This window comes from Arachis duranensis, chromosome 5 (genome assembly GCF_000817695.3).
Source record: "Arachis duranensis cultivar V14167 chromosome 5, aradu.V14167.gnm2.J7QH, whole genome shotgun sequence".
Lineage (NCBI taxonomy): Eukaryota > Viridiplantae > Streptophyta > Magnoliopsida > Fabales > Fabaceae > Arachis > Arachis duranensis.
The window spans coordinates 5,417,995-5,470,110 of record NC_029776.3 but is presented as its reverse complement, the minus strand read 5'-3'; the positions used below and the strand labels follow the sequence as shown (position 1 = coordinate 5,470,110).

At 35.2% G+C, this 52,116-nt stretch overlaps 4 protein-coding genes, 1 non-coding gene and 1 pseudogene across 5 annotated transcripts; 4 read left to right on the top strand and 2 right to left on the bottom strand.

Annotated features, from left to right (window-relative positions):
* Positions 1 to 23,258: 23,258 nt before the first annotated feature.
* On the top strand, positions 23,259 to 26,301 carry LOC107487583 (MND1-interacting protein 1). The gene is made up of 2 exons (XM_016108247.3): positions 23,259 to 24,968; positions 25,729 to 26,301. Exons 1-2 carry the CDS (start codon positions 23,472 to 23,474, stop codon positions 26,242 to 26,244), a joined length of 2,013 nt encoding a protein of 670 aa, XP_015963733.1. The 5' UTR covers positions 23,259 to 23,471; the 3' UTR covers positions 26,245 to 26,301.
* A 1,993-nt stretch (positions 26,302 to 28,294) lies between these two features.
* LOC107487584 (aluminum-activated malate transporter 12-like) lies at positions 28,295 to 30,605 on the top strand (annotated as a pseudogene).
* A 1,752-nt stretch (positions 30,606 to 32,357) lies between these two features.
* Positions 32,358 to 34,953, bottom strand: LOC107487585 (NAC domain-containing protein 71). The gene is made up of 4 exons (XM_016108248.3): positions 34,020 to 34,953; positions 33,469 to 33,767; positions 33,060 to 33,386; positions 32,358 to 32,970 (listed from the first exon to the last, which is right to left on the bottom strand). Exons 1-4 carry the CDS (start codon positions 34,174 to 34,176, stop codon positions 32,683 to 32,685), a joined length of 1,071 nt encoding a protein of 356 aa, XP_015963734.1. The 5' UTR covers positions 34,177 to 34,953; the 3' UTR covers positions 32,358 to 32,682.
* Positions 34,954 to 39,038: 4,085 nt separating this feature from the next.
* Positions 39,039 to 41,745, top strand: LOC107487582 (protein ABCI7, chloroplastic). Its single transcript, XM_016108246.3, has 3 exons — positions 39,039 to 39,953; positions 40,725 to 40,984; positions 41,220 to 41,745. The coding sequence occupies exons 1-3, from the start codon at positions 39,099 to 39,101 to the stop codon at positions 41,527 to 41,529; spliced, it is 1,425 nt and encodes a 474-aa protein (XP_015963732.1). The 5' UTR covers positions 39,039 to 39,098; the 3' UTR covers positions 41,530 to 41,745.
* A 404-nt stretch (positions 41,746 to 42,149) lies between these two features.
* LOC127748283 (U6atac minor spliceosomal RNA) lies at positions 42,150 to 42,277 on the top strand. The gene has a single exon (XR_008010225.1). It is a non-coding gene; the product is annotated as a U6atac minor spliceosomal RNA (small nuclear RNA).
* An 875-nt stretch (positions 42,278 to 43,152) lies between these two features.
* On the bottom strand, positions 43,153 to 48,400 carry LOC107487581 (protein phosphatase 2C 29). The gene is made up of 4 exons (XM_016108245.3): positions 46,406 to 48,400; positions 45,631 to 45,744; positions 44,883 to 45,147; positions 43,153 to 43,950 (listed from the first exon to the last, which is right to left on the bottom strand). Exons 1-4 carry the CDS (start codon positions 48,230 to 48,232, stop codon positions 43,826 to 43,828), a joined length of 2,331 nt encoding a protein of 776 aa, XP_015963731.1. The 5' UTR covers positions 48,233 to 48,400; the 3' UTR covers positions 43,153 to 43,825.
* Between the last annotated feature and the right edge of the window lie 3,716 nt (positions 48,401 to 52,116).

Sequence of the window (52,116 nt, the reverse complement as noted above, 5' to 3'; positions counted from 1 at the left end):
AATAAAACATAAATTATTTTCTTAAGTTTATGTTAAGAAAGTTATTTTATTAAATTTGATATAATAATAGTAATAATAATTACCATACTAAAAATTTGATTTTATATTAAAAATAAATAAATAAATAATCCAATTCAATTAAAAAATCAATAAACAAGGGTAGTGAACTTTATGACCGTAATAAAAGAAAATTAGTTTTTTAAACATAAAAGAAATTAATAGTTTTTTTTCTTATTTTCAATAGTTAGTTGAGATAATAAATTATATTATCTATTTTTTAAAAAATTATGCCATCATATTATAAAACTAGCTTTTGTAATTGAATAGTCGATAATGAATAGTTGAATACTTGTTTTAGAACATATATTAAACAGTGATATTTAATTATGTTGGAAATAAAAAGAGATGAATAATTGTAAATTATTTTTTAGTTTGATTATTTTGTTAGTTCACATAGTTTAACTAATTATTTAATCAAGTTCTTGTAATATAAAAGTTTATAATTAGATAGATGTACTAGATAAAAAGAGATATACTACACGTGTAAGATTTTTTGTGAACTAAGTTTAATTAAATTGAACAATAAAATTTGAGTGAGTCGGTGAGTGAGAGTGACAATTTTTTTTTATTGATATTAGACTAATTTAGTTCAACTTAACTAATAAAAAAATTTATACGTATATTAGTTAGATAAAATTTTTAGTTAAATTCTTACTAGTAGTTATTTAAAAGAATAATAATTATAAAATATTCGTAATTCACCTTACATCAAATATAAAAAATAAATACTCCAAGAATATTTCATATTTTTCAAAAAAAAAATTAACAAGGACTAATTGAATTTTTTTTAAGTTTTATCTAACGTATAGATTTAATTATAAACTTTTAAATAATAAGGATGACCAAACTAAAAATTTCTTAAAATGATAAGAAATTAAATGATAGAATAATTAAAATTTTTTAATTATTTTAGATTAATATACTTTTTATATATAGTTTGATTAAATTCTCTAATATTTGTATGTAGTTCCAGTTTCAATTGATAAACATATTCATGCCAAAAGAAAAAAATTATCCTTATATATTTTTGCTTTTATAGAAGAAAAGATTTTAGTCCTTCATTCAATGTATATACTCTCATCACATCAGCATATATATTTATATTTAATTAATGTCTGATGTATGTTTATAGAATATATATGTCCTGCTATCAAAATGAACACTATAATCAGAGTTGAGAGAGACTTGGAATATAATGTTTGGTTATTTTTACTCCATTTTATCTTAATGTGGTTGATATCCTCCAAGATTCTTCTTTCTAATTTAGATGAATAATTGAGATATAAACAGAGGTGGAGCTAGATAAAATATTAGAGGAGTTAAAAATATTTATACAATAAATTAAGACTAAAATAAAATTTTAAAAAAGAACTAAACTGAAATTTATATATAATTTATATGTAAAAAATTAAAATTAGAGGAGGTCATCGCTCCCCTTTCCTACCACCTAGCTCCGCCCCTGGATATAAAGCACAGCAGCAAGATTCTACTGCTGCTTCCCTTTCTTAAAGAGATTACTAATGTGTACATATTTAAAAAATACTACTCATTCCTAACTCCTAAGTAGAAGTAATAAGATAAGAATCTCTTTAATAAAATAGAGGAGGTAGCATCAAAGTGGTCCTTGAAATTGTTCTCGAGAATCAAAGTAATCCCTGAAGTTAAAAATTTGTCTAGATCGTCCCTGAAATTGATCTCTGGTACTCATAGTGGTCCTTCTGGTGAATTTCGTCCACCTGGCGCAACCGGAAAGCTAAGTTGGCATCGTTGGTGATACGTTAGCAGGCCAAAACGACGTCGTTTGTTGGGTGGCGCCAAAAAGGCATAAAACGTCGTCGTTTTATGCGAAAAAAAAACCCCACCCTCAACGTTTCACTAACGTCTCGTCTCCCACACTCAAACACACAAACATAACACAAAGCAGAGTTATCTTCTTCTCCGTTACCTTCTTCAGTGGCGCCAATGCTGTTGCCTTCACCAGAGCGTATTTGGGTGGAGAACGTAAACTCCAGAGGATCGCCTTCATCATCTGCATCAGGCAGAGAGTTGTGAAGACGGGTTTCTCTGATAAAGGTACGCAAAAAAATTTAAATGTGTGGTGAAGCTCTGTTTTTTGAATTTTGTTGTTAATCTATTCTTCAGAAGGGGAAAAAACGTTTTCTTGGAGTGTTTTGTGTTGGAATGCATGCTTGTGTTTTGAGGTATTGGCTAGGGTTTGATCGGGAGGAGGTTTCTTAATGGCTAGGCTAAGTAAGGGGGTTTTTGTTAAGACGGAAACTTGTTTTTTTGTCCAAGGGTTTACTGCTGTTGTAGTTTTAGTTATGGAGGTAGTAAGTTGGTAATGTGCTTGAAGTTTAGGGAGGCTGATATAAGATAAAAAAAATTAAATTGCAGATGGGTGATGATTTGCTTACCATCCTATTTCACCATGGAGGATCATTCATCACTGATGATTGAGGTGTGACTTACAATGGTGGAGATGTCTCTGAGTTTCCAGGAGTTGATACAGACAAACTGGACGTCTTCTTTGTCCGAGACTACCACAAGGATCTTGGATATGACAAGGTCACTCAAACATGGTGGCTGGTTCCTAATAGGCCGTTGCAAAATGGTCTAAGGGTTCTAACAAATGACAAGGAGCTAATGGAGATGTGCTACCTTGGTCAGCAGAACAAGGGGGTTGTTCATGTTTACTATGAACATGGAGTCTCAGAACCTCTTTACATTGAGGAAGAAGAGGCAGTTTCATCTAAAGGGAAGGAGGTTTGGTGATACAGGATTTGAATCCCACCCCAAATCCCACCACCAATGATAATGCAGAGCCAATTCCCACCACAGCAGCATCTACTACAACCTCTGTACCAATTCACAGCACTATTCCCACCGAAAAACCAAACTCAACTACAAAGCTTCCACCTATTTCAATTACTGTTAGTAAACCAGCCAAAAAAATACACCACCACCCCACTGCAACTCCTATGCCAAACCCCAATCCACCCCCAAAAACAGTGACTCAGCCCAGTAAAACCAAGCCGAAAAATCCACCCAAAAAAATGTCGCTACCAACTGAAATGCCTAAACCATGGTCGAAATCAAAAGAGTCCAAGAAGTCTGCTGTACCAAGAAGAGGGACTAGGAATGTAAAATCTGCAACACCAAAACCATGTGGAAGGAGGCCATTAACAAGAGCAGCTGCTAGTGGAGCTAGTGTAAGAGGTAATGATAAAGGAAAACAGCCCAAACAGAACATGTTGCATTGTCTAGTTCAGAGGATTCCTCAGATAGTGAAGCGAGTGATGGTTGTGAGGAGGATGAACCATATCGGCCTGATGGTGATTTAGTGTCTAGTGAGGAAGATGTGGGTGTGGAGAGATTAGCAGGAAAGAAAAAGATAAATGTGAAGGAGAGAACCAGGAAAGCTAAGAAAACTTCTAAACAAAAGAGGGATGTAATGGTTGAGGATGATGGTCCTGTGTGTGCTGACTCAGGCTCTGAGGATAATGCACATTTTTTTGGACCAATTCCTAGGTTCGGGTCCATGGGAACATATGATGATGCCCAAGATGAAAGTTATGAGGAATCTGATGGTGGAGACTCATGGCACTCAGAAGAACTGAAGACTCCTCCAAATTCTGAGGATGAATTGGAGGAGGTTGATTCGGATGAGGTTTTCCCTGTGTTTAGAGATGTAGGTAGGTTTGGGAAGCTTAGGCTTGCTGTTGGAATGACATTTACTACAAAGATGGAGTTCAAAGAGGCTGTGCGTGAATATTGTATACAGGAGGGTCGGAGGATTTGGTTTAAAAAGAATGATAATGTAAGGATGAGAGCAGTGTGTAAGGATGAGAACTGTGGATGGCTTGTCTATGCTGCTAACAACACTGAGAACAATTACTGGCAGATCAAGACGTTCAAAGATGATCACACTTGTGCAAGGGAAACCAAAAATAGATTGGCTACTAGAAAGTGGCTGGCAGGAAAATTGGTAAAGAAGCTACAAAAATATCCTAACTTAAGACACTGTAAGGCTGCTCAGTATTTTAAGACAAAATGTGACTTGGAACTTAGCAAGTGTTCACTGACTAGGGCCTTAGGAGATGCTAGGGCTGTTGTGTATGGTGATGCTGCTGCCCAGTATAGGATGGTAAGGGATTATGGGCTTACACTGCTTAGGAGTAACCCAGGCTCTACTGTCACAGTTGGAGTTATCCCTCAGCCCAACCCTGATGATGAACCAATATTTGAAAAGATGTACATCTGCTTGGATGCCTGTAAGAAGGGATTTTTGGCTGGCTGCAGACCCCTCATAGGCTTGGATGGAGCTTTTCTGAAGACCCAGCATGGTGGCCAGATCTTGTCTGCAATTGGACAAGATGCAAACAATCACATATATGTGATTGCATATGCAATTGTCCCTATTGAAAATACTAAAAATTGGAGGTGGTTCTTGGAATTACTTCACCAAGACTTGAGAGATTATAAGCAAAACAAGCTCTGTTTCATTTCAGATATGCAGAAGGTACGTTTTATCCATTTTTTATTTAAATTTTGTTGTTGTATAATTTGTATAGGCTGCTCTAATTTTAACATGAGTAATTGCATAGAGTACATAATTTGTATAGGCTGCTCTGATATTATTTGTATAGGCTGGTCCATGTTTTTGTTGTTTTGTTGTTGTATAATTTTGTTTTACATATGCTGAACTGCTGTGTTGTAATGAACTGTTGTGTTGTTGTATAATTTTGCTGTAATGTACAAATGCTTTGCCTAAATAGATGGACTACTGCTGGATGAACTGGTATATATATATTGAACTGATATGTACTGCAACGAACAGGGACTAAATTGATGTCACTTATAAAACTTAAGGGACCAAGTTGATGTCACTCATAAAACTTAGGGGACCAAATAGATGTCACTTATAAAACTAAAGGGATCAGTTTGATGCTCGATAACTTGTATGTCACTATTTTCTTTTTTGAAATCAGGACCTAATCCATGCTGTTAAGGAAGTTTTTCCTGGTGTCCATCACAGATTCTGTGTGTGGCACTTATGGAAGAACTTCAATAAGCAGTGGAAAGATCTCTAGTTGAGAGGGTTGCTATGGGAGTGTGCAAGGTGCACCAGCCAAGATGGGTTCCTAGAAAGTATAAAAAAGATTGAGAGAGTTAACAAGAAAGCTTGGGAGTATTTGAACAAGTGACCTAGAGACTCTTGGAGCCGGACTTTCTTCAGCAACGCACCTAAAATAGACAATATTGCAACAATGCTTGTGAAGTCTTCAACTCAAGGATCAAAGAAGCTAGAACCAAACCTATCATTACACTGTTAGAGGAAGTCAGACTGTATGCAATGAGGTCAATCGCTAGGAACAAAGTGAAGCTTAATTCCAACAATGGTATTCTACCACCTATACAGCGCAGCAGATTGGAAAAAATAAGGAAGGAGTAAAAGAGTTGGGTCCCGATGTGGTCTGGTGACTCTGAGTACGAGAAATTCGAGGTTCACGGGTGGCCGACTATCATGGTTGTTGATCTGGAAAAGAGGCTTTGCACATGTGATTTTTGGCAATTGAGTGGTGAGATACTTTTACCAGTTTCTTCCATTGTTATTTTTTTTCTTGACTGTTGGCTTAATATTGGTAATATTTGGACTTATGATAATGTTATTTAGGGATGCCGTGTGTGCATGCTTGTGCTGCATTGGCAAGGGTTGGTAGAAGACCAGATGAGTTTTGTCACCAATGGCTGACAATGGAGGCATATAATAACACATATGCCTTCCATATCAACCCAATTTCAGGTCAAGCCCTATGGGAAAAGTCACCACATAACAGACCACAAGCACCTAAATTAAAAAAGAAACCAGGTCCACTTACGAAAAAAAGAAGAAAGAATGCATATGAGGAGCCAAGTGGGGGTAAAAAGTAGAGGAAGAAGATGAAAAGAATCTATCAAAAAGGTCACTGTCGTTATTGTGGTGAATCAGGACACACCAAGAGAAACTGCGGAAAGAGAGCTGCTGATGAGGTGGCTGCTACTGCTGCTAAGGCTGTTGCTGTCCAACCTCCAGCTGCTAATGGTGGTGAAGCCAGCGTTGTCCCAGAACCCCCCACCGAAATTCAACTTGAAGCCAGTCAACCACCATTGTCACAAACCGATGACTCTCAAGAGGTTACAAAATTATATCACATTCAATCTTATTATGTGCATGTTCTTCTCCACTTTTAGTAACTATTATACATGTCTTCACTAATAGGTCTTGCCTCCTCCTGTGAGGCCACCAAAACTGCCTCCCCAAAAGGAAGTCATCCAAACAAGAAAAGGCAACTCCAGGAAGCAGCTTTCAAGCAGCAACCACTCCACCTGCTGCCACCCCACCAGCAACCACTCAACCCATAACTCTTCCTCCGGCTCATCCTATGCAAGGTGCATCACAAGGGACCGTAACAAGACTTTTTAACTTCATGAAGTTTGTTCCGAATCCTGGATTCAGACCACCAAGAAACAAAAAATGAAGACTAGGTTTATTATGTTTAGCAGAACATTATTTTGTTTAACTTTTTTGATGAAGCAGTGTACTTTTTGCATTTAGAACCCAAGTGTTGGGAATTTTTTTTGTTCAAAACTTGTGTTCTCAATATGTTGAGAACTGCTGACAGACTTGCACAATATTGCCCTGGCTCTTCCTTGCCTATTTTGTATATGTTTACTGCATTAATATATGATTATGGATTATTATGGCCTCATTGAACTTGAGCTGTACCATATTTTCTTTTTGTTGTTCTCTAATATGCCATTACGATTAAAAAAATTAGAGGATTCCATTAGTCCTGCAGGAACAGTTATGTATACATATAACCTCTACTTTATTCAGATTCCAAATTACTCTTGGACAGTCATGTAAAACAGTTTAATCTGCATTCCTTTCAACCAAAATGACAAGTGAATTACATGAACAGAACAACATATGCATATCACATTTCACTTAGTTTTTGGCTAAATACAATTGACTATGCTGCCTATCCAATCTTAAGACAAACACAACAACTGTAACCAGCAGCATCAGCATACATGTAAACAAGAAAATCCCCCCCATTTTCAGAACTCTAACTTCAGACTCTAGTCTTCCAAGTTTCCAAGCAATCTTCATCTTTCATTCTTCGTTGTCGTTTGAGGAGCTTGTTCTACCATCACATGTCACCGTATCTTCTTCCAGAATTTTGTCCACCCAAAGAAACAACCCACACCACCTCTTACCTGCAGTCTAAACCCAGGAAAGTGAATCAACCAACCTCTAGATTTACCACAAGGAACAGCATCAAGCACTTACATTGTAGTTTGGGAAACCCACGAACGGTCTCCGTGGATTAGAATCCGTCGCTGACCATCGCAGCACTGGTCTCGCCCCGCATGCACACCATTCTGGCAGACGTACATCTCTGTTTGTATTCATCCTCCTCATGATGCTTTCAAATGATCTTGGGTTGTTGGAGCTCCCAGCTGCGTTGCTCGCGCTAGCCATCAACACTGGTGTTCGATGATGAAGACAACACCGAAGACTCACCTCTGGTGCGATGGAGAGGAACGGAGAGAAGATGAGAAAAGCGTGTGCGATGGAGAAGAAAGGAGAACAGACTCAATTTGGGGGTTAGGGTTTTTAAACTTAAATTAAGGACCAAATTGACTCCAAAACGTTTACTAGGCCACGTCAACTAGCCGTTGGGCTGCTAACGTGTCACCAACAATGCCAGCTCAGCTTTCTGGTTGCGCCAGGTTGATGAAATTCACCGGAAGGACCACTATGAGTACCGGAGATCAACTTCAGGGACGATTCAGACAAATTTTTAATTTTAGGGATTACTTTGATCCTCGAGGACAACTTCAAAGACCACTTTGATGCCTACCTCTAAAATAGAGTGAATTTTTATTCAAATTACTTAGAATCTCTTTAATAATCGTTTGTTAACAAATGTAACGTTTATTTGGAGCGAGTGAGTTGGGAGCTTGTTTGTGATCATGTTGATACTACAAATTAAAGTGGTCCATAAATAAGCATGGAAGACAGCAAGAAGGATGGGGACCACAAAGTTTTTATGCTGTTTGTGTTGGATCCATCCATTGTAATAAGCATGATTCCAAGTGCATATTCCTTCCCTTCAATATATTGTTCTAGATAGAAATATCAATCAATAATTCAGCTTTCAATTTGGAGAAGGAGCAACTTCCACACCCTCGTTAATGGACTAATGCTACCTCCTCAGAAGAAGCTGAAAACCATGTATTTTGTTCTTTTGCTCCCAAACAAAACCAAGATTGCTAGTATCTTAGAGAAAATTTAGTTGGATTCTAGCATGTACCAAATGGTTTAGGGCCTAATAGTATGTTTTTTCTGTTTACTTTTCATAATTGAAATATTAAATAAGTTAATGAGTTAATAATCAATTAGTCTCTAAAAAATAAAATATTTTTTAAATTTATTTTTGAAAAATTTTATTAATCAAATCGGTTTCTTAAAATTATAAATTAAATTAATCATATTCGTCCTCTAGTTATTGTATTAATAATTTTCGTCAACGATGAATGATGTAGAATGTTAATTGACAACTTACATAACATCTAATATGTCTAGGGTTTATGTTTGAGGAAAGATACTAAATTAATAGATTTTAATACATATATTTGGTCAATATCTATTGGACATATTAGGTGTCATATATGTTATCAAATTAACATTTTACATCATTAATTGTTGATGAAAATTGTTAATATAACAACTGGAGAATAAATATGATTAATTTTAATCTTTAAAAAACTAATTTAATTGATAAGATTTTTCAAGATCGAATTTAGAGAACGCTCCATCTTTTAGGGACTAATTTTACTATTATCTTCGTAAGGTAAATAAATTAATTATAATAAATTTTATTTATTTATTTTAATTAAATCAAATAATTGATATAATTAATTAATTATAGTAAATATGGTTAAACTAAATATTAAATAATTTAATATTTATCTCAATCAAATTAAATAAATAATGAATTATAACACATTTAATTAAAATCATTAGTCAAAATACTTAAGACAAAAAAATTAAAATAAATTAAAATAAAATTAATTTATTTATTCCAGTCAAATAAATAACTAATATAATTAAATAAATAGTCAATTAATTAACGCATTTAATGAATCAAATAAAATAATAATAAAAACCTTCAACGTCGTCATGTTAGGTGAACTATACTATTAATTGAAAATATTTGATTTTAATAATATATAATAGAAAATAGATAATAAATAAGTTATGAAATATAAAAATAGATAAAATAAAAAAGAATAAATAAAATTACATTTTTTAATTTACAATCATATAATTGATAATAGATAAATAGCTATTAGACAATAAATTACAAAAAATATTAAATTTGATATTAAAATAAATATGAACAATGAATAAAATTTTAAAATTTAGAATCAAATTATTCAAGATAAAGAAAAGAAGAGAAAGTTTTGGTAAACAACGACTCAAACATTAACATAATAATAAATTGAATTATTAACATATATTTGAATTAAATTAAATTAAATAAATAAAAATATCTTATAAATATGTCACGTAAAAATTATAACATTTTTAAAAATTATTAATCAAAATATATAAAGCAAAAAAATTAATACAAATTAAAATAAATTTATTTATTTATTCTAGCTAAAACAAAATATATGGTCAAATAAAATATTAAATAATTTAATATTTATCTCAATCAAATCAAATAAATAAATAATTATAATACTTTTTAAAATTAGTAATCAAAATATATATAATAAAAAATTAATACAAATTAAAATAAAATTATTTCATTTATTCTAATCAAATAAAAGAATTATTATAATTGATTAATTATAATTAATGTTATAAAAAATAAATAATTTGATTTTAATATTAATTAAATTAAATAAATAATCAATTAATTAATGCGTTTAAATGAATTAAATAACATAAACAAAAAACACCTTCAAAAATATATCAAAAACATATCACGTCAGTTATGCTGTTAATTGAAGAAATTTAATTTTAGTAATATATAATAGATATAATAGATAATACATAAATAATAATTTTATCTTTTTAATTTAAATATAAATGTTTAATTTTTAAAACAACCAAACAACTTTAATCTCTCAAAAAGATATTTTTATCTTTTTAAAATTAATTACAAGCTTATTTTACTTCTTTTAAAATTAAATTAAATTTTTAATTCAAATTAAAATAATCTTAATTTTAAAGGATATTTTAGTTTTTTTTAAATTAATTCTAAAATAATATTATTTATCTTTCATTTCTTTTAACTTGTTTTTGTTTATAATTTTATAATAATCTAGTATCAATCCCAAAAAATTAAAGACTCTAAGTTCAATATCACAATAAATTTTAGAATATTGTATTTAATGGTATTTGTACGGTATTTTAGAATTTTAAAAATATTTTAAATGGTTCTAAAATATTTTTAAAATATTTTAGAAGATTCTAAAAATCCTACAAAATTCTATGAGATTTTGAAATGTCATATAGCATTTTAGAAAAGTGTAAATATATATAAAAGTATAAAGAGTGGTTTAGAATAATTTAAAAGTATTTAGATAAATGTAGTCAGTAAAATATTTGTAATAAAAATTTTAAATATTTAATCTAGACTATTAATTAGATTTAATCCTAACTGTTTATCAAGAAAGTAAATGACTATAAATAAAGAATAAAAGTTTTAAATTAATGTATGTAAATTATTTATAATAAACACTTTAGTAATAAAATATTTTTTATCAATTTTTTTTATATTTTTAATTTTTTTGCTAAATATTGATTAAGTTAATTTAGTTTTAATTTAAGAGAGTAAGTAAATTCAAGTACTAACATTATAGCATTAGAATATGTTCAAAATTACAACACCAAACTTAATTTAAATGCAAATATACAAATTTAAAAAATAAAAACAATTACTTTCGCACAATTTTATAAGTGCAGCTTTGATGCAAAATGTCACGGTAAATTTCTAGAAGGTTAGATTTAACAGTGTTTGTATAGTTTTATGGAGTATTTGAGAATACTCTAGATGGTTCCGAAACATTCTAGAATGTTCTAGAAGGTCCCGGAATACCCTAGAAGGTTCTAGAAGACTTTAGAAGATCATGGAATATTCTAGAAGAGTGTGGATTGATATAAAAGTATGAAGAGTTGTATGGAACAATCTAGAAGTATTTAGAAAGTAGTAGTAGGATAGATATTTATAAAGAAGGTTCTAGATGATTAATCTAGACCATTGATTAGATTTAATCATAACCATCCATTGAGGAGGTGGATGGCTATAAATAGGAGGTAAGAGTTAGTGTGGGTGTGTGTGAATCATTTGTAACAAACACTTGAGCAATAAAGTGTTCTTTCCACCAAGCTTCCTTTCTCTTGTGTTCTTAGCTTTCTTGCTAAGTATTGAGGGTTAGGCTGACTTGGTCTTAGCTCAAGAGGTTGAGTAAGTTCAAGTGCCGGCACGGTAGCGTTGGAGTGTGTCCAAGGCCGTGACAACTTGGTATCCGAGCAAGGTTCGAGAGGGAGCACAAGTGGTTTGTGGGTATGGCTTCAAATATCACCATGGAGCATGTTGAGTCACAAAGGGGAAGGGATACTATTCCTTCTCAATGGGGAGGCAAGAAGGTACGTTCTTCAAGTGAGCCTAGAGGTAAGGACCCTAACTTCTTAGAAGAAAGAGTTTCTATGTTGGAAAATATTCTATCCTCTATGGATGAGCGGTTCCAAAGGATAGAACATGACAAGGAGACCCTCGAGGCTCACGTGTTAGGAGAACTAGATGCTTTCAAAGAAAACATGCTCCAAATCGAAGAGAAGCTTGAGAATTCCTTGAAGCTATTTGAGGAAGTTCAAGTTTGGTTCGAGGAGGCAAAATCTCGACCAACCATTATAAGGGAGATGACAAAGATTGATCTCCCAAAGCCAAAGGAGTTCAAGGGCGTGAGGGACGCTCGAGAGGTGGAGAACTTCCTATGGCAAATGGAGAGGTACTTTGAAGGCCAAGGGGTGGTCGAAGAAGCAATAAAGGTACGCACTGCAGCTCTCTACCTTTCTGATAATGCTACTTTGTGGTGGAGGAGAAAGTGCGTAGATATGGAAAAGGGTACTTGCAACATAGCCACATGGGAAGATTTCAAAAGGGAATTGAAAAGACAATTCTTCCCTAAGAATGTGGTTTATGAAGCAAGGAAGAAGTTGAGGGAGTTGAAGCACAAGAGTACGATTAGCGACTACGTAAAGGAGTTTACTACTCTCACGCTTCAAATCCCCAACTTAGCATCAGAGGATGCATTGTTCTTCTTAATTGATGGACTCCAACCTTGGGCAAAGCAAGAACTACAAAGAAGGAATGTTAAGGATGTCGATGAGGCCATCGTGGTGGCCGAATCACTCACTGAGTATCATAGGGGAGACTCTAAACCCAAGTCTTCCTCCAAGCCTAGTTTTGCTAAAGGTGGGGGAGACAAGGGGAAGAGTTTCTCAATCAAGAAGGAAGGAACATACTCTTCAAAAAAAGAGTACGAAGAAAAGAAGAAGGCTTTCGTGCCCAAAGGAGGATGCTTCGTGTGCAAGGGACCACACCAAATGAAGGATTGTCCCAAGCTAGGGACTTTGGCATCTATCGCTGAAGAACGAGAAGCTCAAACTCAAGTAACTGAGTGTGTTGGATCTATCCAACACATAAATGCTGTGAAGGCCGAAGAGGCAAGCATTGCAGAAAAGAAAGGCTTGATGTATGTCAAAGCCTTTATCAATGAAAAACCCGTCATGGCTATGATCGACACTGGTGCTACACACAACTTCATCACACCTGATGAAGCAAAGAGGCTTGGGTTGAAGATCACCGAAAAGAATGGCTGGTTCAAACCCGTGAATACCAAGGGTAAACCCCTTAAGGGAGTAGCAAAAGGGGTTGAGATGACTCTTGGTTCTTGGAAGGGCCTTGTGGATTTCTCAGTAGCACCCATGGACGATTTTAAAATAGTCATCGGACTCGATTTGCAAAGGAAAGCAAATATAATACCTATGCCATACTACGACGTAGTATGCGTCATGGAGAAAGGGTCTTCATGCATGGTCCCTACAGTATCTAAAGTTGGCGGACCACCGATACTATCTGCCATGCAACTCAAGAAAGGGTTCAAGAAGGGAGAGACTACATATTTGGCTCTATTACAAGAGGAGTCAACATCCGAAAGAGAAGACGTTCCTCCCAAAATCAAGGAAGTCCTTGAAGAAAATAAGGATGTGATACCTCTCGAGTTGCCAAAGCAGTTACCACCAAGAAGAAAGATGGATGACAACATTGAATTGGAGTTAGGAGCAAAACCGCCTATCTCAAAACCATACAGGATGGCGGCCATTTCTACGGTTGAAGGTGATATTGTGCATACCATCAAGGAAGGGTTACATCACGATCCATTAGCCAAGAAGTTGGTGGAGTTGGCTAGAGAAGGCCTAAGACCACGTGTGTCACGAGGTATGGATCGTATGAGTGGTTGGTGATGCCTTTTGGCTTGACCAACACTCCTGCGACCTTCTGTACCTTGATGAATGAGATCTTTCGACCTTACCTTGATCGGTTTGTAGTGGTCTACTTGGATGACATTGTTGTCTATAGCAATACTTTGGAGGAACATGTAGAACACTTACGAACCGTGTTCAAGATCTTGCGAGAGAATAACCTATATGTGAAGAAGGAAAAGTGTTCCTTTGCAAGGGACGAAGTCCACTTCTTGGGACACATCATTAAAGATAGAACTCTCTGCATGGATCAAGGAAAAGTGAAGGCTATCAAAGAGTGGGAACCTCCAAACAAAGTATCCGAATTGAGGTCATTCCTTGGGTTGGCTAATTACTATCGGAGGTTTATCAATGGATACTCCGCCAAGGCTGCACCATTAACTGATCTTCTCAAGAAGAACCACTCTTGGGAATGGTCAAAGGAGTGTCAAAAGACTTTTGATGAGTTGAAGGCTGCTATCACAGAAGGACCAGTACTAGCACTACCCGACTACTCAAAGGTGTTTGAAGTCCACACTGATGCTTCTGACTACGCTATTGGAGGAGTTCTGATGCAAGAAGGTCATCCTATTGCCTTTGAGAGTCGCAAGTTGAATGATACAGAGAGGCGATACACTGTCCAAGAGAAGGAGATGACCGCGGTGGTGCATTGTCTGAGAACTTGGCGTCACTATTTGCTTGGTTCACACTTCATCGTCAAGACAGACAATGTGGCTACAAGCTACTTCCAAACTCAAAAGAAGTTAAGCCCCAAACAAGCTAGGTGGCAAGACTTCTTGGCTGAGTTTGATTTCGAATTCGAATACAAGTCAGGCAAGACTAATGTGGTAGCAGATGCGCTGAGTCGCAAGGCTGAGTTGGCGGCCATTTCTATGGTTGAAGGAGTTATTGTGCATACCATCAAGGAAGGGTTGCATCACGATCCATTAGCCAAGAAGTTGGTGGAGTTGGCTAGAGAAGGTAAGACCAAAAGATTTTGGTTAGAAAACGACCTTCTCTACACAAAAGGGAGAAGATTATACGTTCCTAAGTGGGAAAATCTGAGAAGGAAGTTGGTAAGAGAATGCCACGACACCAAGTGAGCTGGTCACCAAGGTCAGCGAAGGACCTTAGCACTCATTGAATCTTCTTATTATTGGCCTCAAATGAGAGATGAAGTGGAGAGTTATGTGAAGACTTGTCTTGTGTGCCAACAAGATAAGATTGAAAACAAGACACCAAGTGGGTTGTTGGAACCTCTGCCTCTATCAGAGCGACCGTGGGAAAGTGTCTCTCTAGATTTCATTTCTGCTTTACCGAAGTCTGAGGGGTTTGGATCTATTCTCGTGGTAGTGGATCGATTTTCGAAGTATGCTACCTTTATACCCGCCCCTACTGACTGCACTGCAGAGGAAGCAGCACGACTATTCTTCAAGAATGTGGTGAAGTACTGGGGATTGCCTAAGAGCATCATTAGTAATCGAGATCCACGCTTTACAGGACGACTATGGACAGAGTTGTTCAAACTCCTTGGGTCGGAGCTTCATTTCTCAACAAGCTTCCATCCTCAAACCGATGGGCAGACTGAGAGAGTGAATGCCTTACTTGAGTGTTACTTGAGGCATTTTGTAAGCGCTAATCAGAAGGATTGGACAAAACTCCTAGACATTTCCCAATTCTCATACAATCTGCAAAGGAGTGAGTCTACAGGGAAGAGCCCACTCGAGATTGTGACTGGACAACAGCCGCTTACACCTCACTCTCTTTCTTCCTCTTACTCAGGGAAGAGCCCTGGAGCTTATCATATGATTAAGTCTTGGGAAGAACAAGCAGATGTCACTCGTTCTTATCTCGACAAAGCTGCAAAGAGGATGAAGAAATGGGCAGATAAGAAGAGGAGGCATGCAAGCTATCAAGTGGGAGACAAGGTAATGATCAAACTTCTTCCACAACAATTCAAAGCCTTTCGCAAGGTTCATGAAGGCTTAATCCGTAAATACGAAGGGCCATTTGAGATCATTGGACGTGTTGGGGAGGTTGCTTACAAAGTACAACTTCCTCCCTCTATGAAGATTCACCCGGTCTTCCATGTGAGTATGCTTAAACCATATCATGAAGATCAAGACGAACCGAGTAGAGGTGACTCAAGTCGTGCTCCGCCTGTGGTAATTAGATCATTTGATAAAGAAATCGAAGAGATCTTAGCTAATCGCATCGTGCGACGAAGATGGGTACCACCAAGTATTCAATATTTGATCAAGTGGAAAGGGCTCCCGATAACTGAAGCTAGTTGGGAAGCTCGTGAAGATCTGTGGAAATTCCAAGAACACCTAGAGCGCTATCATGAACAGAACGCGACGAGGACGTCTGCGCATTAGGTGGGGGAGAATGTCACGGTAAATTTCTAGAAGGTTAGATTTAACAGTGTTTGTATAGTTTTCTGGAGTATTTGAGAATACTCTAGATGGTTCCGAAACATTCTAGAATGTTCTAGAAGGTCCCGGAATACCCTAGAAGGTTCTAGAAGACTTTAGAAGATCATGGAATATTCTAGAAGAGTGTGGATTGATATAAAAGTATGAAGAGTTGTATGGAACAATCTAGAAGTATTTAGAAAGTAGTAGTAGGATAGATATTTATAAAGAAGGTTCTAGATGATTAATCTAGACCATTGATTAGATTTAATCCTAACCATCCATTGAGGAGGTGGATGGCTATAAATAGGAGGTAAGAGTTAGTGTGGGTGTGTGTGAATCATTTGTAACAAACACTTGAGCAATAAAGTGTTCTTTCCACCAAGCTTCCTTTCTCTTGTGTTCTCTTGTGTTCTTAGCTTTCTTGCTAAGTATTGAGGGTTAGGCTGACTTGGTCTTAGCTCAAGAGGTTGAGTAAGTTCGAGTGCCGGCACGGTAGCGTTGGAGTGTGTCCAAGGCCGTGACAAAAAGCTAAAAACAATTAAAAGGGTATCCACACCACTTGTCCCTTGCCACGTTTATTAAACATATATCCATCCCCCGCGAGAGCGGGGAGAAAATAGCTCTCAAATTTGTTCTTCGACGAATAAATTTTTGTGGATATCTGTGTCATCTAGGAGCGAAAATAGGTTAAGTTAGGCTAGATTTTATTTTTAACAGGCCTAATTTATTATGTAGTTAATTGTCCTGATTTTAATTTATAGTTTGTTATAAGTTATTTATAAAGTATTAGATTTAATAGGAGTATTTAAATTTAAACTGATCTAAATTAAACCGTTTATTTAATCTAATTCAAATTGAAAATCGATTAAAACCGCACTAATTTGGATTTGATTGGATTCTATTTTTTGCAAACCGTTGGATTGGATCGGATTTCGAATCTATTTTTCATAACCGATTCAATCCAATCCAAACCGCACAATATGCTATAATGTTATTATTTTATTATTATATTTACAATTATACTTATAACATGTTCAATTTGTTATACTTTTTTATTATTCATGTATTATTATTATTTAATAAATATTTTATGTTCAAAATATTATTTATTTATTTATTTTAACTAACCTATAATTTTATTTCTATTGTTATGTTATTGTTGGCTTTTTAAGATATTGTTAAGACTTGTTATATCATTGTTAGTTATTTAAAATTTGATGTTAAGACTTGTTATATATATTTAATTTTTTTATTTAAAAACCGCAAATCCAAACCAATCCAAACCGCTTGTAATTAGATCGGATCGGATCGGATTTTCAAAAAAAGTTCATTCAATCCAAACCGCACCGCACATAAATTAAGCGTTCGGATCGGATGACTTTTTTCCTTAAAATCAAACCAAATCACACCGTGAACACCCCTAAGATCTGACCTGTTATTTAATCTAGTCTAACTTAAAGTCTATTAAAAAATCTGATAATTTATTTTACAAGAATAAAAATATTATTTAAAAAATTATTTTTTAATAAAAAAATATTTTTATGTAATATGTCATATTTAATATTTATAAAATATTTTAATTTTTTAAAGTATTTAAAACATACAAAAATATTTATAATAAAATATAATAAATTTAAAATATTTCATAATTAATTAATAATAAAAAATTATTTATATATTTAATTATGTTTTAACAGATTTAAACAAGTTTGACAGGCCAATAAAATTAATTAATAACTTTAGATCTGATCTACTAACATATTAAAACTTTTAAAAAAAATTTAAATATGTACTTATTTTATAGCAAGTCAAATCAGACTAAACTAAGTCAAACTGCAGGCTGCTAGCTTTTTTCCATCCCTAGTTTCATAAAAAAAATTGCCATTCCTAATCCATCAGCCTGAATCTTTCAGTTTATATTTGTTATAAAATGATTATTATCATGCATCATATTATAGAGTATAGAGTGTTATTATATATAATGGATTATGGAATATTATCAACTAATAGGATATAGATTTTCATAATGTATTTTAACTAATTAGTAAATGAGTTATGTAAATAATATCTTACTATTATTTATTTTAAAACCTTCCTCTACAAATAAATCTTAAAGAAAAAATTTCAAGACACACAAATTTTACAAAGTTTACATTATCTTAGTTCTTGTATTGAATTTTTGTATATTATTTTTATGTAATAAAAAATCTATCTTCATAATTACTAAGTGTTTTATTGAAAAAAATAGTCATTTTCTTACCATGAATGATTTAGGAGCTGATAAAACTAACCTTAAAAAATTAAAATTAAAATTATATCCATAAAAAAATGAATTATGTTTGACAAAAATATCCAATCGTTAATTTTTTATTAATTTCGTTAAAGAATGAATTAAAATACCTAAAGTATTCCTATCTTATTATCTTTAATCTTTCTTTTTTATCTCTAACACTACCATTATTATAAGAGTGACAACATATATCTTATCCGTGAGTATCTAATTCCAAGAGTATACAAGACTCGATCCGACCCAAAGATCCATCACAGACCCAAAGATTTTTGGGACATGTTGGCACGGACTCGAAGTGGCCCGAAAATGACCCAAGAAAAAAAATAAAACCAAAATGGGAGACGAAACTGGGACTGGACCATAGCTCATGTCACCTGGGCCGGCCCGGTGGGGGATCATAGTTTCTAATTTTCGCTACTTGAGTTAGGGGGCACGCATTCATTTCACAAGCTTCACTCAGTTTACTGCTTCTATGCCTCACAAGCCCTCTTCTACGCACTCTAAGCCTGCCACAGTGCCACCTTCAGATCTCAGTCCCCTCTCAGTCCTTCTCTTCAAGCCTTGACAGCGTCGCCGCCAACTTTTCCATCGTAACCATCTTCCTGTTAGTATTTTGATTAAGTCTTTATTATTCTTTCTGTTATTGAAATTTCTTATTAGAAATTTTGATTATTAAAATTTATGATTTTGATAGAATAGAAAACATAGGAACATTATGATGGTGTTGAATGAAAAATTATGTGTTTATTGTGTGTATTTGTCTTGTTTTTAAAATAGATTTGTGTTTTGTAATGTGTATAAAAGTGTTGGGATTTTGGAGTGGACGAACATTAGAACTTATGGACAGTGGATATAGATAGTTTAGACATTAGAGGTTTAAAATTTGGTGGAGAATTCATAAGATGATATTTGATAGTAAAAATTTTTATATATCAATTTAATCGAATATGCCAAATTACTTATAAATTTTTAACTATTAACTTCTAATGAAGATGTATATGATTTTTTACCTTAAAATTAAGAGAAATTTCTAATTAACTCTTGATTTTATTTGTTTAGGATACGAACAATGGGAGAAGGAGATCCTTCACCAATCAATGAAGAGAACAAAACAGTAGAAATTGAAAATTTGAAGTTTTTTCTTTTTATAATTTTTTAAATGAATTTTATTACGTTAATTGTGAAATAATGGTTAGAAATTTGAAGATTTTTACATGCTAAAGACTCGATCTTCACCCAGTTCGAAGGTGTGTAAGTTTCATCGGATTTAGGGTTGGGTTTGGGTCTAAAATTTAGGTCCGGTATATATTTCGAGTCGGGTCTTTGTTAGGCCAAACCCGGTGTGGCCTGACCCATGTATACCTATCCAATCTGGTCAGATAGGATTGCCAATCTCATTCTGCAAGTAGTGACGTAGTGTTAAGTGCGGAGTAGATTTTATTAATGCAAAAGACGTCTCACTTAATGTAAAAAGTCTTTACCATTGAGTTAAGATCGTCAATTATTAATTTAACAATTTTGTTTATATAAAAACTAATTTTATTTTAGTGATATATAAATATAACATTATATCACAATATTTTATTTGTGTTTGTGTTATTTAAGTAAAAACTTTTATATAGAATTAAACATTTGATGATTATATTGTTTAAGAGTAATTGAATTGTCCTGTGGAATAATTGTATTGTGTATATTAATTTTTTAAATTGGATGCTCGTTAGGTTATATAATAACTGCCGCCACCCTTACATTGTTAATCATTCTCAAAAAACAAGTTTACATACAGACAAACCACCACCACTACTACTGGTATTGAACTACAGTAGCGGTAGCCGAAACCACAGCTGCACACATACACACACCACACTGCTATACACACACCGTCGCTGACGACATTGAAAAGGCCAAAAACGTGACTCAAACTACTACCACTGCCGCCAACATTAAATTACAACAGTGACTTCATATAGGCTGTATTTGTTTACAGAAATAGTACACTGAGACAGGAACACAAAGACACAAAATTGTGTTTGACAGATGAGACATAGACAGAGACAATGTATTCAGAAACACTGAATTAGTGTATTTTGTGTCCATCCTGATAGGAAAGACACAGAAACACTAACAAGAGATACAACTTACTTTTTATTTTTTTCATTATTTTTGTTAATTTTTTATAATTATATTTTTTATTATTATATTTTTCATCTCAAATTTTTTGAATGAAAAAAAAAGAATAAATTGAATTTTTATAATTTATTTTAATTTATTGCCAAACATAATACAACAACACAAAATTTTGTATCTTTGCCTATCAGTATCTTGTCTGTTCCGTTCTTAAAAACAAACCAGCCATACAGACACACGAACGGCTACTACCACCACCAACATTGAACCACATCAGCGGTGACTTGAACCACCACCGCGCACATACACACAAGAACCATCGCCGCCGACATTGAACCAATTTGGCTCATATGCAAGGGAAACGCCATCAAACCAATTTAGCGAAGCATGCTGCTCCTGAAGCTAAAGATGCTCCAACTCAACCTTAACCTCACAAGCGCAAAGTTTTCATTCGCAAAACAGTCAGGATTGGTCGGTTTGGATATCGAGTGATAAAGCAATATGATCAGAGACAAAGCAAAATATCTAATTTTTCAGATTGAATATCCTGAGATTGAAGACCTAACAAAACCAAGTTACCGATTTATATCTTCTTATGAGCAGAAGGTGCAACCATTTGATAAAATATATCAATATCTTTTGTTTGCGGTTGAACCTTATGAAATCATTGCTTTCAAGGCCCCTAGAATGAAGTTTGATAAGTTTACACTAAATTTTTTCTTACACTATGACCCAAATTTAAAGATGTTCACGCTACAATTATATTTTAAATCCAAGTTATCACGGGCAAACAAACCACATCCCTCATCTATAGCGAATGGTGCAGCAGCACTCGGTGTTCCACCAAAGTCCATGCCTTTGCCACCTCAAGCTCCACACACGAAAGAGAGGAAAGATTTGAAAAAGAAAACCGTTAAAGTAGGAAAGGAGGAAAGGAGGAAAGGAGGAAGAATGCGTTGTCAGAGAAGATTGTCGTCAGCTCCGTCTTGCCTTTTTTCTGATCTGAGTTTTACTTTCCTTTTTTTTTTCTTTTGAGAATAAAAAATGAAAAGAAGATGCAGGAGATAATAGTGGTGAGGGAGAAGACGTAAACAATAATGAAATTAGAATGATGTAATTTTTTTTTTCAGATGGCTAACAATGGTGGTGTCAAAAAAAAATAAAGATAGAGTTGAAACGAGGAAGATAATAAGACAGAGGTAGTTTGAGTATTTTAATTCATTTTTTAACGATATTAATAAAAAAATTAGGTATGATTGAATAATTTTGTCAAATATAATTTATTTTTCATAAATGTAATTTTAATTTTTTTTGTATGATCAATTTTATCAGCGTCTAAATTATTAATAACCAGAAATGACTATTTATTTCGTTACATTGTGAGAATATGATCAAGATACAACTTTTTTATATTCTCATATTTAAATGTTTGCTCCTATTTATCTCATAGTTGTAAAAACTGGATCGGACCAGCCGGTTCGACCAAAAAATCGGTGAACCGAATCTTGTATCGGTCCAATTTGGTATATTTTCCGCTTAAGAAAATGGAACGGTCAAAATCGGTACGAACCGATCAAACCGATTTAAACCGGTCAAAACCCACACGGATCAGAACCGAACCGATGCCGTCAACGGTCAATCTGCGTGCCGATGACGTCATGCTGACGTCAGCATGCGGGTTGAGAAATTTGGAAAAATGGATTGCAGCGAGTAGGAGTCAAACTTCGGTCTTCTAAATTGAAGACCAAGTTGACAACCACTGCATTAAACCGTTTCTTTAGTATTGTTAATGCTTTTATAATATATATTTTCATTTTTTATAACTAATATAAAAATATTTAGATCTTAAAATTATTCTTTGGATATAATTCATAGATTATTATTCTTATTGTGTCTAATTAAGATACTATATAATAGTATAAACTAATTATATGTCTATTTTTGTATTAGTTATTTATAGAATTCAACTTAATTATTCTTAAAATGTTACTAAAAATATGTATTTTTTAAAATTTAATTTTAGGTTTTTGACTATTTTTATTTTTTATTTGTATAGTACCGAGTCAATTGGTTCAACCAGTGATCCACCAGTTAAACCAATGACTCAGTGATCCAATGACTTGATCGGTTCGATTACCAGTTCGATTCTGATAACTATGATTTATCTACTTTTATCATATTTTCATAATAACATTAATTATATTAGAGAAATCAGAATGTAATAGCCAAGCAGCTTGGAAATGGAACGGACTTCTACCTTTATTAAGCTGGGATTCATTGCACACATTCAATGTGACATCGCAGCTGTAGCTTAGGTTAAGTGGCAATATATGATGCCTCTTAATATGTTATATCCAGTTTCAAACTTTGGCAAGGGCCAAATAGTGGTAGAACTCTTAAATATGTGGATGAGTGTATAGTGTGTGTGAGTTTGTGATGTTTAGAATTGAGGTTGTCTAATTTATTTAAACAAATAAAAATAAATAAATAAACAAGTATTGCAGGTTAAAATTCTGCCTTGTGTATATAGCAATTTATTGATCAGTGACAAATTTTTAAATGAAATTCAAATCTACAATAGATTGGTGTAGAGATGCGGTGGAAAAAAAACTACAAAAACATAAGAAAAATTGTTGGGCATGAGAAGAAGGGCTGGAAATTGACAAAGAGTATAGATGGGGGCCCATGTAATTCAAAACCCCAGGTCCAAACTCCCTATAAAAAAAAAATAAAACCCAAACCCTAAAACCTCACCATTACAATTTGGATTGGTCTACTTTTTATTCTTGAGGAGGGAAAAGCGAAGCGAAGCACGAACACAACGCACAAAAATCCCCCTTCATTTCTCTCACTCACTCACTCACCGACTGATCACTGCAACTTCTTCTACTGCTCCTCTTCTTCTTCTTGATCATCATCTTCTTCTTCTCCTTGCTATCTTCAAGAGTCTCCTCTTCCAAAAATTGCACGAATAATCGGATATAAAGGGATGAGGGCCAAAGACAAGCACACCCGAACCAATCGCAAACCTCGATCCTCGCCCAATCCTAATTCCAATTCGGATTCCTGCCATAATAAAACGGTGGCCACGCCCAATTCCAACCGAAACCCTAACATTCCTCCCTACAGCTGGGGTTTCTGCACCGAAGACGAGCTCCAAGAGCTTCTCTTGAGGAACATGGAGATCGTCTACGCTGACGTAGTTTCCAAGATCGTGTCCATGGGCTACAGCGAGGACCAAGCTCTCAAGGCGGTCCTCAACAATGGCCATTGTTTCGGCGGCGTCGATGCGCTGGAGAACATACTCAACAATTCCTTGGCTTATCTCAAAAGCAACGGCAATTTGGAGGGTAGCGATGACACTATGCCTGTTTTCACCGATTTGATGCAATTGGAGGCGTATTCTCTTGCTGCTATGGTGTGTCTCTTGCAGCAGTTGAGGCCCAATTTGACTAAGGGTGATGCATTGTGGTGTTTGCTAGTCACTGATTTTCATGTCGGAAAGGCTAGCACAATTCAGGTTCCGGTTGCAAACAATGAATGTACTTGTTGTTCTTCGCGTACTGCTACTACTACTGCTACTACTACTACCACCAACACTGGTGACAATGCAGTTGGTGTTGTGTCTCCATCTCCACATTTTTGTGAGTCTCGAGGGGGACCTCCGGATTTTAATTTGGTCTTCGCTTGCGGCCATGAGATGAGTTTGCGGTTGCAGAGAGATATTGAATTCCCAAAAAGGTTTAATCTTTCTCCTTCGATGAAGTCCTTGTTGAAAAGAAATGTTGCACTGTGCGCTGCTGGTTTTAAGGCTCACTCAAAACAGTTGCCGCAGCCACAAGCCGTAGCCATTCCCGCTGGTAGCACTGGGCCGGCAGAGGATGCTGTTACCTCCATGATGAATAAATTTCGCGAGCTAAATCTCGATGATTGTATGAAGCTTCTTGCAGAGGATCAGAAGGATGAGGTGTTACTTGCTCTGTTTAATCAGGTTAAGGATCTCGAGAAAGAGCTCAAGGTCCGAAAGGATTGGGCTCATGAGAGGGCAGTGCAAGCAGCTACAAAGCTGAGCAATGATATGGCTGAGTTGAAAATGTTGAGGATGGAAAGCCAAAGAGAGGAGGCTCAGAAGTTAAAGAAAGGCAAGCAAGCGCTCGACGACGCGACAATGAAGAAACTATTAGAGATGGAGGAGGCATTGAGGAAGACTAGTGGTGAAGTTGATCAGGCGAATTCAACTGTCAAAAAGTTAGAGACGGAGAATGCAGAAATTAGAGCAGAGTTGGAGGCTTCTAAATTGAGTGCATCAGAGTCTGTCAAAAACTGTACACAGGTTGAGAAAAGGGAGAAAAAGTGTTTAAAGAGGCTTCTTGCTTGGGAAAAACAGATAGCAAAGCTACAACAGGAGATTTCAGATGAAAAACAGAAGATAGTGGAGATTGAAAAAGAATTGGCTCGGATTAGACAGTGTCAGAAAGAAGCTGAGGTTGCTCTTTTCCCACCTCTAATCTATTTATTTATAGACAATGCTCACACTCAGGCCCCATTAAAAGGAATTTTGTTTACCTGTGGTGTGGTGTTTGTTTTTTGCTATTGTGATACTGAAATCTATATTTTCTGCATGAAGGACTTTGGACTTTAACCTGAACAAATGAATGTGGATCTAACTTGAATTTGTTGTCTACAACTACATTGTGATTTTGAAACCTTATTGTTTATGATGTCTTTCATTTGTAGGATCGTATTTGTATATTACAGGTTTATGCAGTAGAATCCATTTGAATTCACTAATTGTACTAGTGTTCTTGAATTGATCACTTTTGTGGAGAATTGCTCCTACAAGGTATAGCATCTTACGTATTTGTACAGATATTGTTGGAGGGTACATGATTTTATATCGGTTCTTAGCTTTCTTAATTATATTTATTTGCAACACAGGTATTCTCTGATTCGTAATTCTGGAAGTAGATTATTTGGTTATTCCTCATTGCTATTTGCTAATTAGCTATACCTGAGTTTTCTGTCTGTTGATTATATTCAAGTCCTTTCTATGACTAAGCTATGAATTTGCAGCGTTCTGCTAAGTCTGATGCTGATGCTATGAATTGAGAACTTCATTTTTTGGGCTGAACTTTTTGAAATTTTCTGTTTATGCATGCTTTTTACTGAAATTATTTAATACAAATGTTCATTGCCAAGCACATGCTTCTTCTGAATAGTTGAATCTGAATAATAACTTATGACAGGTCAAGGTCAGGGAAGAGTTGAAGGCTAAAGAGGAAGCCCTGGTACTAATTGAGGAGGAACGCCATAGCAAGGAAGCAGCTGAGGTTGACAGTAAGAGAAATCTTAAGGCTTTACGCCTGAAGATAGAGATAGATTTCCAACGTCGCAAGGATGATCTCCTGAGGCTTGAGCAGGAGCTTTCATGCCTTAAAGTATCTTCTCGATCTGCTGATAAGCATCGGAAATCAAAAGCTTCACGGACAGGTAATTCTGATGTTGCAAAGCCCCAAAGGGAGACAATCACAAAGCTTCTTAAAGAATTAGACAATCTTGAGGATTTTGAAGAAGAAGTCAACGGTGCTAGAGAATGTATCATATGCAAGGGAGACGAAGTTTCAATTGTTTTCTTGCCGTGTGCACACCAAATTATGTGTGGTAGCTGCAGCCAGGAGTATGGGAGGAAGGGCAAAGCTACCTGTCCCTGCTGCCGGGTTCCAATTGAACAGAGAATCCGTGTGTTCGGTGCAGGTTCTTAAGCTTGCATTGGTTTATGCAGTGAACTTCTCATTTCTTTGCAGTCATTTCTTGCCCTTTTATCTAATAGCTGCAGTTTTGGTGGTTGCTGCCATTTGCTTGTAAATAACAAACATGCAAATGGCAGTTCAATGGCAGTTATGTTATGTTGGGATATGTTACTTGTGTTATAATTGAAAATATTAAGTATCAATGGCAGTTCATGCTGATACTGAAATCCATTTCTTATCCTACTTAAATAGGGAATCGAATAGTGAAATATATAAATCTTTTATTTTAGTAGGTGATATTAGTTAATATTTAAGGTATAATCCAATAATATGTTCTATTTTAGTCAGATGTCATAGACAGAGAGACCTTGAGGGGTACCAACATCCCTTTGCATATTCATGTAGACATGTAGTCACCCTTGCCCTAACGTTAGTTCCACGAATTCCTGATTAACCAATATAATTACCACTTACCAGTGTGTCATTACCGTAATTTGTGATTAATGTTAGCATAGCTAGATACATTGATTAGACTTATGTGTGTGAGTTGAACATTTTCGGTTAAAAATGATTTGAATTATATGACGAATCAAATTGAGAAAAATAAGAGGTAGTTGAAAACAATGGTCAACTTGAGACATAAAGGAATGAAAAAGGTAAATTAAAAAATCAAGAAGTGAGAGGCCAAAAATGCATGTATACCTGTTTTCAGTCTAGAATGGTGCAGCATCTATTTATATAGATTGTAGTATCTAAGAAAGATACGAATAGAAGAGAACAACACAAATGGCAAGTTGTGTGTGGAACCAGATGGTGAAATACGAGCTTCAAATGGTTTGAAGTCATGGAGGGACAAGTTAGAAGTGCACGAGAGAACCGCTCACAAAACATCAACACCAGCTGGTTGTTGAGGACAGTTACGTTTTTGATTTAGAAATAGAGTTACGTTCACATCAAACAAAACAGTTCACACGCACGGCTCGCCTCTTTCCTTTTTATATATTCATTCGCATTATTATGTTATGTTATGGCTATTATCATATCAAACATTTTTCCCGTGAAATGTTCGTGGCTGGCAGCTGGACCCTTTAATAATCCCAACTAGCTAGACTCTCACTCAGTCACACCAAGAATATAATAATATTTTGATTTTTTGAGTTACTGAAAACTGGAATTAATATACACAAAATAAAATAATGCACCCTTAGTTGAACGTCTGCTGCCGCATAATTGTACCTTCATGGACGGACGTACTTCGTAGCCTTAGCTTGGTCGGTGCAACTTTATTTATTTTGTGGCCCTAATTTATTTAATATTCAACATATTTAACCAACTTTTCTTTTCTGCCTAAACCCTATTTATTTAAGCATTTTTCTACCTAGGATGGATAAAATATGTTCAAATTTCAATAACTGGTGGATGTTTTTAAGTTTACACTTTACATAACACAAATCTTTTATATATTCATAGACAATAGTTTGCAACTTTGCATGTTCTCTATTATTTTGGTTTAAAGGTATCTCTCACTCCCATATACTAAGAACTAATATGTAAATCCAAACTTCATTTAAAGATTTATTATTGGTTAATAAATTACTGTATATATAAGATGTAATTCGAACTCTCGATTTATATTTAAGCTAATGAATGAACTGATCAAATGATGAACCTAAATTGATTTCATGTTAACTGTTATTAGCAGCTGTGAAGAATAAGTTTTGATCTTTTATAAGCTTTAGCTTTTTATAAAAATAGTATAATAATATAGTGTCGTAAAAAGATTATTGTTAATATCAATAGATTAACATTTTCTTTGATTAATATATTGGTCAATTTTGAATGGTTTACATACACATGTGTCCTTCCTAACAATTGACCACAAAAATAGTTATCGTATAAATGTGGTTCCACGCTTTGCTGACTTCTAAATAACACTAGAGAGAAATTAAAGCTACTCACTTTAATGGAATGCATGTGATGAAGGGTAGAAAATGGCATCACCAGTAGCTTCTCCCTATAAATTTGAAGCTGCTCCGTGTCACAAAGTTGGGGTTCACATGTCATACATTTACAATCCCCACTTCGATTTTATTATTTTCTTGCATGCTCAAACATGCATGATCATCGAACTAATTGATAACACTAATCATATATTACAACTTAGTTAAAAAGAAAATGGTTCCTAAAGTTCATGCAGGGTTGGAAATGGCAGTTGGGGAGAATAATAACAATGAGAACAATGGAAGAAGCAGAAGCATTATTGATGGGAAGTGGATGAAGCGTGCAAATGTGTTTGGTGAGAGGATGAGAAAGTTTCCTAGTGTTGCATGGAAGACTACGTGGAGTGTGGGGCGTGAAGACCCTAGAAGGTTGATCCATGCATTCAAAGTTGGTCTCTCTCTCACTCTTGTTTCTTTGATGTATCTCTTGGAGCCCATGTACCATTGGATTGGCCAGAGTGCCATCTGGGCTGTCATGACTGTTGTCGTCGTCCTCGAGTTCACTGCAGGTACAATGACTGATTTAGTAGCTGATTTTTTATGCGCACGTAACATTTTTGTATATATTAATATCTTGGTTGTGTTGTGATGGGTGCAGGAGCAACTTTATGCAAAGGGCTGAATAGAGGATTAGGGACACTGTTAGCAGGGTCTTTGGCATTTATTGTTGGATATATTGCAAATGCATGTAGTAGGGTTGTTCAAGCTATTTTCATTGGGGCTGCAGTTTTTGTTATAGGTATATACTTTAATAATGGTTGTGACAATTGAGTAGCAACAAGGTTGTGATGACTAATAATTTTGAGGTTTATTTTGTTATTCTTGAGCCAGGAGCTGTAGCTAAGATTGCACATGACAGAATCTACACCATTGCTATTGGCTGTGGCATTTGCCTCCTCATGAGTTTGCTCATATTCCCAAATTGGTCAGGGGAAGATCTCCATAATTCAACAGTTTACAAGCTTGAAGGCCTAGCAAAATCAATAGAAGGTGATATAAATATATATATACAATCAATTGATAATTTGCCATAGTTAGCACTTAACCATGCTGAGATATGTTGCAGCTTGTGTGAATGAATACTTTTATGGAGAAATTGAAGCCTCTGGAGAGGACAAATCATCTGAGGATCCAATATACAAAGGCTATAAAGCTGTTTTGGATTCAAAATCCTCTGATGAAATGTTGGTAAGTCCATTTAATCATTCCTTGGTTCATTATTCCAATGAAGTATTGATGATAGAAGATCTTCTAGTAATGCAATTATTCTATTTTAATTTGGATAGGCATTACATGCAAGTTGGGAGCCAAGGCATTCATGTCACAGATTTCCATGGCAGCAGTATGTTAAAGTTGGAGCTGTTCTTCGCCAATTCGGATACACTGTGGTTGCTTTACATGGCTGTTTGAGAACAGAAATTCAGGTAATGCATCAGTAATTTCATAAGTTTGAGCTTTAAATCTCACTGATAGAGTGATATTGATAGTTTAAGTTTGATTTTTTATTTGTTCTAGACTCCAAGATCTGTTAGAGCCATGTTCAAGGACCCCTGCATAAGGCTTTCAGCAGAGGTATCAAAAGCACTGATAGAACTTGCTAACAGCATAAGGCACCGGCGCCATATCTCTCCGGAAATACTCTCTGATCATCTCCATGAAGCCCTGCAGGATCTTAACACTGCCATAAAATCCCAGCCACGCCTTTTCTTGGGCTCCAAGAACAAGCACAACCATGGTAACAGCATGTTCAAGATAGCTGCAGCACAAGTTGGCCAAGAAAGACAGGGAAAGACATCTGGATTCTCCTTATCGAGCGTTAAGACGGACTCTTCTGCATTGTTGGAATGGAAAACAAAGAGGGGTTGCAATGAACATTCAAAGGAAACAGAAGGAAAGTCCTTGAGACCACAGTTGAGTAAGATTGCTATCACTAGCCTTGAGTTCTCTGAGGCTCTCCCTTTTGCTGCTTTTGCATCTTTGCTTGTGGAAATGGTGGCCAAGCTAGACCTTGTCATTGAGGAAATTGAGGAACTGGGCAGGTTAGCATGCTTCAAAGACTTCAGGCCTGATGATAACATTGTTGTGACTTGTGAGGAACCCCGAGTCGATGTGATGCAGAACCATTTGCCTTCACATGGTGATGCATGATCTTAATTCTTATATATTATGTTTGAGTATGTTTTCAATTTTTAATGTACTCTTAGTAGAAGCTTATTAATATAAACATTCTCTTAATCATAATATAGTTCAGGTTATAAGATGCATGATGTCAAAAGGGTAGTAGACTAGTATTTGTGTTCTGTCTAAGCTTTTGACTTCCATTGTAACCTGGATTGCTCACCAAAATGAGAATCTTACCTGTTATTATTATAAGACATTCCCAATCTAAGGATTTAATTGCAAATAGTCACCAAATTGTGCTGCAAGCATATCAAAATCAGAGAACAAGCTAACAAGGGAAGAATTTTTCTGATTTTTTATATATATCAAAGGGCCACTTTCTCTCATGGTTGAAAGTTTTGGCAGTATCTATAATCTTTTCTTCATTTTTCATTAGCAACCAATACAAATAAAGTCCCTCCCACATTCAACAAGAAATTGATCAACATATCAAATAGCAGTGTCAATAAAATAACTTCCATTGAGATTGCTTTTCACTCATTTCGTTTTCAACTCTACAAGTGGAGCATAGTGGTTAGACAAGTTTTTCTATCAAAGATGTCTGCTTAGTGAGGAACATGTCACATATATAATACACTTTTTGGTTGGGAATCCCAGGGTGGTAGATGCCAAAGATTGTAACATGAGATTGTTTTCAATTTGTTACAGTTTATAGTTTGACAGTTGTTACTGCTTTAGGAAAGCAATCCAAAAGGTCATGCATTATTAGTCCATGATTCAATCTTCTTTGTCTTGTTTGGCCAAAACTCTTCCAACAGAATCAGAAGAATACATACCCTAAAATCTTGGTTAGTGTTTGGAAATTGCTAACCAAAAGAATGGATTAATCCATTTCGACATGAGTTAATACTCAATTTAGTCCGATATTGGTAGTGAACAGAAACCAGAATGATCATGAAAATTCAACCTGTCTTTCATCTCTTATCATGCTAGGTTTAGATTCTTGTTCTCCATGCTCTATCTGGCTTCAGATTTTAGATCTATCTGTAATGTTAAACTAGTCAAGTGTTGTAAGAAAATGTGTAGCTAAGAATGTATGATTCACATTTGACTATTTCTAATTAGCTTATTTGGTGTAGGCTTAACCTCTTTTCCTTTTTGCTTTCCATGTGACACCCAATATTTATAGATTTGCATTTTCTCTGCTTGGTGAGGATGCAGTGAATTCAATGGGGGGATTGAACAGGAAGTTCAAGAGGGTCAAAGCGTAAAAGCATAAGGTTTATATCAAATTTCAAACTAAGATAGCACCCAAAGTGAAAACAATGATAGCACCACAGGAGACTGCACTGATCTAAAGATAAAGTAATATCACAGAATTTCTCATCTTAAACTGATTTGTCAAATCTTAGTAATGATATTCAATCTTTTGTTTTTTGTTTGCTTGCACTATAGCACTGCCTTTTCTCTTCATAAATGATAAGGTGAAACTTTTTATGGATGAATTTGATTTTTAAATTTGTTGGAAAACTCATCAAGATTTTAATGATCATTTCCCACTAAGAGTTAAAAGAGTTGGCCCCTAGAAAGCTTGTTGGATGCTTCTCAAAGCAACTAAAGATTGGAATGTCTTGTCAACTCTAAAAGTAAAACTCATCCCCAAGCTTTATTTTCAAATAAAAACTATGCAGTGATAAGCATACATGACGGCTCTTGTGACATAAAGGAGAAACAGGAGTTTGATTTTGTTCATATGCTCATTCTACCTATTTTAGTTTGTCTGCATATAATTTGGAACTTTTCAAAGCCAAACATTTTGATTTCTTTGCTTTTGGAGTAGGGTGGAGAATACAATTCAACTCTAACTTACCTTAATGAAGATTTAATATAAAAAGAATGATTCATGCCTCATATCCCATAGTTATTTGCTGTGTTAACAAATTAGGCAAGCATTGGAGGAAAAGCAAAAATGCATAAGCATGCATTTCAATTCATGTAAGTTACTAAGTTAGTATGTAAAGAAAGGTGAATAAATATAAGAAACATAAGAAATTCTCCTTCATTACATAAGGTGAATGAATTTAAGACCAAACACCAGGTGCAATTTAAAAAATGTGATGTCACCCGAGCATCTTACACAACTGCATGAAATGATAAACATAGCTAGGAGCATTTGTGCAGAAGAAGCAGCTTGTACTCATTATTTTTCACTCCAAGACACACATTAAAAGGCGTTGCCTCAGAGATCCCTCCATCATCAAGATCTCCCTTACTTCCATTCCCATATATGCTTAGCATTACAAGAAAAGGAGAAATTTTCCTTTTCACTTCAGAATTGTCTTGGATCTCTGATTGAATTGATCTGGTCATATCCTTCATATTCATACAGCACTTCCTCATTTCCATAGAAGTCTAACATGTCTACTTGTCCTGAGTAACGCGACATTCGGCCAATTAGGCCGAGTTCATCAGAGAATTCTATCTCCCCATTGAAATTTGAGTAGGATGAACTGGATGAAATCTCTGTATGTTCCAATGATTGCCATGGTGTCATTGTACTTGGCAATTCATGATGCGGAAAGAATCCTGAAATAACATCTTGTGTTTGAGCAAAGTCCTGCAATTTGAGCAAAAATGTCATAAACTTATCCCCTAATACATAGCTATTCAATCAAGTGTTCCTTCTTTTGCTACAAAACACACTACCTTTGAAGAATCAAGAATCATATCAGGGGAGACCAAGAAGGTTGAAGGATTAGTGTCCACAGAAGGTGGCTCAAACCCGGCCGTTGCAGCCACATTGTATGCACAAGGAGAAGCTATAGGGCTCGAATAACGACTCTCGCTGCATAGCTGACTTGCTTGAGAAGAAACATCAGCAGAGATGCTCAAGTGCTCCTTAGAGGATGACAATCTCATTGAGCTCTCATTCTCATTCTCATTCTCATTCTTGGAACTGCTGACACCTCTTTTACCCTTGTAATCACTGGCCTTGTCATTCTTCTTAATAACCCGGCACAAAGCATAAGCACCCTACAAAAGGAACTAAATCTTTAAGGCCAATCCAATCCAAAGCAAAGCATTAACATATGAAAGACTAGAACCAAATATTTACCTGAAAACTTGGTGAGTCTTGGCCAAGATCATCACAGAGGCGATACTCGTGCATAACCCAATCCGTTCGGTCGCCTAAAGGGGCTCTTCCGCGATAGAAAACAAGGGTCTTGCGATATCCGGTGGCTTTCATGATTGATGTTGATGGACTAGATTGGCACACAACCTTTTTGTCTTTTCCAGTGGCTTTCCAGTATCCTGCTTTGGTAGCTCTGTTTGTTCTTGATCCATTCGGATACTTTCGATCCCTTGGACAAAAGAAGAACCATTCCAAGTCTCTTTTTGGTAAGAATGACTTCTCTGCAATTCAAATTAGGCCTCTTAGAAACGAAATCATTGTTTTTTCTTTTGATTCCATTGATATTTAACACTAAAGTAAAGCTGAAAAGTTAGTGCTTCAGCAATAATTATTAACCACTGAAGTAAAGTAAACATACAAAACACTGCTTTCTAGTATTTTTATAGCATCCATAAAGTGTATGTTCACACTAGCATAGATGAAAATCTTTCTTGTGTTTAAGTAAATGATTAAGATGTGAAATTTAAGATTACCCGGCAACTCCCAAGGATCAAACTTGTACAAATCAATCACAGGGATAACTTCAAGTTCAATTTCAAGCTCCTCAACTTTTCTTTTCAGGTAGTATCCTATCAGTTCTTCATCAGTAGGGTGGAAACGAAAACCCGGAGGCAGTGATGCCCCTCCCATTCTCACTTACAGAATGGAAAGTGTATAATTGAGAAACAAGGAACCAAAGGTATATGCAGTTTTCTAGTCTCTTCCGGTCTCAATTTAACACAACAAAAAAGATAGTATTTTCAAGAATGTTGGTGAAGGATATAGAATTTTCCTGTTAGGTACCAAGACTATAGCTATTAAAAATCTGAAAGATCCAAAAGTAGAAACTTTTGTCTATGATATATTCTTTGTGAAGAATAAGGCGAGAATTCAACAGAAGGCACCCGTTGTGTGCCAGAATCATGGTCTTAAAAAGAAATTTGAGGTCTCTTATGAAGCTATCACACCCTTCCCCCACCAACACCCCTTTGATATTAATCCCCGTTAAGAAAAAATGAACCAAACTGAGGAGTAAGTAACCAGATGTTCAAATCAGTGTAACCCAAATACCAACTTTCACAAAAGAAAAATGGGCACTAGTCCAAAATTTGAGTAGGAAAGATTTCCAAAAAAGTTGGAAGCTTTTGAAAGCCCCAGAAGTTAAGATGAACCAAATTAAATAGTAATGTAGTTACTTTGTATGGAGAATGTGAAATTGAGTTGGAAACAGAAAAAAATTGATAGAAATAAGGAAGAGAGTGGAGAGTAGAAGGTAGAGTAGAGTAGAGTAAAAGAAGCCAGAGATGGTGTGCTATATATAACAGTTGGGAGAAGGAATTAACAGTTAAAGATTATTGCACACAACACACCGAAAGTTTGAGAATTGAGATTGCTTGTCTCAAGTGCACCCAAAATTCCAAAGCAAATGGCCCCACCAACCACTTCATCAGCCCCGTTCACACCTATAAAGTTTTAGTTTTCTAGTTCTGTTCATATATATATATAAGTCCATATATTCATATAGTTTCTCACATTTGATATAGACTCATAACATGTTTTCTTAGTTTATTTTTGGCGGTTCAAATTATTGGTGACTGTTGACTACATTTCAATTCCCAAATCTCAGCACAAACTTTGCAGGACAATTTTGGTTGAACACATATGACATATCATATCACTTAATTTTGCTGAGAAAGCAAAGAATTTTCAATTTTGTGTGAACATGTAAAAAAACAGGAATAGGGGTACCTAAATGGATGGATGATGCGACCAAGACCCTGAACATCAAGTTAAATCCACATCATATTGTGTCGGATTGAACACTTTAATTCATGTGATTGTGTCATCAAAGAGGGTGAGGGTCCAAGTCTCCTAAAAAACTTTCAGAGAGTCTCTTTTATATTCTCACTTCAAAATTCACATGTAGATTGTTAAAAGCAATCTGGCTCCATTTTTTAAACTGCCATTGCTGGGACCAACTTGTAGGGACTATGGAGTGGATGCTGAAGCAAAATACGCGGTAATTAGTGGAATTGTCTTGCGTAGATATGAGTGTATGACCAAGAAAGCACAAAGAAAAGTTAAAAATTAAAGCTTGCTTTGACGTCAGTTTTATTATGCTTTCAACTTTGTCCTTTCTGCCATATTCTTACCACTCCACAATCAACTTTTTTTTTTTTAATTTTAAAAAAATACTAAAATAAATTAAATAAATAAATAAAATCTGACCCTACTCCTTGTGAATTTTTTGTAAAAGGTATCATACTATCATGGGTATTTGCATTGGATTTTATAACATTTGAGGTTGAATGGAGGAAAAATGCAGAGTTACAAGTTTGGGATTGAGAATGAGAATATTTGTGACATTTTTTCTTTCTTAAATATGCAAGACCTTTTAGTTTTCTTTTGGGCTCTTTCTATATTAATCTTGCATGAATAATGGTCCATGGTTAATATTTGTAATATCTACTTTCTTTCTAAAAACAAAGAAAAGAAGAGAAAAGAAAAGAAAAAACTAAACTATATACAATCACATTACAAAATTATAGGTTAAGCATTTTGTTCTTTACATTTATTAGTGAAGAAATCAAAGACACATGAACAAAAGCTTTTGCTTTTTCAACATTGTGACATGGAAAAAAAAAAACAAAGAAAAGCAGAGCGACCCATCCATCCAGGGGCAGAATAAAAGTTAATTTTCTCATTATTGGACCATTTAAAAACTTCTTGGTTTCATTTATATTTTATACATTGGTCTATTTTCTATGCTGATGTGGCTAACAAGTTATATTAGACAAAGCAGCAATCAAGTGGGACTATTCCTTTTTAAGATGTGAAAAAAAGGCAAAAGGAGTAAAATAATTGTGTTCCTCTTGCCAATGCTGTGAGCCTTTGTTTTTCTATTTTGAGTTTTGATGTGATTCTCATTCTCCCTTTCTTTCTTTTTACATTTTAATTAATCCAACGGAATTTTGGGTTCACATTGTGCATAGGAAACGGTATTGCTAGTTTGGTCTATTTAAACACAAGTGGCTTATATATATACAGTTATACACACATCTACAACTTTATCAGCAATTTTTTTCTGCCTTGTGTCACACTCCATTTATTTTCCAACCTTAATCCTCTCTTATATTCTTATCCTTATCTTTTTACTTTTATATAGATGATATCATATATTAATAAATCTGCAAAGATAATGTGGGTAGAATATTATCAAACCAATAAATTAAGAGTAGTTTAAGAACATTTAGAGGGAATGAAAAGATATAGATATCTATAGTGTCAAATAGATGGCTAAAGAAATAAAGAACTTAGCAGTAGTTGAGATGATCTGTTTTTGTGTTTATTACAGAAATTTAAACTTTTGATTGATTACGTATGAACATTGTAGAGATTTCATTGACTTCATTTTTCGGATTCATAGTCACTAGGTGGGAATGGAAATTCTCCTTTACAATAAAGGAACACGTAAACTAATTTGGGTTGGTCTGGTATTAATTCACTAATTCGTTTAAATAAGTGTTAGAGTTTGAATTTCACCACATATAATAACTCATTGGTCAACGATAAACTTTTAAATAGAGCTCTAATTCGCGACGGATTCATCTTTGGCCGGTTAGATTGGGATGTCCGTGAAAAACCAAAAAATAAAGGGATAGCATTTTATGTACATATTTTCTTTATTTCTTATTTGGTATGCACATGACAAGGGTGAATTTGGGTTGTTGGGTTGTGAGGTGGAAAATGAAGAAAATAAAAGATTTCCATGTGTACAGTTCCATTGGGGAATGAAGTGGACAAAAACATGAAGACAATGAACCTCATTAGCTTATCCGATGTTGTTGCTTGTCTGCTCCTTTCGGTTTCTTTGTCTCTTGACTCTCGGTGCAAGTTCACAGCAATGCACAACCATTCTTCAACATTCTCATACTACACTCAAGTGCATTATACAGTAGTACCATTCAGAGGTTATTAAAATAATTGATGTTAGTGATAACCAAGTACAGTTATATATACTCTATATCACTAAGATGGAAAGCTAGCTAAAATTGTAATGCTTCAAAATTAAGTTCATATATTTATAATAAAATGGCTCAACTAGTAAAGTAACAAGTATGCGGCGGAGAATACGCATAGATTGAAGTCCTCTCTTTAATCATGTTGACACCATACCTTAGGGGAGAATGATCAACCCTATCAATGGAAGATGGAAGATATGGAACTATGGGAGGAATAATGAGGTGCATGTATAGATAATTTCGCTGCATTATGATCGATTGGCTTTAGTGCTTTTAGAAAAACTGTTTGCCCAATAGAGACATGAAAGGCCACAACAATTACAAGTAGTTGGTTAATTATAAGAAGGCTTGCAAAAATTTTTAGTTTCTATTATATATTAGAATCAATATTATTTTGATTATTTTCTGATATGATTTATTTATCACTTATAAATAACTTTTATCTAAGGAAAACAAATAGCAAACCAACACCAAAGAATCCACCTAGCAATTTAGTAAGACAATAAGTTATCCTGTTGTCATCTTTAATATTGTCATCCACAACAAAAGAAATATTCACATCTTCACTCTTTGAAACTAAAAAGTGATATGTTGATAATTTTTTTTACACATTTTTCTTTATTCTAAAAAATCTTTCTATTTTTTTCCAACCATACTATACGACTCGTTCAGATCGCAAACTAAGACAAAAAAGAAAAAAAGATTTGTCAATATCGATGTATCGGTTAAAATAATGAACAGAACTCTTTTCTTCACAGAACATGAAATAAAAGATATTGATATTTTAACAGCATTTCGAGTAATTCTTCATCTTGGAGTTCTTGCGAAAAAAACAGGTACCACAGTAGCGGCTGAATCTTTTACTGGTACATGGATAATGTTTTACATTACCGCAAAGAAACATATTAATTACTTTTTATGCTTTTTCTTTCTAAATATTGCATTTGTCCAACTTTAAAAATGTTATTTTAAAATACCAAAAAAGAATAATAAATGGCCAAATTCAGATAACCATGTGTAGCATACTTACCAAGTAAATTTACAGTCAAAAAACAAATATTGAACATATTTAATATTCTTATTTATTTTAATGGCAGTAAAATAAAATTTAAAAAAATTAATTATTTTAGTTTTTATTATTAGTTTATGTTATTAAGTGCTGATATGGTATGTGAAATAGTGGCATATGACAAACGAAAATACTAATACGGTAGGTAGGAAGTATGAAGCAATTGAAGGGTAGATGAGATGTTGATGCATATGAGCGTGAAACACATTTGAATGTGGCAAGAGAATGGAATATGGAGTGAGGGAACATGATTCCGACATAGATTCATGGGACGTCAGCACGCAGGTAGTTGAAAGTTGAAACGTAGGACGTAGTTGGCGCGCAGACATCTTGTCGCGGATGTGTGAAAAGCCCAATTTTTGTTAGGCCCAAGAAAAGCCCAATTGCCAAAAATAGTGAACTCGCTCAGTTGTGTCTCTCAGGCACTCTCACATAGAGAGAGAAGAAAGGAGTGAAGAGATTGAAGGAAGGAGAGAGAGATAATGAGTACTGTAGCCTTCACCCCAACACCTTTGAATCCTTCCTTCAATTCTCACAAATTCGTGAGAACCAAACCCAACAGATTCTCACTCCAATCAAAAGCCATCGTAACCTCAGATCCCTTCGTTTTAGAACTCGCAGAAACCCTCGAAGACTCTCTACCTTCCTCAACAGCCCCTCTCCAGAAGCTTCGAGAAGCTTCCTCCGAATCACTCCTCTCAACACCATGGCCTTCCCGCAGAGACGAGCCTTTCAGGTTCACCGATCTCTCCTTCCTCCGCTACTCCAACATCCTCCCCGTTTCTCAACACCCTCCCACCACCACTCTCCCCGCTGCCGACTCCACCTCCTTCCTCTCACTCAACATCGCCGACGGCCACCCCGTCACGCCCCTCTCCAACTCCTCCCAGCTTCCACAAGGCGTCTACGTAGGCACTCTGTCCGCTCTCGCATCCACCCCCATAATTGACCGCGTAATGGAGCTCATGTGCGCTTTCGACGCCGGCGATCTATTCTGGTCAATCAACGGTGTCGGTGCTCCCGACGCCACGGTGGTGTACGTGCCGGAAGGGTGCCGCGTGGAGACTCCCATCTATTTGAGGTACTTGGCCGTCGAGGGAGGTGCGGAGGGCTCGAAGACGATGCGAATGTCGAATCCGAGAGTGGTGGTGGTGGTGGAGAAGGGCGCCGAAGTGGGTATCATCGAGGAGTTTTCGGCTGCGGAAGAAGGGAATGACTGTTATTGGACAAACTCCGCTTTGGAGGCGGTGGTCGGAGAAGGTGCTAAGCTTACTCATTCTTATATTCAAAACCAATCATCGAGTTCTGCACATATCAAGTGGACCTCTATTCGCCAGGTCAACATCCTCGCTCTTATCATTGTGTTGATTGATTCTATAGCATAGCTTCTATTGGAATATGTACCATTAATTCATTGATTATTTGGGAAAATTCCTTCTTGTAGAACCATGTCCCTTGTACCAAATAGTAGCCTTTCTTTTCTTGACCAAAAAGGAACTGCCTTATGACTTTTAATCACCGAAATTGCAGGACAATAGATAGATTAAATAGAACATGGTAGTGGCAAGTGTGGCTTTGTGCTGTTTCTCGAATAGGTCACGCCATTCTACTTACCAGTACATAGTATGTGGAACCTGATGTGGGTTGTTCAACTTTGCTAGCATCATGATATACATGTATAGCTATAGGTAGTAACTTGTTTAAGCCAGATATGCGGTGAGGAATTGAGGAAGAACTTATTGGTGTTTAGATTTGATTGAATCCAATTAATGTGATGCCTACCTCATAAATGAGCTGGGTTTTCTGCGCAACCCAAAAATTGATGTGTCTGTTGAACTTGTTTAGGAAGCAGAGAGTTAGGATGCTGGGCATTGACGCGATTTTGAAGGACCTGCTGTTCAAAAAGAGCATTTCTTGTAGTTGAAACCTTGTTTTCAGTCACAAATATTAGTGAAGATCATGATACTTAAGCGCTACCTATAAAGTATTTCTGTTGCCTTTATAATCTAACAACTCCAAAGAATGCTCTTTTCTCCTGAGAGGTTATAACAGTGGTACATTGAAGAAATGTGATGAGCAGTTTGTGATTTTTTGTTGATTGTTTGCAGGAATCATCTAGTACATATGAGCTTACAGAGATAAGCACGGGAGGAAAATTGGGGAGGCACAATCTTCATATACAACAGCTTGGCCCAGACACGGTGACTGAGTTATCAACCTTGCACTTGTCTGTTGGTGATCAGACACAGGATCTGCATAGTAGTCTGGTCTTGGACCACCCCCGGGGCTATTCCCGTCAACTTCATAAATGCATTGTGGCACATTCAAAGGGACAAGCAGTTTTTGATGGCAATATCAAGGTTAACAGGTAATTCTCTTGACCAATAAATATTCAATCTTTGATTCCAAGTCTTATGCTAATACGTTAACGAGTTTTCTTTTCCCTAAAGTGGAATTGTGGAGTGTTTCATCAGTACGGTCTAATGAGATTAAGCCATTTCTTATATTATTAATTTAGTTAATATAGATGCATTTGTTTTACAAATGTCTAGTACTTTATCAGATGAGTCACTCTGTGTCAACGGTACACTGTTCTATTGTAGGTATGCTCAGCAGACAGATGCTGGACAGTTAACAAGAAGCCTTCTCCTCGAGCCTCGCGCTAGCATAAATGTAAAACCAAATCTCCAAATTGTGGCTGATGATGTCAAGTGCTCCCATGGAGCTGCGATAAGTGATCTAGAAGAAAGCCAACTCCTGTATTTCCGAGCACGTGGCATCGACCCAAAGTCAGCTAGAAGAGTTCTAATATTTGCCTTTGGAGGGGAGGTGATAGAGAAGTTGCCTTACCCTTCCATCAGAGAGAGAGTACGAAGTCAGATTAAAAGTTTACTAGATCCATCGCCAAAATGATCATAAAATTCTGAATCGAAACCAAAGCAAAGGTCCTTTATTTGTGATGGTTCTGGACTCCCATTGGTTAAGAAAGAATGAAAAGTTTACTGTGTATTGAATCAATAACATTTGGTGCATCCTGTATAATTATGTATAACTAATTTATAGTTGTATTTGTTTTCTTAATGGTAAATGCATTTGTTAAATAATGTAAGATTATGAGATTTTTCATAATTGGAGTAGTTTCTCTGACTTAATAAACATATTAATCTTCAAAGGCAAAAAGTTTGGTAACAGTTTTTACTAATAAATTTTAGAAGCGGATGAAGTTATACATAACCAAGAAAAATAATAAATAAAAAGAAAGGTTGCTGACATTTTCTTAGCATAGTTATTTGTACTTTCATGGCACACTAAAAAAATAAAACAAAAAACATCAAAATTCAAAATTAAAATGTTGATCACCATGCACAACCGGTTCCCTTTTTGCAAATTGGAAGTTAGAGTGGAAGTGTCCAAGCAATTAAATAGGTAAGAAGTGGAAACTTCAAGTAACTCTTTTGCCGTCTTTTAGTCCTACATCGGGTAAAAGCAAAAAGCATATCAGATTTATAAAATGGATTATTGATACATTGACTGTGTTCGTGAAAAGGAGAGATGGTTGGCATCTCCCCTGACAGGGACGGGAACAGCCTTCGGGCTTTCCTGTTATACACACTCGGTTAAGGCTTACCATCTGTATAGGTGGATCTAACCCAATTTTTTTCCCTCTCCCTCAAGTGAAACCCATGAACTCAAGCTGTTGAAAGGGTCCTCTGTGATGTTGCCCTTGAATTATTGCAGAATCTCTTTCTCAGTAGCTGGTGGAAACCTCAACTATTATTATGTGTTCTGTCCCATATGTGTGTGTGAGCTTGAGTTCTCACTTCTCAGTTACTACCACCAGCACCTCTAAGTTGTCCTGTTCCTGAGTTGTTTTGAGTAGGGACCAGTTTCTCTTGCCCGGGCATTTATTCTTCCCCACCAACCAAGCCACCGTCACCACCACCTTAACCACTATCTCAATTATACTACTGCCACTACTACTATGCAACAGATAGATAGATATAGATATATGGAATATGCTTTGAAGTTTGAACATTCAACTTAAACAAGAAGAAGATGGTGGATTGATTGGAGGCAGTGAGCTGTTTTATCAGACATGTTATGTATCGGTTTCATTAGGGATACCTTTATTACTTGGAATTCGTCGTAATTACCAGCTTATTACAAAGTAGTTAGTATTAATCAACTACGGTACCAATAATGGAAAATGTAGTCACATCATTGTACTAGTATGATGAATTAATTTTATAATTATGATATATTTAAATATATTTAATAAAAAAAAAAGTGGTAAAATTAAACTTATTTGAAAGAGTAGTAGAATATTATCAATTATGTAAAAATTGTTGACATGACATCATTAAAAAAAAATATAGCTTAAACAGTGTAAAAAAACTTAACCAACGACTTTTATATAATAAAAATAGATAGATATAATATTATCTGAGGACTGGTCTGAAGTCTGAATCAAAATGCCTTCAATATCCACCTACTTTGAAAGACACATGACGAGGAATCATATGTGGATATATCATATCGATGTTTAAATCTGATACCACGTTTAGTTTTCACAAGGAGCAGATTATATTGTACATGACTTGATTGAGATCTCTAATTCAGATGAATGTTAATCCGCAAAGGTGGAAATCCACCCTCAATTACACAAGTTCCTTTCCGACTAGGGACTACTAAAAGTTCAATCAGTACATTTGTATCCCCACCAATGTACACCCACATTCTCTTGGCTCTCTGCCAGAGAACGAAAAAGGACAAGAACAAAAACAAAAAATGAATGGAACGAGCCTACGGTATCCAAAACTTCTATCACTTTTCATCTACAAACGGGGAAAAGAGAAAAACTACAGATTGGATTTGAGAAACAATTTATAAAAAGGCTATACTTTGCTCTTCCGCCTAAAGGAACTTAAAAAAAAAACCCATCTCCTATGCCTGTTCTTGAGCTTTTACCAATTTGCATTTGCATCTCCCAATTCTTGACCATTCTTTCTTTTTGGGTGCTGACTAGCCTCTTGCCATTGATAAGTGAAATTCCTCAGTCTGTAACTCTATATGGAGTAACATCCATATGAACACCGAAGACCCACGAAAGGTGGATCAGTTGTGAAGCTTCGTTGCTGACACTTTCGCACCCTTGGGTGATATGCTCTCCAATCACATATGTACAGCCAACAGCAATTTGAGCAAGGCCTCACGGGTACTTCCCTGATGACTTCCAGATTCTTCCTTCGAGTGATATCACCATAACAGTAACATCATCATGGTACTTCCTCCGATCTCCTTGAGGGATATCCAGCAACTCATGAAAATCCATTCCTGTAACAAATAGGAAGATACATTATCAAATCTGAACGCAAGTTGCAGGTTAATGGCGGTGGAGAAGCACCAAAAATATATTATACACATTAAACTGATAATATTCTCATTTCAATCCCTTTTGTTCTATTACCTTTTCCTCACTGCCAGGCAGAGTTTGAATACAAACAGATCAACTAGCATAAAAGAAGTGTAACAACAAAGTGTTTTCTCTAAATAAGAGAATCAAACAAACCATTCAAGTTCAAAGAATGCACATAGATGCTACGAAACTCCACAATAGTCCCAAGTGATAGCATTGTGACAAAAGAAGGAATATTTATATATATATCAGGGGAAATGAGTAACAGTTTATGGATCTACAAAAGTATATGCAGTTGCTGCAGCACAAGGATGCAAGTTGAAATACATAGGCTAGAAAATGGAATCCCAGAATGGCATCTTATATATCCAAAAAAAACGTAAGGGTATTCATATTCTAAATCTTACAAGAACTGCTCGCTTTTTATCAGAAACTTATGATTTGGTTATTGATGCAGCAAGGAGAAACAATTTTTCATTGTTGGCACAAAAGATAGAGCTGTGGATTTAATACCACGGGCTGCAACACAAGTTTGGTGAAAAATGGCTCGGCAGTATGTTAACTAATTAGTATACTAAAGAAACGAAGATTAGCAAAATAAAGAATGACACAAAGCTTTTCGGCGTAAGCTAAAAGAAAAGGACACAGTAGCAAAAGAAGTTGAAGAGAAAATCAGAAACTTTTAATTATAAACCTTCTTGCTCCATATATTGGGGGGAAAATATTTTGAAATAAATAAGTAAACAGATAAATTATCGATTCACCATATTTGGTAATTCAACATATTGGACATGTTCAACAAGACTGCAAAAGTAAAAGAAAGATTCATGAAATGAAAAGGCTTGTTTACCAGCCTTTTTGGCTGCACGGACAAGCAGCTCCTCAATCAAATGTTGGGCAGGATCTCCATCAGGAAACTTTTCCATGAAGCTCTCCACTTGAGAAACCACTTCTTGATTGCTTAGATATTGATATAACCCATCAGATGAGAGGATCAAGAACTGATCTCTAGGGCATAATCTATGATGACGTAATGAAGGGCAGCAGGATACATATGGAGCAGTTCCAATATATTCATTTCGAAACATTTCTAGTACTGCATCATTGAATTTTGGCTGCAGGAACATGTAAAATCATACCATCGCGTAAGAATCCATTTACTAAAGTTATTAAATAAGTCTATGCAGCCAAGCCAAGAGCAGAGATGTGGTGAAAAAAAAAGTAATATTATATTCAACATGATCATGTATAGCAGCACATAAGCACTAACAAAGTGAAAATATATGTAAAACTATTTTCCATGGCTAGAATTTAAGTTTGGCATACTCTAAAACCAAGGACTGATCCTCACTAAGAAGTACTAACATCTAAAATCTGGAAGGCCGATGACAGATTTTTATATGTACAAGTTCTCAAAGTGCAGCATATAAATAAAAGTTTAGAGCAGACTATTAAAATCATAGTTTCTGTTAATAATTTATGTATCAATTTCCATTTTAACTAATCAGTCCACCCTATCATTAATTTTCTCTGCAACATTATTCACAAGCTTATTGTAAGAATGAAGTACTACTACGATGAAGCAATTTTAAAGACACCTGTTTCAAAAATCCTGCCCCGAACGCTCTGGTGACCTTAAGACGGCCTTTCACTCTATCATTTACAATACAGTGGCTATCATCAGGATGTTCATTCTTGATCCTAATGATTTCCTGCAAAAACAATAAGGCGAATCTTTTAGACAACTGATATAATAGATTGCAATACAACAGAAGAAAAAGAAAACAAGCTTAATACCAGCACTACTAAAAGTGGGACTTATAAATGTGACTCATCAAACTTGTCCATAATCTGACACATAGAAAAACAAACTTGACAGAAGTTAACGAAGAAAGCAATGATACCAAAGTTGTCTTGTAAAGATCCAAAAGATGGGGCATATATAGTATACAAAACAAGGGAACGATCAATGATGTCAAAGAACTATTTTTGTTAATCAAAGAAACAAATTAATACACTAGGACAGGGAGACAAATAAAGAAAGAATGTGAAAAATTCAAAATTTAGACTCTTCAAGGTCAATAAGCATTTAACACCTTAAAAACTGAGGAAATTATATAAGGCAATAGCAAGTCAATTAAGAAGATTGGGAAATTCAGAAAAAGCAACAGTATGAAATCTCCACTAGTTCTAAGACAAAATTGTTTGACATTAAACATGTGCCGAAAAGGGAAATAGGAACATAAGAACGCAGCTAACAAAAAGGAAATAACAGAGAAGTTTCCAGTTTCCACCACATCCACAACTCAATCATTTGAAAAGAAAATGATCCAATTAGCTAAAAGGAGATGAAAAGCTGAATAATCAACTTGCCTCTTCAACACTCGTGCTGTGGTCAGTGGACAATTGCAATGCCACCAACCTCATTTCCTGAGCAGGACCCTCCTTCCCCGACCTGATGGCACGTTCACCTTGGCCTAATGAAGACTCCTCTGTAATGCTCTCTGCACCTGACCCAACATCCCCATGACTTCCGGATTCCTTGCTACAACCAACTTCTATGGGCTCATACTGAGCAACAATGGCCCTGCTATCACCCACGTTCATCACATACACATCCTCGCCCCTCATCAAAGCAACTAGAAGGCAAGACCCCATTAGAGCAAGCTCCGGATTTGTATCGATAACTTTATCCGTCATATCCAAATATGCAAGTTCTGTCATCTCAAGTGCCCGAGCCAATGCCCTCAAAACCAGATCATGATCCACTGGACCCACTTTCCGTCTTCTACCACCACCATTGCCATTGCCAGTGCCATCCCCACCATGAGATTTCTCTTCTGCCCGGGTTTCCACTTCAACCTTCTCTTTATCTTCCGTAGCCAAGTTCCAAGGTAACAACTTCCCCCCACGGCCCTCCTTGTGCTTTGACAATCCATGCTTCAATTTTGACAACACCATCCACCTTCTACTACCTGATGAGCCCTCCTTGCTCACGCTGAGTGCATCATCAACCGAAAATGCAAACCTGTCCGAACCCGAAAGATCAAGCCCATCTTCAGCAGCATCCTCCGCAAGAAGCTCCCACAGCCTGCGCCGCCTGCTCTCCGTTCCCTCCACCTGAAATGTCACTCTCTTTGCTGACCCTCCATCGTCCTTGAAATCTTCTTCAGCAGCCATTGACGATTCAGCTGCAGGTGCAGATGCAGGTTCACTCGAGGGGTTAGTTTCCACTGCTTTTTCTTCTTCTTCGACTTCCCAAAACAACCCCTGAAGCTCACTGTGAACAGCACGGTAGAGGTGACCCATTAAGAACTCCGGCGCGTCGGGGCCGTTGAAGCCGTCGTAGATCCCCACGAACAACCAACCCTGCTCCTCCGACACCACCACGTGCACGCGATCCTCCCCTGCCTTCCCCAGCGCCCACTGCACATTGCTCTCGCCCTTCCCCACCTCCGGCGCTGCAGCCCCGCTCCCTCCTTCAGTCTCCGGCGGATCTTCCTTCCTCCCGACGAAGTTCAGCACGGGCACCACCCAAGGCCGCTTCATCTCCGAGAGGCTTCTCCGATGGAACGCCTTCCTAAGCCCGGGGATCCCCTTCTTCCGCTTCTTCTTGGCGTACAACCCGCCCAGCGGCGCCGAGAAAGGAACACCGGCGCCGGAGGCGGGTCCTCCCCCTTCCGCGGCGGCGCCGGCGTCAAGTGGACCAGACATAGCTCCGCTCTCGATTGGACCGGAGAGGAAGAAAGCCCTTCCAGAAGGCTCACCATTGCCTCTGGGAGCTGGCTGAAGCGGGAGTGCGCTAAACGACGACGTGGCTTCGAATCCATTTACGATACTGCCCCTGGGAGGGAAACCAGCTGCGGCATCAGCGTCAAATTGGAGAACGGTTTTGGGAGCGGAGCTGTTGGCGCTAACGGAGGCACCGGAAATGGACTTGAAAACGGGTTCGGTGTGGGTTGGGGAGAAGCGGAGGGAGGCGGAAGGGGAAGAGAGGAAGCGATCGGAATGAGAGGGTGAGTGAGTGGGAGAAGAGACGAAGCGATTTGAGGATCTGACGTAGCAGAATGAGTGACCTAGGGTTTCGTCTAGCGGTTCGGTTTCTTGGAATGCGAGCTCGGGTGGTTGTTGGTGGTGGTCGTTGGTGGAGGGTGGTGCGAAGCAAGAGAAGAGGTTGCAGAGTGAGGAGGTTCTTCCCATGACATTTGAGTTGAGTTTAGTTGAAGCGTTGAGGGGGAGGGAAGGGAGTGTTTGGCGGCGCAGAAGATTCTACCCACCGATTTTCCCAGAAAATCCCTCCCCAACCCACACAAACAAACTAGTCACAGAGAGAGAGAAAGAGAGAGAGAGAGAGAGAGGAAACCAAAGAAAGTAAGCAGGAGGAGCAAAAGAAAGGACTTGTTCAATTTTTTTTCTTATTTCCCCCTTCTATTTATTTATTAATTAATTGAAATAATAATCCAGGTGCTGGTATTTATAAAAAGAAAAAATATGAATAAATAATTTTTAATCAGTCAATTTTAAATAAGAAGAGTACTAAGGATCAACAATTTTTATATTTTATAATCATTAATTGATCATTAATAGCATTTTTAATGGTGTAAAATTATATTCAATAATAAAAGATTACTTAATTTTTTTATGATTAAGTGCTGGATACAAAATACAAAAATTATTGGTCTCCTAAATTTTTTTAATTATAATTAATAATTATTAATTTTGTATTTTTAAAAATAAAATTTAATTAATAAGAAGTGCAGTTTAAAAATTCTTGTTATTAGCTAGATCCTTTTCTAGCGGGATTGTTATAAAAATATTTAGTTGAGAGGGGTAATTTTCTTGCGTTGGTTTGAAATGAAAAAACAAAAAAAAAGTAGTAGTATATATTTGTTGTGTTGTCTGTTGTGAGCAGTTGTTTGTCACGGTCCGAGTTGACGGTTACATGAGCTCATGAGCTGGCCTCTTTCTAAAATCCACTCTGTTTCTTTCTTTTTTTTCTTTTTCCTGAATTTATCCTATTAAATTTCGACATTCATTTATGCATTTATCATAATTTCTCTTCTGCATTTTTTACTTTGTTTACTTCCTTTATTCTATAATCTTATATTTATAAATTAGGTTTAATTTGAATACTCTAACAATAATTAGACTTTCTTAATAAATATATTAAGAAAATTAGATAACATATTTTATAACATAAAAAATTAATTATATTATATTTGGCTAATCACGCCATAAAAATTATATTATAAGTTAGATTAGTCTTTCTATTACTCAATAATATAACACGATATAAATATTTTTATAACATATTATATTTAATCAAATGAATGATCAATTTGTCATTGTTGTATTTCTTAATAATTTATTCTTTCAAAAACTAAATTAATATACACATGATATTTTAATTTAACCATTTTTTTAAGTGGCATATCGTTTTATTTCACTATGAAACGTGGCATATCAACAATAGAAATTTTTTTGTTCTTATTTGAAAAGAGGAGTGTTAGGACCAGTAATTTTTGTGATTTATAGTCAACTAATTATCAAATAATCATTAATGATAATTTAATAGTATGAAATTTTATTCAATAACTCATTTTTTTTGCTGATTACATGCTGGTCAAAATTTAATAAAATTGCTAATTCCTAAAATTTTTCATACTAATTAATCTCTTTTCATACTGTAAATTCATTTAAAAAAATAGACACCACTACAAAATTTTAAAATATATGTATCCTATCTTTTAATGCATTAACGGTTTTACTTAATGTCTATTGAGATATTGACAAAAGTAATAAATTAGAAGATACGTTAAGTTTAATTTTTTTATAATCTTTTAGTAGGTCTTCAAATCTTCAATAATTAATCAATATTTATAACAAAATAATCTTTAATATATTTGATATTATTAAACTTTTAATATTTCATAGCTTTTGTAAATAATGTTATCTTTGATATCCTTAAATTATTTTTTATATCTTTTAATAGCTAAAAACAAACTATAAACTCCCTAAAAACGATGTTCTTAAATGAATATTATGTGCACTATGTGTGTATGCAATTTCTTTTTGGTATGCTTTTCATTTTTTGTATTGGAAGTAATTAATAAGAAGAAAAGAAAATAAAATATTTTTTATATATTAACAAGAAAGTATACAAAAGAGGTGTATAATAAAAATAATAAAACCTAATTTATCTAATTTTCATCCTTAGTTTGAAGTAAACTTTGCATGTAATTTGGTTTTATTGCAATGAATTTAATTTTTATGCTAAGACCATATAAAATATTTTTACATATATTTAGATATATATTGGTACACTAATAAAAATAAATTTTTAAACACATTATTTTAAAAATTTATTTAAACGAATGAAACTAATTAAATGATTATATAAAAAAATTTAATTTTGATGTATCAAAATTAAATTTTTATTAAAATATATTTTCTTAAAAAAAAAGTTGCTACACATCCAGGCTAGATCATGAATGAAGACAAATTAAATTGTCTTGAAGTGGAACTTCAAAACTTATCGTACATACTCTATAATTAATGAATCATTAAACATGTAATAACAATAGCACAATTGAGTGCTACTAACCATCAAATTGATTAAACATGTTTTTTCAAACGAGTGGGACCCTTGGCGAACTTGAAAAATATAACTAACTGGCACAGTACTTGAATACGCTACTAATAATTGCAATTTGCAATAAAAGCCTATTTCACATATTCATTCAATGTTTTAGATTTCCTTCAATATTTTGTTTACTTAAATGGTAAATACACTACTTCTCAACTTTGTTAAGCAAATATAAAACGAATTATTTTAAGGCAGAATTAGATTAAATTAAAGAAAAGCTTAGTTAGTAGGAATTGTTACAGCGGAAAGCAGCATGAAATTTTAAAACCAAAACCAGTGTGTGTTCCCGTGTCTCTCTGCAAGTCAAAGAGTTTGTTGGTTGAAGAAAAAGGCAGATGCTAAACGACGAACAGTGTCTAATGTCACGCGACTGCTGTGAACCCCAATCCTTTTTGTTCCTTTCATATAAACTCTCAAATAATTAATACATATTTCATCCATAATAAATTAATTCATATTTCTGCTTAATTGAGCAGTAAACCAACTTTCTTTTCTTTTTTGGTAAAAATTCAAGTAAATTCGACTTCATGTGAAATTAATATTGAGAGTGATTAGAAAAAAATTTAGTTAAATCAATCAAATTATCTAACGATTCTCAAATATCAACTTCACGTGAAATTAACTATATCCGAGTTTCCAACTTTTTTTTCCTTCAAAATAAATGAAAATGGTAGTTATTAAAAGAAATTAAAAGGGTAGTTATTAACGAGATTTGCAATAAATGTCTCATATGACTGCATTTGTTCACAGAATTAGGATATGAAATAAAAATATAGAAATATAAAATTATATTTGATAGATAAAATATAAATAAAAATATTTTATTTAAAAATATTAAATTAATATATTTTGTATTTATTTTAAAAAATATAAAAATATTAATAAAAATACAATTTTTTATTATTTGTTTATTAATATTTTATTATTATAATTTTTTAAAATTTTAAATAAAAAATAAATTAAATTTTTATCATTTATTTTAATTTATTATATAAGATATAAAAATATTATTTTTTATATTATTATTTTATATATAGTCTGAAGGCATCAGTGACATTGACCCAAGGGAAACCAAATTTCAATTCATATTTTGCTTATTAGTTATTACTTGTCTTTACCTAATCTATTTTTAGAAAATATATTTGGATAATTTTTTGACTATTGCTTGCATTTCTTCTTTATCTATGGTCTCCCCGCAGACAATGATGCCAGCTCCTCTACGCAACTTCAAAACTCCATGAACCTAATAGCAATTCGAATCGGATCAATTTTAGATATATATTTTTTATTTTTATAATAATTAAAATAAATTAAAATTACAATTTATATGAAATATTATTTTTAAAATGATATTGATATTAATAAAAAAATATTATATTATTTTAAAGAAAAATTAATAAAATATTATTATTTGTATAATCTATTAAATTCCCACTAA

Coding starts and splice junctions, on each gene's coding strand:
- LOC107487583 (XM_016108247.3), top strand. CDS start 23,472: ATGAGGGCCAAAGACAAGCACACCCGAACCAATCGCAAACCTCGATCC. Junction 24,969..25,728: donor AGTGTCAGAAAGAAGCTGAG/GTTGCTCTTTTC, acceptor AACTTATGACAG/GTCAAGGTCAGGGAAGAGTT.
- LOC107487585 (XM_016108248.3), bottom strand. CDS start 34,176: ATGGGAGGGGCATCACTGCCTCCGGGTTTTCGTTTCCACCCTACTGAT. Junction 33,768..34,019: donor TGATCCTTGGGAGTTGCCGG/GTAATCTTAAAT, acceptor TTTGAATTGCAG/AGAAGTCATTCTTACCAAAA. Junction 33,387..33,468: donor AAGACTCACCAAGTTTTCAG/GTAAATATTTGG, acceptor TTCCTTTTGTAG/GGTGCTTATGCTTTGTGCCG.
- LOC107487582 (XM_016108246.3), top strand. CDS start 39,099: ATGAGTACTGTAGCCTTCACCCCAACACCTTTGAATCCTTCCTTCAAT. Junction 39,954..40,724: donor AGTGGACCTCTATTCGCCAG/GTCAACATCCTC, acceptor GATTGTTTGCAG/GAATCATCTAGTACATATGA. Junction 40,985..41,219: donor GGCAATATCAAGGTTAACAG/GTAATTCTCTTG, acceptor GTTCTATTGTAG/GTATGCTCAGCAGACAGATG.
- LOC107487581 (XM_016108245.3), bottom strand. CDS start 48,232: ATGGGAAGAACCTCCTCACTCTGCAACCTCTTCTCTTGCTTCGCACCA. Junction 45,148..45,630: donor GGGCAGGATTTTTGAAACAG/GTGTCTTTAAAA, acceptor ATGTTCCTGCAG/CCAAAATTCAATGATGCAGT. Junction 43,951..44,882: donor CCGTGCAGCCAAAAAGGCTG/GTAAACAAGCCT, acceptor TATTTGTTACAG/GAATGGATTTTCATGAGTTG.